At 37.0% G+C, this 72,089-nt stretch overlaps 1 protein-coding gene and 1 pseudogene across 2 annotated transcripts; both read left to right on the plus strand.

Annotated features, from left to right (window-relative positions):
• The first annotated feature begins 23,126 nt into the window (after window positions 1-23,126).
• On the plus strand, window positions 23,127-24,855 carry LOC145072790 (small ribosomal subunit protein eS25x-like; annotated as a pseudogene). Its single transcript, XR_013691149.1, has 4 exons — window positions 23,127-23,283; window positions 23,383-23,457; window positions 23,583-23,716; window positions 24,592-24,855. The product of XR_013691149.1 is annotated as a small ribosomal subunit protein eS25x-like (transcript).
• Window positions 24,856-40,240: 15,385 nt separating this feature from the next.
• On the plus strand, window positions 40,241-41,638 carry LOC145073683 (small ribosomal subunit protein eS25w). Its single transcript, XM_079020196.1, has 4 exons — window positions 40,241-40,358; window positions 40,451-40,525; window positions 40,651-40,785; window positions 41,354-41,638. The coding sequence occupies exons 1-4, from the start codon at window positions 40,356-40,358 to the stop codon at window positions 41,465-41,467; spliced, it is 327 nt and encodes a 108-aa protein (XP_078876322.1). The 5' UTR covers window positions 40,241-40,355; the 3' UTR covers window positions 41,468-41,638.
• Window positions 41,639-72,089: the final 30,451 nt, after the last annotated feature.

Here is a 72,089-nt window from a genome sequence, read left to right on the forward strand (position 1 = left end):
GAGTCGAAGCTCTGCCCGCGAGAAGTTTAATTTTCGAGGAGATCTTCAAGATCTGCTGTGGATTACTACTTCTATAAGCCGTAGTGCTGTCCGATCATCTTCTGATCAAGTGAGTGTGTAGTTATTTCTTCTAATACAATAATACGAAGTATTTTATATAAAAATACGTGCTATGTGTATATATATGGTTGTGTTATGTGTGAATGAGTATTCACTCTCTTCTATCTTATAGATCTGCTTATTTCTTTATGAGATATGTGTTATGTGTGTGTGCCTCATATGTTATGTGACATATGTGTTGATTAAAAGCATGCTATACAGGTTTTCTTTAAACTACGTATGAAAATATATATTTTATCTACTAATATGTTGGGTAGAACATGGGTAGATAGTTGGTGTGTAATAAACAGATGAGAGGCCTCGATGTTGTTGTTGTTGTTGATCTAGTTATTCAGCGGAGTATGGATAACGACCACGGACTCTTTCTAGACAGTCCAGTGGAACGCTAGCAGGTTCATAACCTGTAGGTGTTGTGAACGATGTGTTCACCGGTGTACTCTATCCCCCTCATGGTTGCCTTTAGGATATCTATTGTTGAGGAAACCCCTTCGCAGTGATGTCCGTCCCGATGAAAATCCTAGATTAGGTCCCTCGAGATAGTTGTTTTAGGGACGTAAAGTGAGGATAACGGGAATGGGTAATCGGGATAGTGTTTGGTTGGTGAAATTAAATATAACTTATTTATTGTGGGTTGAAAACCCTATATGCTCACCAGGCTCCCAAGCCTGACCCACTCAGTTTTCTTTGTATTACAGGAAGTGGCACAAGGGCGTAAGATGGATGGATCATCTTGTTGTTTTGTTTACAAGTCTGTATATGTATATATTTGTTGAAAGACTTGTAATGTTTATCGTTTATGCTTTATGGTCTGTATCGGAACATGACATCCCGAGTTTTGATTATATAATGAAATGCATCTCTTGATGAAATGCTTTGATAAATATTATTTTATCATGTTTTGTTTTGGGAACAAATTCCGCAACTCTTTCAAATAAAAAGGATTTACTCTGAAAATATTTAAAAGCATAAATGAAAATCGGTCTTTTCTGGCCGAGATTTTGGGGATGTCATACATAAGCAAATGTTTGCTGCAATGTTCATGAGTGCTTATGAATATGATTTGAGCATTGGATTAAACCCACGCTCACTTGGATCACTCCATGAAATTGTATCACGATTGATTGGTGAGACGATAACATCTTATATTCTTGAAACCGAGATGTGTAAGTTGTATCTTGCGAATCGGTTGCACATTGATAATATGTAAACACACTAGTAACTTGGTGTTATAAAACATATTGTTGTGTGTGATTTGGTGCGTGAGTGCAAGCGAGCATTGTATCAAAGTTTATCCATTCCTTTTATTCAAAGTAGGATAAAAGCGATATCTTTGGGCCCCTCGATGGTTTAGTGATGACAAACGTAAATGCTCGGCCGAGCTAGGGCTAATTTGATTTGTTCAATTAGTCAGTCGTCATAAATCGGAAATCGAGATATAGTACAAAGAGAATGATTTGAAATCATATCTCAAATGATATCTAGAATGGAGGAATATATGATCCCTTATCTAAGGACACGCGTATCTGATATGATCAGAGTTGACAGCGGCTTTGGAAAGCTACGATTGCAGATCAGGATCTGAAGTCATACGCAGAATAGTTATTAGACTTATCCAAGTGGGAGACTGTTGGATTAGTGTCTAAGTCCATAACTATTTTGGTATGTACTTGACCCGATGGTGCATGGTCCTTTTGGGTTGCCTTCACCAAAGCAACTTGAATGGAGAAATAAATAAAGAAAGAGAGGTTATTATGATTTATTAATATGTTATAAGAATAATATATTAAAGGAGAAATCATATTTGTTTAATTAATATTGGTCAATAATTAATTAAGAATTAATTTTGTGATCAAGTGTAATTAATTAAACTAGAGGGGCTGAATTGTAATTATGTGATAGTTACAAAATAAGGTAAGGATTATCTTATATATATGGTGGACGAATTTGAAGTGATAATCACTTAGAATTCGACTATGATAAGGATTCAAGGATTATCTTATGGGTTGCTTGGTGGATAAGCAACTAGATAAGGATAATGACTGAAACTCTATCTTTACACCTATATAAACCCTCTAGGGCTTAGGAATTCGTCTAACCCTTCCCAAGAGGTCCTAAGGACGAATTCCTACCTCCCTCCTCTCTCTTTATACCTTCTCCACTTGCTTATGGTGTTTGTAAGCCATTAGAGGAGTGACACTTGTGACTCTCAGCTTTCCAAAGTCAATTCAAAGGAGGAATTGGGATTGTTATTGCTACATAACAATCAAGGTAATATCTTAAACCTAATTATATGTTAATATTGATTTCCATATGCTAGAATTAGGGTTTATAGTCTTGGATTCAAAGTATGTACAATAGAGTAACCTAGATCCAAGCATTAGGGTTTGTATGAGCACATAGAATGTCTTATGACCAAAACCCATCAATCCAATATACTCATGGCTACAATGTAACGCCTGTGTTTCCGGGCTTGCCGTTTTTAGCAATGTAATAGTCTAGGTTAACCTTTGTAACCCATTTTGAAATAATAAGAATGTATTATTTGAGTATTATGTGTTTTGTGCTTAATTGCTTAATTATGTGGTCTGATTAATTAAGAATAAAAATAAGCGTCAAAATTTAAGTGTAAAATAAACTTAATATCTTTGGTTAATGTTGTAGTAGCTGAAACGAGGTTTCCGAATATATATAGAACGCCCAAATCTGACTTCGTATGAAGAAGTTATGATTTATCGAAGTTTCGACTTAGCGGTGTGCAGCCTGAAATACTCGATTCGAGATCGAGCGGTTTTTAGCCGAAGCAATCTAAATGAGAATCGAAAGTCTCATTGTTGGTATCGAAGCGATAAAAAGTTAGGCGAGAACGGACGTCAAACGAAGAAGTTATGAATTTATAACGAAATTTTTCTGTCGCGGCCTATTAAAAATAAATAATAAAAAATAAATTCAAAATTAGCTGACGGAGTCTAAACGAAAGTTGTAGAGCGTAGTCTCACCTTTCCGTGGATATAAAGAACGTCGAAAACGGATTTCGTATGAAGAAGATATGAATTTCCGAAGTTTATTAATTATTTTGTAATTAAATTAAATCATTAATTTGGAAGCCTTATCCGAAGAGTAGTCACAGATCTAATCCGAGGTACGCGCCGCGTACTCGTGTACGCCCCGCGTACTCCGAAGGTGTCGACATCGTAGCAAGTGGCTTCGGATACATAAGCAGTGACGTTTCTCGGACCAGTACGCCCCGCGTACTCCGAGGCTCCAGCCTCCTATAAATAGGATGCGAAGGCAGCCGAGTCTTTTGCCAATTTCTTCTCTTCTCTCTCCCGTTTTCCATTGTTTTGCGTGCCAGAAATACCCCGAAGCCCCGGTATCATACTCTAGCCCCGAGGCAAGTCCCGAGATCCCGAGAAGTGCGGTTCCCGAGCCGAAGCTCTGCCCGCGAGAAGTTCGATTTTTGTGGAGATCTTCCAGATCTGTTGTGGATTACTACTTCTGCAAGTCGTAGTGCTGTCCGATCATCTTCTGATCAAGTGAGTGTATACTACCTTTCATAAACACGATAATAATACAAGTGCGGTTTGAGTGTATTAAGTAAATTGTGGTTTATATGTGTGAGGGTGCAGTTACTTTCTTCTAACAAGTAACTATGAAGTATTTTATGCGATATACTTGTTATGTGTATATTTTGTGATTGTATGTGTGAATGGATATTCACTTTATTCCATCTCATAGATCTGAATTGCTTTCTATGAAATACGTGTTATGTGGTATGCCTCATCTGTATGTGGAATATATATATTGAATTAAAATGATATACAGGTTATTAACTATGTATGAAAATATATATTCTTATCTACTAATATGTTGGATAGAACATGGGTAGATAGTTGGTGTGTAATAAACAGATGAGAGGCCTCGATGTTGTTGTTGTTGTTGATCTAGTTATTCAACGGAGTATGGATAACGACCACGGACTCCTTCTAGACAGTCCAGTGGAACGCTAGCAGGTTCATAACCTGTAGGTGTTGTGAACGATGTGTTCACCGGTGTACTCTATCCCCCTCATGGTTGCCTTTAGGATATCTATTGTTGAGGAAACCCCTTCGCAGTGATGTCCGTCCCGATGAAAATCCTAGATTAGGTCCCTTGAGATAGTTGTTGTTTTAGGGACGTAAAGTGAGGATAACGGGAATGGGTAATCGGGATAGTGATTGGTTGGTGAAATTAAATATAACTTATTTATTGTGGGTTGAAAACCCTATATGCTCACTACGCTCCCAAGCCTGACCCACTCAGTTTTATTTGTATTACAGGAAGTGGCACAAGGGCGTAAGATGGATGGATCATCTTGTTGTTTTGTTTACAAGTCTGTATATGTATATATTTGTTGAATGACTTGTAATTTTATGCTTTATGGTCTGTATCGGAACATGACATCCCGAGTTTTGATTATATAATGAAATGCATCTCTTGATGAAATGCTTTGATAAATATTATTTATTCATGTTTTGTTTTGGGAACAAATTCCGCAACTCTTTCAAATCAAAAGGATTTACTCTGAAATTATTTAAAAGCATAAATGAAAATCGGTCTTTTCTGGCCGTGATTTTGGGGATGTCACAGTTGGTATCAGAGCATTAGTTTAAGCGAACTAGGAATTTGTAGGATTTCTAGACTTAAACTTAGAATGCTAAGTGGAAGTTTAAGATGTGTGTCTGTTGGATTTTAGACACGAGCACTAGCTTATTTTAGGAAAGTTGCCTAAAATGCTTTATGTGCTAAATGTTATATGTTGTCATATATGATATTATTTGTTCGGATCTACGGTCTGTTGCCGAGCGGATCTAGAAACCTTATGTGTGTAGGATTCTAAGCGTGCGTCTACGTTATTAGAACTAGCATGTAAATTTTTCGGAGTAATAAGGATGATTTGAATATCTATCGTGAATAAGGATCTAATTTCACCTTATTCGGTGTGTAGATCAAAATGGTGAGAACAAGGAGTAGCGTTGGAAACGCGGATGAAAACAGGAATCAACCGCCAGTGATTGAGCAGATACATGTTTTAGCAGTAGCACCAGAACCAACAACAATGGCTGCGGTGCAAGCCATGATTCGGGCTATGCTAGCCGAACAAAGGGAGGAGATGCGACAAATGTTGCATAATAATAGGGATGAACCTATCATACCTATTGAGGAACCTGAATTGATTCCCGAGCAATCGGAGGAAGGGAACAATAGTCGCATGATGAGTCAAGTTGGGACTCAATGGGAACGAAGGAGCGATCCAGAAAGGAGAAACAACAAGGATGGGCGAATGTACAAGAAATTCTTGGGCGCCAAACCGCCAAGTCTTTCTGGGAGCCCAAAGCCTGTTGAGATAATGGATTGGATCTCCGAGATGGAGATGGTATTTGAAAGTTACGACTGTAGCAACAAACAGAAGACCGTCTTTGCGGTTAGACAACTGAAGACTAGAGTCTTGAGTTGGTGGAAATTGTTGGCAGATACTATGCCACGAGGAGAAGCCCTGAAAATGTCATGGGAGGAGTTCTTGGAACAACTAAGGGTGCAGTATTGTTCAGAGATAGATCTGATTGATCTGAACAATGAGTTCCAAAACTTGAAGAAGGGGAAGATGAGCATAGATGACTATGCTACTGCATTTACTGAGAATATGAAGTTGTTTCCGTACCTAGTGCCAACGGAACTCTCCAAGATTGAGAGGTTTGCTAATGGACTGCCTGCCGACTTTGGTCCGACAGTCAAAATCGCAACCACTCTGAAAACGTCTATTCGTGCAGCTAAGAATGTAGAGGCCCAGCAGAAGGAAAAGGGTCTGGAAAGAATAGATGTTGGTGAAAAGAGGAAGTTCGATGGAACTTCAGGGTCCAACAAGAAAAACAAGATCTCGAAGTCTGGTTCGAGGGGAAGTGGAGGTGAAGCGAAATGGTGCGACAAATGTAAGAAGAAGCATCATGGAAAATGTGAGGTGGCGAACACATGCTACAAGTGTGGAAAGCCAGGGCACTATGCCAATGAGTGTACCCTCACAAAGAAAGTTTGTTATGGTTGTGGTGAGGAGGGTCATATGTCGAGGGACTGCCCGAAGAAGAAGGAGGCAGCTAGACCCAACATTCCGCTAAAGCTAAAGGCGAGAGCATTCCAGATGACACTGGAAGCTGCTAAAGATGAAGCTGATGTCGCTTCAGGTACCTTTCTCGTTAACGAATTTCCTACCCAAATTTTATTTGATTCTGGAGCCAACTACTCCTTTATATCGCATGAATTTGGTAGAAAGCTAGCTTTGCCTGTTGTTAGACTAGATAATGCCTTATTAGTCGAAGTTGCTAGTGGCAAGTTTGTACCTGTTAGCTATCGCATGAAAAACATCTTAATTGATCTGAATGGGAATAAGTTCCACGAGGAATTATTGCCTATCGAACTTAATGGTTTCGACATCGTATTGGGAATGGATTGGCTTAGCGCTAACGACGCCGAAATTTTATGCAAGAAGAAAATAGTCAAAGTAAACCCGCCTGGGAAAGATTCGTTTATGGTGTATGGAGATAAACGCAGAGTGAATTCTGGAATCATTTCATTGATGAAAGCCAGAAAATGTTTGACCAAGGGGTGTACATCATATTTAGCATTCGTGATTGATGCTAAGAAGGAAAAGAAGGTGATGCAGAATATTCCAGTGGTGTGTGATTATCCGGAAGTATTTCCCGAAGATCTTCCTGGATTACCGCCTGATCGACAAGTGGAATTTCGTATTGACTTGTTGCCAGGAACGACGCCAATTGCAAAAGCTCCTTATCGATTAGCACCGACGGAGATTAAGGAGCTAATGATGCAACTTCAGGAGTTATTGGACAAAGGTTTCATTAGACCTAGTTCATCACCCTGGGGAGCTCCGGTGTTATTCGTGAAGAAGAAAGATGGAAGTATGAGAATGTGCATTGATTACCGAGAGCTGAACAAGGCAACAATAAAGAATAGATATCTGTTGCCAAGGATTGATGACCTGTTTGATCAATTGCAAGGTTCGAGCTATTTCTCGAAGATCGATCTAAGGTCAGGATATCATCAGCTAAAAGTAAGAGAGCAAGATATCGAGAAGACTGCATTCAGAACTAGATATGGACACTCCGAGTTCTTGGTTATGTCGTTTGGACTAACCAATGCTCCGACAGCGTTCATGGATTTGATGAATAGGGTTTGTAATCCTTTCCTTGATAAATCAGTGATAGTGTTCATAGACGACATTCTAATTTACTCGAAAAGCCAGGAGGAGCATGGTAGACACTTACGAGAGGTGTTGGAAGTCTTGAAGAAGGAGAAGCTGTATGCTAAGTTCTCCAAATGTGATTTTTGGATTCGTGAAGTCCAATTCTTGGGTCACATGGTCAACCAAGAAGGGATAATGGTTGATCTAGCAAAGATTGAAGCTGTAACGAAGTGGGAACAACCGAAAAGTCCCACGGAGATTCGAAGCTTTTTAGGATTAGCCGGATATTACCGAAGGTTTATCCAAGGCTTTTCTTCGATTGATACTCCGTTGACAGCTTTGACCCACAAAGGAGCTACTTATGCTTGGAGTGAGAAGCATAAGGAAGCATTCGAGAAGCTAAAGGAGAACCTATGCGAGGCACCGATACTTTCTCTACCTGATGGAGTTGAAGACTTCGCTGTCTATAGCGATGCGTCTGGTGTTGGATTGGGTTGTGTTTTGACCCAAAGAGAAAAGGTGATAGCATATGCGTCTCGACAGCTGAAAGAGCATGAAAAGAACTACCCGACTCATGATTTGGAGTTGGCAGCGGTAGTTTTCGCTCTGAAAATATGGAGGCATTACCTCTACGGCACGAAGTGCAAACTTTTCACTGATCATAAGAGTCTCCAATATCTCTTTAATCAGAAAGAATTGAATATGAGGCAACGACGCTGGCTAGAATTACTTAAAGACTACGACTGCGAGATACTTTACCACCCCGGTAAAGCTAATGTTGTTGCTGATGCTCTCAGTCGGAAATTCAATCTTGAAAGGAAAAGGCCAAGAGCGTTGAGAATTGAAGTTGTCTCGACTATTTTGGAAAGTATAAAGAAAGCTCAGAGCGAAGCTTCTGAGAAGAATGACAGAAAGGAGGAACGTTTGGGCAAAACGTTGGTGTTCGGTGTAAACAGTCATGGACTGAAGGTGTTCCAAGATCGGATTTGGATACCTAAGACAGGAGGAGTCAGAGATCTTCTGATGGAAGAAGCTCACAAGACCATGTACTCGATTCATCCGGGTAGCACTAAAATGTATAGGGACCTGAAACCCTACTACTGGTGGCCGACGATGAAGTTTGATGTTGCAAAGTATGTGGCCGAGTGTGTGACTTGTGCGAGAGTCAAGACACAACATCAGAAACCGTACGGGAGTTTAGAACCTTTGCCTGTGCCTATGGGTAAGTGGGAAGACATTGCTATGGATTTTGTCACTAAACTGCCCAGAACAAAGAATGGTCACGACATGATTTGGGTGGTCATTGATCGATTCACTAAGAGTGCGCATTTCATAGCAGCCAAGGAGAAATGGTCTATGGAGAAGCTTGCGAATTCTTACGTGAAGGAAATTGTGAGGCTTCACGGTGTTCCATTAACGATTGTGTCAGATCGTGATAGCCGTTTCACCTCACGATTTTGGAAAAGTCTACAAGAGGAATTGGGTACCAAGTTGTGTTTAAGTACATCTTACCATCCACAGACTGATGGTCAGAGCGAACGAACGATACAAACACTTGAAGATATGTTGAGAGCATGTACTCTGGAATTCCTAGGTAATTGGGATGAACATTTACCGTTGGTAGAATTTTCCTATAATAATAGTTTCCACTCGAGCATTAAGATGGCACCTTACCAAGCTTTGTATGGACAGAAGTATCGTACGCCGTCTTGTTGGCTTGAGGCTGGGGAAAAACAGTTTATGGGACCGGAGATGGTTCATCAAACTACTGAAAAGTTGAAAATAATTAGGGAAAGAATGTTAGTAGCTCAAGATCGTCAAAAGAGCTATGCTGACAAGAAGCGAAGACCGATAACTTTTGAGGTTGGGGATTCGGTTTTGCTTAAAGTCTCGCCGTGGAAGGGACTTATAAGATTTGGTAAAAGGGGAAAGTTGAGTCCAAGGTTTATTGGACCGTTTAAAGTTCTTCAGAGGATTGGGAACCAAGCTTACAAGCTCGAATTACCAGAAGAACTAAATGGAATTCATAACACTTTTCATGTGTGTTATTTGAGGAAGTTCACGGGAGAAGTTCCCAACATAATTCCAATCTTTGAATTGAGAATTGATGAGAACAAAAGGTTGATTGAAAAACCAGAGGCAATTGTTGACCGAAAGACTAAGAAATTGCGACGCAAGATGGTTGGGTTAGTGCTTTTCCGATGGAAACACACGAATGGGCCGAATCTCACCTGGGAGACGGAGAGTGACATGATGGGTCGCTATCCGCATTTGTTTGTTGATGTGTGATTCCGGGGACGGAATCATTCTAAGGTGGAAAGAATTGTAACGCCTGTGTTTCCGGGCTTGCCGTTTTTAGCAATGTAATAGTCTAGGTTAACCTTTGTAACCCATTTTGAAATAATAAGAATGTATTATTTGAGTATTATGTGTTTTGTGCTTAATTGCTTAATTATGTGGTCTGATTAATTAAGAATAAAAATAAGCGTCAAAATTTAAGTGTAAAATAAACTTAATATCTTTGGTTAATGTTGTAGTAGTTGAAACGAGGTTTCCGAATATATATAGAACGCCCAAATCTGACTTCGTATGAAGAAGTTATGATTTATCGAAGTTTCAACTTAGCGGTATGCAGCCTGAAATACTCGATTTGAGATCGAGCGGTTTTTAGCCGAAGCATTCTAAATGAGAATCAAAGATCTCATTGTTGGTATCGAAGCGATAAAAAGTTAGGCGAGAACAGACGTCAAACGAAGAAGTTATGAATTTATAACGAAATTTTTCTGTCGCGGCCTATTAAAAATAAATAATAAAAAATAAATTCAAAATTAGCCGACAGAGTCTAAACGAAAGTTGTAGAGCGTAGTCTCACCTTTCCGTGGATATAAAGAACATCGAAAACGGATTTCGTATGAAGAAGATATGAATTTCCGAAGTTTATTAATTATTTTGTAATTAAATTAAATCATTAATTCAGAAGCCTTATCCGAAGAGTAGTCACCGATCTGATCCGAGGTACGCGCCGCGTACTCGTGTACGCCCCGCGTACTCCGAAGGTGTCAACATCACAGCAAGTGGCTTCGGATACGTAAGCAGTGACGTTTCTCGGACCAGTACGCCCCGCGTACTCCGAGGCTCCAGCCTCCTATAAATAGGATGCGAAGGCAGCCGAGTCTTTTGCCAATTTCTTCTCTTCTCTCTCCCATTTTCCATTGTTTTGCGTGCCAGAAATACCCCGAAGCCCCGGTATCATACTCTATCCCCGAGGCAAGTCCCGAGATCCCGAGAAGTGCGGTTCCCGAGCCGAAGCTCTGCCCGCGAGAAGTTCGATTTTTGTGGAGATCTTCCAGATCTGTTGTGGATTACTACTTCTGCAAGTCGTAGTGCTGTTCGATCATCTTCTGATCAAGTGAGTGTATACTACCTTTCATAAACACGATAATAATACAAGTGCGGTTTGAGTGTATTAAGTAAATTGTGGTTTATATGTGTGAGGGTGCAGTTACTTTCTTCTAACAAGTAACTATGAAGTATTTTATGCGATATACTTGTTATGTGTATATTTTGTGATTGTATGCGTGAATGGATATTCACTTTATTCCATCTCATAGATCTGAATTGCTTTCTATGAAATACGTGTTATGTGGTATGCCTCATCTGTATGTGGAATATATATATTGAATGAAAATGATATACAGGTTATTAACTATGTATGAAAATATATATTCTTATCTACTAATATGTTGGGTAGAACATGGGTAGATAGTTGGTGTGTAATAAACAGATGAGAGGCCTCGATGTTGTTGTTGTTGTTGATCTAGTTATTTAACGGAGTATGGATAACGACCACGGACTCCTTCTAGACAGTCCAGCGGAACGCTAGCAGGTTCATAACCTGTAGGTGTTGTGAACGATGTGTTCACTGGTGTACTCTATCCCCCTCATGGTTGCCTTTAGGATATCTATTGTTGAGGAAACCCCTTCGCAGTGATGTCCATCCCGATGAAAATCCTAGATTAGGTCCCTTGAGATAGTTGTTGTTTTAGGGACGTAAAGTGAGGATAACGGGAATGGGTAATCGGGATAGTGATTGGTTGGTGAAATTAAATATAACTTATTTATTGTGGGTTGAAAACCCTATATGCTCACTATGCTCCCAAGCCTGACCCACTCAGTTTTATTTGTATTACAGGAAGTGGCACAAGGGCGTAAGATGGATGGATCATCTTGTTGTTTTGTTTACAAGTCTGTATATGTATATATTTGTTGAATGACTTGTAATGTTATCGTTTATGCTTTATGGTCTGTATCGGAACATGACATCCCGAGTTTTGATTATATAATGAAATGCATCTCTTGATGAAATGCTTTGATAAATATTATTTATTCATGTTTTGTTTTGGGAACAAATTCCGCAACTCTTTCAAATCAAAAGGATTTACTCTGAAATTATTTAAAAGCATAAATGAAAATCGGTCTTTTTTGGCCGTGATTTTGGGGATGTCACATACAAGCATCACATATCAGGCCAACCTATTGCTGACTACTCAGCACTAGCTTGCAAGTCTACCAGATCATACAACATATACAGGCATCTCCCCTAGCCCTAACTAGCATGCGATTTACAGATTCATAATCAAATCATAGCAGATAACAAATGTGGGTATTCTGGGGAAACCTACTCGAGCTCGGCTGATTGCATGCACCACACCCTTTCTTGTCTTAAAAATTCCTTACTTAAAACATTTTTTCCTTTTGAAAACTTAACAAATCCTCAGTCTGAGTTCAGACACAACCGAAAGTATGTCTGAATCCCTTAAACCAAGGCTCTGTTACCAACTTGTAACGACCCAAAAATCAAGGGTAAAAATTTCATTTTTAATATAGCTAAAACATTGATACCATTTACTTCAAACATTTCAAATCATCAATAACTAAATCATTTATTAGAGTTCATCCCAAAATCATTCATTGCGGAAATCATAGGTGTGTGCACTGCGATCAATCAGAGCTCTTCTTTTCCAAACCGATGATACCTGAAACCAAAACAGTAAACCATAAGCACAAAGCTTAGCGAGTCCCCCAGAGCATACCCCACACACAATCCATATAACACATATTATATTAGCTATAGAAGTTATCTCTACCGTATACTACATGACATATTAGCCATAAAGCTATCTCTACCATATAACATTGGCTATAAAAGCTATCTCTACCACATATCACATAACATATCAGCCATAAAGCTATCTCTACCATATAACATTAGCTATAAAAGCTATCTCTACCAAATATCGCTAAATAAGGATGCCATGGGCTCCCCCACATGGTCTTATACCTAAGTGTCATGGGATCCCCCCATGGTCTTTCCCTACCAGACAGTCATGGGCTCCCCCACATGGTCTTACATCCAAGTGCCATGGGCTCTCCCATGGTCTTCCATGCAAGTATCACAAAGACAACTAGCAAAACACATACCACATAGTCAATAGCATAGTACATAATCACTAGTATACCACTTAGCATAAAGCTAACTATCATACCACATATCTCTACTATAACTAGTGTACCACATATCTTAAAATGGGCCAGATTTGGTGCCTTAGACCCATTGGTATGGTGAGAAGACTCACCTCGCACTGCAGAAGCTTCCCGCATGAATTCCTTAGCCGTTGCCCCGCCAGCTTCCCGAGCTGTCACTACCAAACAATATACCCAATTAGCAATTGGGTCCCATACCAAAATCCTCAATCCATGCATGGGGTAAAATGACCATTCTACCCCTGGTCCAGTATGATCCAAAACTAAGGCCCAATCCCAAAACAAAAGGCCAACACTAGGTAGGTTTTCCAAGCCCACTAGTGGCCTACTAATGGCCCAATTTTCCAAATTGGGCACAACCCCTCTAATGGACCTTACCTTAAGCCTAAACATATGCCCTCTAATGATCCACTAAGGCCCAAAGTCCACTGCCTACCCCAACCCGAGGTGCAAAACACTCCAAGCCCATAACTGATGAGTACGCTAAGCGTACTGGCTGAGGGTGGTGTACGTTGGGCGTATATGCATGTATGACCAGTGTACTCCTCTGTTAAGCCACTTTTCCATTAAGTGCTTGATACTCTACTCTATAAGCTACAAATTCATATCCAAGTCCTCTTCAACGTCTAATACCATAAAGTTGCTTACTTGATGGCTTTGCATGACCCACATAAGCTCAAACTCCAAAAATGATAATCTACTTCCATGGAAATGGTCTTAACTCATGCATAAACCCATTAAGACCTCCAAGATGGCAACTTTTTGCCTTAGGGACCCATTTAGAACTAAGAGTAGCAACTCCGAGTCCTAGAAATCGGATTGAATCACAAAGCTTCAACCTTTGGACCAAAATGGTCCAAAAACTCAATCTAAGAGAACTAAGAAGATAATCACCAAGTTTAGATCTTTATACCTTGAAATGGTTAAAAATGAAGCAACAATCCCAGATCTGCAACCACTCCTTTGAACCACCACCATGCCTTGCTCTTCACTTCCTTGGAAAAATAGATTCACAACCCCATAATGATCTCTAATGGCCTCCAAAGCTCCAAGAACACTCATTGGAGGATTAGGGTTTCATGGTGGCTGCCTAAAGATGAAATGGAGGCTGACCAAAGAGGCATATTATTCCTTTTATAGTGGCATAGCCTTAAAATTAAGGTTTAGAAACTCTGAGCGTATATTGGGCGTACGCCTCCAACACCCGCATCCACCTTACACCCCTACGTTGGGCGTACCCCAGCTTACGTTGGGAGTACTCACCTGGCTGCCACCTTGCATGAAAACTTTTCCATTTAGGGACCGATTCTGCCAACAACTTCGAATTACTATAACTTATTCGTTCTAAGTTTGTTTCCGACGAACTTTATATCTACGAAAAGGTGGCATGAAGCCCTACGCTCCAAGCTACACCCCAAGCCTTAAAACCTTTTGGATAAAACCTGAGACCCATAAAAGACCGAATTGTCAGATTACGCTTATACCCTGGGCCTCCGAAGACACAAACGAGTAGTTTCAAAACCAGGTGTTACAGCCTTGGATTTAGTGACATCAGGATTCGACGTATGAACCTGATTAGTTGGATGAGAAGGTCGTTAGATCCATAATAGCAGGATAACTAATGGCAACTATTGACAGATGAGGATTTTGTTCAAAAGTCGTGGGGGCGATTGTGTGGGATCTTTTGGCTCAACAACCGGGTTGGAACCCGGTATCTCAGATATCTGGCAAATGAAATGAGACGAGGGAGGTCTCGGTGGATTTTGAAAAGCATCCAGGAGGCAACATGCTTGTAACACCTGGTTCCTGGTACGTATTTGTAAATAAAGTATTTTGCATTTTGGCCTGGGACTCGGCGAGTTGGTGGCCCAACTCGTCGAGTAGAAGTGCATTGGACACGGGAGTTAAGTGGATGACTCGGCGAGTCAGGGACCGGACTCAACGAGTCCGTGATGTCTGGACAAAAACCCGAATATGAGGGTTTTCACCCTATATAAACACATTAACTCAGCCTCCTTTGTCCCTAACACTCTCCTAGAACTACATAACGAAACCCTAGCCGTTTGTGTGTGTGTGTGTGTGTTAAGGCCATTTTGGTGCTTTTGTTGACTTGTGAAGCTTGGAAGGAAGAAGAGGAGCTTGAGTATTCGACTTGGGGCTTGTAGATCTAGAAATCTCATTCCATATTCAGCTTAATCAAGGTAAAATGCCCCTACTTTGGTCTTTCATTTGGTTGTTCATCTTTAGAATGTGGATCTTGGGTGCATTTAGGGCTTTTCAAGCCATTTTCGTATTTAAGGAGTGTTATGTGGACTTTAGCTTCAGATTTGGGCTTTAAGAGGGGTCTCATGGCATAAAGGTGCCAACTTTAGGGCCATGAGAGCCCCATGCACATTGTAAGACACCTTATATGGATTTTTGAGTTAAAATCCCCATGCATGTGCATCAAGTTTGGAACTTTACGTATAAAATGGACATTAGGAGTCCATATCTATGGTTTTGAGGTGTTAGACCTCATTTAAATCGAATGTATGGAGATGGTCAAGACTGGACTCGGCGAGTTGTTCTTGGCACTCGACGAGTCGGTGACCATTGTGCACCAAACCCTTTTCTGTGAACGGGTAAATGTTAGGAAGGAAGTCCCTTGTGGGTTTAGATGCGAAAAGGGACCTGGAAGCCATGGGACTCGGCGAGTGGTATGAGTAGACTCGGTGAGTCCAAGGCAATCTCCCAATATTTGAAGATGGACTCGATGAGTTGTTCATACAACTCGGTGAGTCATAGACTAGACAAGTTCTTATGTTGGAGATGAACTCGACGAGTTCAAGAAGGAACTCGACGAGTCGGATGAAGATGGTCCCAATGTTACGATTGAAGGAGAACCCATCGAGTTTTTGCTAGACTCGAAGAGTGGAGCCGGGGTTTTGTGTGGGATTAGTGAAGCATGGACTCGACGAGTTGGTAGGCCAACTCGGCGAGTCAGGTCAACTGAATGTTGACTTTGACTGAACTTGGATTGACCCTGTTTAGGGTTGTATGCGATGTGTGTTGACTTGAAGGTTGTCATGTAGGGATCGAGGAGTCGTAGGGAGTCAACTTGTGCGCCGGGGATAGTTCAGACACTGCACGACATTAAGGTGAGTTACCTTCCAGTAGGGGTGGGTCTAAGGCCATAATGTCGGCCCACCAAAAAGGGGTATTTATAAGATGATGGTCTTTGTTATAGTTATCTTGGTCTGGTCATGTGATTTATCTGGATTGTATGTTATGTGTTTAGTAGGGATTAGTTTCCCCAATAGTGGTCCGTAGGACCCAAGGGTAGGTCAGTACGCGGATATGCCTGACTGTATGCTTATATCTGTTGATTGCATGTTAGTAGTAGGGGATGAAATAGTCCCCAGTTACTGGTTGAAAGATACCAATGCTGATTACCGGTTGAAAGATACCGATGATGGTTACCAGTTGAAAGATACCGATGATGGTTACTGGTTGAAAGATACCGATGATGGTTACCGGTTGAAAGATACCGATGGAGGTTAGCGGTTGAAAGATACCGATGAATGTTACCGGTTGAAAGATACCGACGATATTGTATGGTATGTGGTATGATGGGGGAACTCACTAAGCTTCATGCTTACAGTTTTGGTTTTGGTTTCAGGTACCTCTTCGTCGAAGGGGAAAGAGTCGGCGGTGTAGCAGCGCATCACACACACATGTTTCCGCAAGAAGTTTTTGGGATTGTACTCTAATTTTCCATACTTATGATGTTATGGTTTGAAATACAACATTATGATTTTGTAATGAATGTTTATTGAAAATGTTTGATACAAATGTTTGTTAAACGCGTTAATTCAAAAACGAAATTTTTGGCCTTGAAAATTGCATCGTTTCAATGTTGTTTTGGGCAGACTAGTGTTTCCGGTAGTTTCAATGCTTTAGGCAGTATTAGTGTTTATAGGATTTCATGTATGGATGGAGTAACTGATTGCTTGGGTAATGCTAAATAACTCACAACGGGATTAAATAATCTCAGAGTAATTGATTTGACTATGTTGCGCATCTCTCGTCTGATTCTAACCGTTGCAGGGATGAATCTTCTACTCGAAGGATTATTTGAGCCTTCTGTCAAGTATAAGTGTTATATAGTGGTATATGATCAGTGATTTTGCCTCGTTCGAGATAACAATGTGATTATGGATTGGAAGCAATTTGTGTGATACGAGACTCTATGAGGTTGGTTTGGTGGCAGATCCGACAGGAAGTCAGGCCATTGAGACTTAGGCTTTGAAATTCAGGTGAAGTAGGGTTACCATCAGTTGATAGATTGACAGAGAGTTGTTTCAGCATGGGCGAACTGTCGGGAAGTCAGGATTTTGTGGATTTCAAGTCTCAGAAGGTAGAAATGGCTTGCAAGGGTTGAAGGTTCTAGTGTTATTTATAGGATAGAAGTTTCGGTTTCCTTGGGAAGGTCATTGATTGCACGGGGTGATGGTTGTACCCTCAGGATAGCGGGTGTCAGTGCTCATGGGAAACATCAGTTGGTTCATGGCAAATACTGGGAGCCACGAGCGTAGCGCGTTATCCGTTTTCATGGTAGGTGATTGCAGTGGAATTCGAGGACAAAGTATCGTTTAAGTGAGGGAGAGTTGTAACACCCGGGATCTAGAAGGCCAGTTAAGGAAATATAACCTTCAGTTATGAGGTCAACTCGTCGATTTCAAGGAGGAGAACATGCAGAAATTTAAAAACCAACTCGACGAGTTGGGGAGGACCAACTTGACGAGTTGGACGGGGTTTGGGAACCTAAATCTGGGATTTTGCACCATATTTAAACAACTTAATCGTCTCATGTTGGCCTCATTTCCAACCTCCAAGTCACAAACCCTAAATCTCGAAAACCCTAAAGCCATTTGAGTGTTTGTGAGCCATTTTGAGTGTTTTTGGTGTGAACTTGAAGCCATTGGAAGAAAGAGAAGCTTAGAGACACAAGGAGGAGCTACTAAATCCAGAATACTTGCCTCATCCACGACACTTTTATGGTAAAAAGCTTAAACCTTGCCCTATGGTTATTTAGATCTCCATTTAGTGTCCTTTTTGCTTGTCTTGGTCTAAATGAGATGATTATTGAGGAGTTGGACGTCCCAAATGGAAAACACTTCAGATCTGGGGTCTTGAGGAGCTTTCATGGCATAAAGGTACCAACTTTGTGGCCTTAGAAGCCCCTTGCAACATCTAAGCTCTTGTTTTGACCTTTCAAGCTCCAAATGGTCATGCATGTGGGTAAAGTTTAACACTTTACGTGCCCTTTTAGTCCTTAGAGTCCAGATGTATGTTCTTATGCCTTATCTTGAAGTTTTGAGGACTTTTGGATTTAGATTTAAGCCATTTTGGAGTTAGGGTTTGAGCTTAATCTCTTTAGGAAGGGTATTAATGGGTAAAGTTGGAAACTTTACCCTTACAGAGGCATTTCCAGTCTAGATCTAAAGTATGGGGTTAAGATATGAAGGATAATGGCTTAATGAGTTAAGAAGAGGTTAACAAATCGAGGAACTCGACGAGTTGATTTGAAATTTCCTGATTCTGTTGTAAAGGAAGAACTCGGCGAGTAGGGGGAAAACTCGACGAGTTGAATTGCGATATCATGATTTTGTGATTTAGGGGAACTCACCGAGTTGAGGGTAACTCGACAAGTTGAGTCAACTCGGAGCATTGACTTTGACTTTGACCTTGACCTTGCTTATGACCAAGCTTGTCCCAAGGGGCGTTTAAAATAATATGAAGTGTATTCAAGGAAAATATGGGCTTAAGATAAGACCCATATGAGATTGGGCCCAATTTGGAAAATTGGACCATATGTGGGCTTTTATAGATTTTACAATTTTGGGCCTCTTTGGTCTTGGGCTTGGGCCTTAGCTATGAATCTTGTTGGGACAGGGGTAAAATGGTCATTTTACCCTAAGTATGGATTATGGATCACGGGTTGGAAGCCAATTGCTAATTGGGTGATATTTTGGTATTAATAGCTCAAGGAGTTGCCAGGGCAGCAACTAAGGATTTCTTGCAGGGAACTTGAGCAGTACGAGGTGAGTTACCTTCTCGGCATAAGTGGGTCTAACGCACCAATGCCGTACCACTAATAGTTGTTTATAATAGAGATTATTGTCTTTGTGATAAGGTATGCCACTATCTGTAGAGATTTGTGTGATTGTATGCTATGTTATTATGTGGTAGTGGTAGGAGGGGTGAAATAGACCCCGTTGTCGGTTGAGATAAATTGGAGGGTAGTTTGGGCACCCAGATATTCATGAAAATATGTTATGATATGTTGTTATGTGATAGTGGTAGGGGTGAGATAGACCTCGTAACCGGTTGAAATAAACTGGAGGGTAGGTTGGGCACCCAGATATGCCTGACAGGATAGGTTGAGCCCCCAGATATGCTTGGCATGGGTAGGTCGGGCACCAAGGTATGCCTGACATGGGTAGGTTGAGCACCCAGGTATGCTCAAGAGGGTAGGTCGGGCACGCAGGATATGCCTGACAGGGTAGGCCGGGCACCCAGGTATGCCTAGCAGCATGTGATTATGTGGTATGATGGGGGAACTCACTAAGCTTCATTCTTATGGTTTTTAGTTTTGGTTTCAGCTACTTCTTCTTCAAAAGGAAAGGAGCTGACATGATCACAGTGCATCACACTATGGTTTTCCGCATTATGAGATCTTTGGGAGTTGTACTCTGATATTGTTTTCTTATGACATGTTTTGGTTATTGACGTATTGGTTTTGATTATGATATGGGGTGCCATTATTGATGTTTTTAGACTAATGGTTTTTATAATAACATAATTAAAAATGAAATTTTTGGTCATAAATTTTGGGATGTTACATAGGATCTCCGGCATAAAATCTTGCGAGGTGATAATAATCACCTGCCTTGATGATTTTATTGATTGAAAATGTTGATTACAGAGATAAATATGTAAATGTAAGTACAAGTATCGTAGATCAGCTAATTGTGTATGTTGTGTGTGTAATACAAGTGCTATTTATAGTCTAAAGCAAAAAACAAAAAGTCCAATAATTCCGGGATCCTGCGAGATCAGCTTATAGACGTTATTTGACTTGGTATTCCGGGTCTTTTGCATAAGTCTTTTAGCTGACTATTTCTGCACATGTGAGAAAAATAAAGAGGCACATACCTGTAATATATGTTAGGAAAATAAATGATAATAATAAGGATCCTAAAGTATGCTTAAGGATCCTGAGGTTTGAGGATCCTGAATTTAATTATGGGATCCTGGCCCTAAAAACAGAGACCATTTTTGCAGTTTTGTCTTTTCCTAATTAATATTTTATCTTGACAAAGCTGCAAAAATGGTCAATATGGTATGCATTTTTTCCGAGATTTAGTCCAAACCTTGACTTTTTTGGCTTCATGGTTATTTTAAGCTAGTTTCGTTGCGAATTTGGTCCCCCTCTTTCTCATACTTAGTTCTCTCTCTCTCTCTCTCACACTCTCTCTCTCTCTCTCTCTCTCTCTCTCTCTCTCTCTCATCTTCTTCATCCTCACCTTTTCACCTACAAATAAGATGAAAATTCTAGATTGCAATGAAATAATAGTTTGACAAAATTTACTCCTCATTAATGTTTGATCAAGCTTCGTCTTTCATTGCCAGCCACATATCTTCATCTACAACCCATCTTCTTGTTTAAACACTGCATATCTTCATATGTCCATCATTTTTCTTCACAAAAAAATTCTACTCTTCATAGGTTCATCAACTCAAATCCCATAAATTCATCATCATCTTCTTCCAATCCCATTTCGATTATCTCTATGCAAAACAAAATATGTTTCCATTATCGAATCTCAGAATAACCAGATTCAACGGAGATATATCCTTCCATCTTCACTTATATTTAAAAATTAAATCATCACACTCATAAATAAGATTACTACCCATATGTATTTTCTCAAAAACAATTCCTATCATAAGGAGAAAACATGAACCTCCAGCCATTAAACACCGTTTTCGTACTCACCGTATTTTGCAGATGAATTGCTCTATCACTTTAACTCAAGCTCCATAAATTGTCAAAAGGGGCTAAACATAAATTTACATGTAATAATTTTATGTCTTACCACCTTAGATGTCAAAAGGAAGCTAAGCAATGTAAAACTAAAATAGGATTTTATTTAACTCCTTAATTTCCACATCGACTCAATAAAATAATGGATACAAACCAAATTGGTACGATAACGAGTCTCATAAAATTAGTCCATAATTTCTATTGATTTATTCCATAAACCAATTTAATACATAGTCATCACTCATCAACAATTCAACATGGGGTTTTACTATTTCATTTCATCAAAAAGCATAGATTGCATTTGTTTAATACTTCATCTTGATCATTTAAATAGATATACTTACATATATACCTTCAAAAATACCTTCACAAAATGCCCAACTTAAACATTATTAATGACCAATGGATCTAAAAACCTCTTTTTTCAACTCCATTTTACTTCGATAACATTATCTTACAAAGCATACATAGTATTTATCTTATCTATTTAATTGCGTAAACTACAATTACTATTATATTAACTAAATAATATAGTCTATAATACTCAAAGACAAAACCTTTAGGTGTAAAAGTAAACCTTAAACTCATAGTTGGTTAACATCATTTTATCTACTCTCGTATTATCATTTAATGATTAATGATGTACTAATTTTCCATATTCACAATCTTTACAATTTAGTCCCTTTATTATCTTAAATGAGTTGTTAACTAGTTATATTTGTTTCATTGCAATGTGGGCATTTATTCCAACAACTGATCTACAAAAATTAAAATTAATCACACCACTGAACAATATCGATCATGTTTTTCATTGCAACGCGGACGTTCTCACCTTCCAATGATAGTAACAATTATATACGCAAGTATCACAATATGATATGCATGTGAACAAATGGTGGAATCAAAGTGAAACAAACAGTTGAAGAATCTTAAAGACAAAGATCAAACTTTACCTATTGGTTTTGCAATGGCGGAATATACAAAGAACTTTGCAGTGTGTAGTGGTAACAAGGCCATGGACGAAATTGCTTGGAAAAAACCTAGTAACAACAATAAATGACGGGTCTAAGATACATTTATATAGCCCAAACATAAAGTAACATATCTGTGTGAGTGTTTTATCTTTATAATATATGAATATGCTTCATTTGTCTTAAGTGTTTTGGCATATGGTGTCATAGGTTTAATCAAACTTTTGCACTATAAATATACACTCGATTAGTACTTCTATATCAATCTAATCCAAAATGGCAAAAAGCATCAATCCTCTTGCCGTTATATTTGTTTTTCTCTTTGTCTTCTTCCTAGTCTTGCGTATAGTTAAGCAAAAACCGAAAAACTGATTCTCAATGAAAAAAATACATTGTTAATTAGTTGCTAAAAAATATGTTCCTATTAGATTTTTTGTGCCCAACGTTTTGTAAATTAGTGATGGTAATTTTGTTAAACTTTGGCCAGTTTGATTTTTATATAATGTTGAAAATAATTGCAGATACAGTGGTGGGTACGAAAGAGACAAACAAGATATGCGAGCGGAGAAGCAAGACATAGTCAGGGTTTTGTGGAGACTCAAAGCACTGTGATCAGCAATGTCGGGAATGGGAGGGGGCAAAACATGGAGCTTGTCACCGAGATGGAGTTGGGAGGGCATGCTTTTGCTATTTCAATTGCTAAATGTTACAAGATCAGTGAAGAACAAACGAGGTGTATCATGGGTTTCGTAGTTTCTGGCTCTTTAAATAAAAGTAATAAGTGAAGGTTTAATTATTGTTGTTGTAATGAATAAACGAGTGTTTTTAAATATTAAATAATTATTGTTTTGTGTTTTAAATGCAATATTTCATAGTTGAAATTTCACCAAAAATATTTAACTTCGAAAATGATAAACTTCATAGAAAACAAAAATCCAAGAAATTCCATGGGATTGGATTGAGGCCAATATGAATATCACCATTGAACCGGTCTCATGATTTTAATGTGTGTATTTTTTCAGTTTGATTTGGATTTTTTTTTCGATTTGATCTTGATTTTTAACTTTTTATCTACATAGAGATATTTGAGTTGAGTGTGAGGGTGAAAATTACAAGTTATTTTCTATTTCAATTGGCCAAGTAAAAGCCGTATTGGGCCTAAGAAAGGCCCCAAACTTTGACTGAACAACTAACAACGTGGTGAAAGTAGAACCTTAGGATTTTTACTGTTTAATCAATCGGAAGAGCGCCGGGTACCACCGTTACCGTCCTTCGTCGGCTCCTCTCTCCGCCGCGCATCCTCTACTATCTCACCTGATCCAATGGTACGTGTATCCCCTTCGAAAATTTTATGCTTTCTGTTCTAGAATCGCTGCTTGTATATTTACTGTTTAAACACCCTAAAATCGACGTTATTTTTGTAGGCTCCGAAGAAGGAGAAGGCACCTCCGCCGTCTTCCAAACCCGCTAAGTCCGGCGGTGGAAAGCAGAAGAAGAAGGTCACAATACATTTACTTTGTTTCGAGCTTGTTGATGATTACTGATTCGTTTCCATCTATGAGTTTGTTTCCATGCTGTAATATTAGAAGTTTGATGATCATGAAATTGATGTTGCGGAATGCAGAAATGGAGCAAGGGAAAGCAAAAGGATAAGGTAAACAACATGGTGCTGTTTGATAAAGCTACTTATGATAAGCTAATTTCCGAGGCACCAAATTCAAGCTCATCACTCCTTCAATTCTCTCTGATCGTTTGAGGGTATTTTTTTTCTCCTACGTTCTTATTCCTTTTATTGAAGACATCTCTTTGCAGCATCATTTAGGTTAAGTTCTTGTGTCAAAATAGAATGTACCTTACTTTAGGGGTACGTTTAATTTTAGGGTTTTAGGAGCACTTATGAGATTGTATCCATGCTCTGAACATATTTGCACCCAAGGATCTAAACATATTTTGCACCCAAGGATCTAAACATATTTTGATGATTTTGTTTTGACTTCCATGTATCTTATTTACTTTGTCTGATTTATTGTATCTTTGGCTTGCCTCTTTCTATAGGACAAAAAATGAATAGTATAATGAATCATGAACTAGGTTTTCTTGTTTGTAATTTGTTGAAATACATTTCTTGATATCTAGTTATGGTAAAACATTTTTGGAATTTATTTTTTTCTTTCTTGCTCTTACATTAATGGGAGATGTAGACGTTTTTTAAGCAACTTATTCTATGCTTTCATAGTCCTGTTCACTTTGCTTTTGAGTTCGGTATAAAAAAAAATATAAAAGAAAATGGTAGATTGGGGACCACAAGGATAGTGTATTCTTCATTGTAAACATTGTATAGAATAATCTAGGCCTCCAGGGTAATTTATTATGACTAGGACAAGGAGGGTATTTTTGTCTTTTGTATATATGTCCCAACTTCTTCGGTGGACAAATGTTTGAAATCTGTTTCATTGACACCGGTCTCAGTCTCAGTCTTATGCATGTCAAACACAATACGAAGCTATCATGTTTTGTTCTGTCATATCATGTGCAACAAATATATGTTTAAAGTTGGATTACATCATTTTTTTAAATCCTATACTTCTATTTATGTATTGTGATTATGAATATTTTTTTAATGATGATGACAGATTAATGGATCACTAAAAAGAAAAGAGATCAGAGAGTTGATGGTAAGAGGTGCAATTCGGATGGTTTCTGCTCATTCAAGCCAGCAGATATACACAAGAGAACAATTCATTAATACGGCAACTTTTTTCCTTATGTGTACTTGTGATTTCCTTAGATTGTTATAGTTGTTTGAGAGAGGCGAGAAAGAACGATTGAAGGACATTCTGAGTGAAAAGCTTATCGAGTGTGGTTAGAAAGATGAAATGAAATCCCTTTCTAGGTTCTCTCTCTCTCTCTCTCTCTCTCTCTCTCTCTCTCTCTCTCATAACATGTACATATACACACATACATAATAGAGATGCATATACTGGCTCGACCTCTCTGTTCTTATGCATATACAGTGGTGACCTGTGAAAGCAAACTTAGATGAAAGAATGGAATAATGTCATTAACCATGATATTGGTGAAGCAAAGACCCTGTTTTTGGAAGGAGTTGAGGAGGATAATCCAGGTTTTCCACTAGATTTTGTAGGGATTACTGTTGTAATTGATACATGGTAGTCTATTAAACATTGTAGCTTCAAAAGCAACCTACTAAAAAGAGTGTGCAGGGGCAATGTGGTACTAAAACTTTCAAAATTGAATTCTTTTAATATAATAACGGTGTGCATGGGGCAGTATGGTCCTAAAACTGTAAAATTTGAATTTGACTAATATAATAACAGTGTGCAGTGGCAATATGGTCCTAAAATTGTAAAAAAAAAAAAAAAATTATTAATATAAAAAGTGTGCAGGGGCAGTATGGTCCTAAAAATGTAAAAATTGATTTTTTTAAAATATTAAAACAGTGTTTAGGGGAAATATCATCCTACACTTAAAAAATTAATTTTTATTAATATAAAAAACAATGTTCATGGGCAATATCGTGCTAACACTGTAAAAATTGATTTTTTTTAATCTAAAAACAGTGTGCAGGGTCAATATGGCCCTAAAACTTTAAGAATTGGATTGTATTAATATAAAACAGTGGGCAGAGGCAATATAGTCCAAAAATTATAAAATCGTTTCTGAACAACTTGATTGCTACAACATTTGTTACGAGCATAGTTTTTTCCAATAAATTTTAAAATAAAGAACATTGCAAAGCTAAATTGAACTGATATCTTTATTTCGTGAATGGGGCACCATGTCATGACCTTTTCTATAATATTAATTGTGTGCTAAAGTACTACAACTTCTGGTTCTGTAGGTATACATTGCTATTATCCGGAATGTGATTGCTTCAAGGAGTAAGGGTTTAATCCCTCTATCAGAAATCAAGTTTTATTGGTCTCATCATTGATTAATTGTTGCATATTTTCTTTTGGATGAAGTTTTTCATTATCCATATGGTGCTCAAATGTTTCTTTTTTATGTCATATTTTGCTATTTTAAAGAAGAGTACTTTGTCTAAGTTCATAACAGGTATATGTTTCACTGATATTCTTATGTTTTCTTCTAGTTCATACAAAACCAATGGTTTATTTTCAGTGTCTCAAATGAAAATAAAATACAGGTATGATATCTATATGTCCATGTAATTTCATCTCTTATATCCTTACAAAAATGCTTATGATTTTGAAAGGTTTGGGATCTAGAACGACGAAAATGCTTATTATTTGAAAATGTTGACTTTTACTAAGGTTATGACAAAAAATATAATTACGAAATCTGATAAAATTATTAGTTGTTTGAACGAGACATATTGATATTTTAAAACCATGAACACATATAATGTTTTTCTAGGATTGTAGCCTTAAAGAGCATGTTGGTTAAACGTAGGGTACATGTCTGCAAGTAGCTTGGCGACATCTGATTAAGACCTAATGCCAACAAGGTGAGTTTTCTTTCGTGTTCTGTGATTGCTCACACATAAATGTTTATCATATGTTTATTATGCGGTTATTTATTTATTTATTAATAGTATGTTTTATGATAAGTATGGTTGTGTGCAAATGTTATTTTGGATTTGTTATATACCGTGTGTGTTTTTTGGATGACATGTTTAGCGGGAATGGGTAGGTGTTTAATTGTCGTGATCATGATAGATGTGTGTGATCGGCGGGGATGAGAATTGAGAATCGTAGTCATTTCCTTGGATATTTAAAATTCTTGAGTACAATTTGATAGGTTGTACCAAGGGGAGGGGAAACGAGCCACTGGTTCTTTCTCTGGATAATTAATCATTTCCTTAAATTATGCTATCGGGTGATATGTTTTGCTGAAGATATATGATAAAACTATTTGTTTTTTTAAGTGATGAACATGTATGTGCAACATGAACTCACTAGGCTCTAGGTTTACCCTTTTAGAAATTTTAAATGTGCGCAATTCAGGAAACTATTTAACAAGTGGCGGTAAGAATGCTAACGAGAATGATTGATCAACAAGACTGCAAATGAGTTCTGCAAGGACGTAACACCCGGAGCTCTTCGGTTGAAGACGTTATTTTATTTTATTATGTTTCCACTATAGTTTAGTCTATAATTAAGCTTATAATTGATCTTGGGAGATGTTGAAACGATTATTTTTTATTTAATCGATATTTGAAAAGTGGAGTGTTACAAAGCACCGTTTTCTTATTCATTGTATTTGGTAGATGAATTGCTCTGTCACTTTAACTCAAGCTTCGTAAATTGTCAAAAGGTGCTAAACATAAATTTACATGTAATAAGTTTATGTCATATCACCTTAGATGTCAAAAGTAAGCTAAGCAATGTAAAACTACAATCCGCTTCTAATCTAATAAATAAGTAGAATTTTGCCACGTGGCATTCTCTAAGCCCTCCAAGATCAAATTTTCCCTCTCAAATTATTAACTGAATTTCCAAAAATACCCATTGGTTTATTCAACTCATGGTAGAGAAAAATTAGGAATGAGATCTGCATTTAAAATGGAAACATGATTCCTCCATTTTACTTATATATCTTCTCCCGTTTTTTCTGCTTTTAAACCCGTGGAATTGTAATCTCCTAGAAGATATGAATTATCAACCCAAATCTCCCTAAATCGGATATATATCATCAATACAAATCAGTATATTACTTCCTTTATTCTTTATCTCCCCCGTTTCTCGCTATAACCCTATGACCAGAACAGTTCATGATTGACCAGAACAGTTCATGATTGATCTCTTCCAGGAGATTACAACTTCAAAAGCTTCAAATTTTGAGATTCTGACTAGGCTGAGCGCAGATCCGAGCATCGCTGATCTTTCGGTTGAAGGCTGTTGTTTTAAACCCCCATACTTATGGTAATCATCGTTGCTCATCATCTCCATTAATTTCCTTATTCTCGAGCAAATCCTTTCAGATGCAAACTTTAATTGTTGATATGTTAATTAGGGTTTTCATGCATATTTCAATTGATTTTTGAAATTAGTGATTCTGTAGGTTGCTTTGAAGTGTTTGTATATTATATCCATGTATAATAATGTGAGTATTTCGTTATTTGATTTTTTATTTTATCAGCAGAGAAGTCCACCGATTATTCCTAGATTTTTTTAGCGTAAGGAGACTGCATAATTTGAAATTTTGAGGTTAGGTTTTCTTTAAAAATGCACATGTTGAACATTTAAATTTCGTTAATCACATTATAAAACCATATAGATGAGAATGAGTTAAAATTCATTTCTCGATCTTGAGTTGTGCTTGCAGCTTTGTTCTTGTAAATTAACTTCTATATTAAAGTTTTCTTTTGTGGATATACACTTTTACTACCGCTGTTTCCCCATAAACCATCAGTCGCCACCATTACACTTCTTCTCTCTTCGGGCCATTCTCTGATTCTGCCAGATTTATTGTTCCGATACCAGAGGTGAAGCAAGTGAAGGTAAACAAAAAATCACTATTTGTCTTCTTTAAAGATTTTGTTTATAAGATCTAAAAAGTTGTTATTTTTCTAGTTTATAAAGCTTTTGAATCATGGTGAAAGCTTTATAATTACTTCAGATGGCATTTGGGATGATTTGTTGACGGAAACCGCAATCGAATATTGTCGCCGTTTGCTGTCTGTAGTTATGGCACTTGAAAACTTTAATAAATTTTGAAGTTTGTTAATTTTTGTCAGAAATTAGTTTTTTTATCAAGTGTATAACCAATGCATCGATGATATTGAGGTTGAATGTGCAATGTTATGTATAAGGATGTATTTGAGGTCGATTTAGTGTATCCCACCAAACAAGCTTCTATGAACGGGGAGGAAGAATTTAATAGACATTGGCTTCCAAGTATGGTGACTTGGTATGAATGGATTTGACAAAATCTGATTAAAGGTAGTTTCAAAGCTTAATCATCTTAAAGTCATTTGTCAATAAAAAGTTTATAAATACCTCGATACTATACTTTTTAGTGATCTTTGCTTAAAAGGGTTCTTTTATATGCTCTTTGCAAGTATGTGTTTTGACCTTTTCCCCCCTCTAATGTTTTATGTTTATCTTTACCGTTTCATATTTTCCTGGCAACACTAACAATTGCAGCTTTGAGGACACTTTAGTTTGATATCACAAAAAACTATATACAGTATACAAATTATGATTAGGTGGTGTTTTCTTTTTGACTTAACGGTTTAATTTTAGCATACAAGCGATTCCTGATCAATGGGCAATCAAACAAGGTTATATTTATGTTTAATTTTTTTGATAGATATTCATTGTTTATGGGGTCTTAGTAGTTGGTTGCTATTAATGACACTTTTTTGTACAACTCACAAATTATATAAATGGTGGCAATTATGTATATTATATCATTGAAAATGTCAAATCAAGTGCACTGGTGTTGTATCTTCTACAATTATAATTGCACTTACGAGCAAAGGTTACAACATTTGGTAATGTAATCTCATAACCTATATATTTCAACCTTTTTTATATAACACCAAAGTAGCATTTATCATTTTATTGTTACATGGTCAAATTAGAAAAGATAAAACTTTATTAGATTGATAAAAAGATATCTTTCAGCCAAATGTTGAGAGGGTTTAAGTCCCGCTTTGGAGAAAAAGTTGTAGAATAGAATTAGAATAGCGGGTGCCTTTTTTTATAGCACAATATTTAAACTTTGTGAAAAGGCTAAAATGGTAACTTGATTGAAAAATCAAGAATCCCTTTGCTTTAACATAAAAACGATGGCATTGTACTATTGTATTAGTTTGTATTTTTGGTTTTGGACCTTTGTTTCTAGCTACATCACGATGAACATAGTTATATCACATTCAAATAGAATTAAAATAGTTTAAAAAAGTTGCAATATACAAAAGGGTTGGAAAATGACACTAGGTTCTTTTTTAAAATTATAAAGTACTTTGCTATTTTTGCAAAGGGCAAAAATAGATGATGCAAGTCCCAAAAATGAGACAAGTGAAGAAATACAAGAAAATTGTTTTTCAAATTGAAGTGATATGGTTTCAATAATTTTTTGTTTGTTGCCGGGCAGTTTGGTCATTTTTGGAAATTACAAGGGAAAGTAAAAACAAAGTGTAATTTGGTCATTTGTTGATTTTTTTTAGAGTTCAAATAAATTATAAAGATTTTTAGAACAAGTTGGGTAGAAATGACATTTTGGTAAGGAACAAAAAAATACATGAAAAAAAGATTAAAATAAGCCAGATCCATGCTAATTGTGAGATTGTGTATTTTTCATTTATTGATTGCATGTGGTATTACATCTTTTTAACCAAAATTTACTCTTTGGTATTAGCAATTTCATAAAATATAAGTTGAAAATGGTTGAAAGTGATTCCATGGTTTTGAATTAATGTTTACTCGTTTGCATTTAAAAATAATTATAATGAATTTTTGGGTTGGATTTTATTTTTGTATATGGAACAAAGAATGTGGGTTTCATTTTACAAGGTTAAAATGGAAATTTTGTATCATGTTTATTATTTTGTTATCGATGGAATTAATGAATCATTTTATTTTGTTCATTTTTTTTTTACTTAGATACAAAAAACAAAGAAAGTAACTTATAAAAGTTTTAAGTGTATTGTGCTTTTTTTGGTAGAATGTTATAAATACATTTCTATTATAACTATAAAGGAATGATATATTATTTTATTACATACTTAATTTTTTAATTCTATTTAAAATTAAAACTCTGGGTTTCACGGGTTTTAACCTAATAGGATTATATTTAACTCCTTAATTTCCACATCGACTCAATAAAATAATGGATACAAACCAAATTGGTACAATAACGAGTGTTATAAAATTAGCCCATAATTTCTATTGATTTATTCAATAAACCAATTTAATACATAATCATCAATAATTCAACAAATAATTCAACATGGGGTTTTACTATTTCACATCATCAAAAAGCATAGATTGTATTTGTTTAATCCTTCATCTTGATCATATATATATATATATATATATATATATATATATATATATATATATATATATATATATATATATATACACACTTGCATACATACCTTCATAAATACCTTCACAAAATTGCCCAAATTAAACATTATTAATGACCAATGGATCTAAAAAGCTCTTTTTTCAACTCCATTTTACTTCGATAATGTTATCTTACAAAGTATACAATTATACATAGTGTTTTCTATTTAATTGCGTAAACTACAATTACTATTATATTTGAGAACTAAATTCTATAATATTTAAAGACAAAATCTTTAGGAGTATAGTTGGTTAAAATCATTTTATCTACCCTCATATTATCATTATAATGTTATCTTACAAAGCATACATAGTGTTTTCTATTTAATTGCGTAAACTACAATTACTATTATATTTGAGAACTAAATTCTATAATACTTAAAGACAAAATCTTTAGGAGTATAGTTGGTTAAAATCATTTTACCTACCCTCATATTATCATTTAATGATGTACTAATTTTCCATATGCACAATCTTTACAATTTAGTCCCTTTATTATCTTAAAATTAGTTGTTAAATAGTTATATTTGTTTCATTGCAACGCGGACATTTATTCCAACAACAGGTCTACAAAAAGTAAAATTAATCATACCACCGAACAATATCGATCATGTCTTTCAATGCAACACAGACGTTCTCACCTTCCAATGATAGTAACAATTATTTACGCAAGTATCACAATATGATATGCATGTGAACAAATGGTGGAATCAAAGTGAAACAAACGGTTAAACAATTTTAAAGACAAAGATCAACATTTACCTATTGGTTTTGCAATGACGGAGTATACAAAGAACTTTGCAGTGTATACTGGTAACATGGCCATGGACGAAATTGCTTGGAAAAATATAGTAACAACAATAAAATAAATGATGGGTCTAGACTAAGATACATTTATATAGCCCAAACATAAAGTAACAAAGGTATATGCGTGAGTGTTTTATCTTTATAATATATGAAGATGCTTCATTTGTCTTAAGTGTTTTGGCATATGGTGTCATAGGTATAATCAAACTTTTGCACTATAAATATACACTAGATTAGTACTTCTATATCAATCTAATCCAAAATGGCAAAAAGCACCAATCCTCTTGCCGTTATATTTGTTTTTCTCTTCGTCTTCTTCCTAGTCTTGCGTATAGGTAAGCAAAAACCGAAAAACTGGTTCTCAATGAAAAAAAAAATACATCATTAATTAGTTGCTAAAAAGTATGTTGCTATTAGATTTTTTGTACCCAACGTTTTGTAAATTAGTGATGGAAATTTTATTAAACTTTGTCTGGTTTTATTTTTTATATAATGTTAAACGTAACTGCAGATACAGTGGTGGGTACGAAAGAGACAAACAAGGTATGCGAGCGGAGAAGCAAGACATGGTCAGGGTTTTGTGGAGACTCAAAGCACTGTGATCAACAATGTCGGGAATGGGAGGGGGCAAAACATGGAGCTTGTCACCGAGATGGAGTTGGGAGGGCATGCTTTTGCTATTTTAATTGCTAAATGTTACAAGATCGGTGAAGAACGGGCGAGGTGTATCATGGGTTTCGTAATTTCTAGCTCTTTGAATAAAAGTAATAAGTGAAGGTTTAATTATTGTTGTTGTAATGAATAAACGAGTGTTTTTAAATATTAAATAATTATTTTTTTTTGTTTTAAATGCAATATTTCGTAGTTGAAATTTCACCAAAAGTATTTGATTCCAAAAATGATAAACCTCGTAGAAAACAAAAATCCAAGAAATTCCATGGGATTGGATCGAGCCGGATATGAATATCACCATTGAATCGAATTTGATAGTTGATATAAAAAATTTATATTTAGCTGAATCCGAATAAATACAGGTTGTCCAGTTTCATTGGTTAAACATTCTCTAGTCCATGGGATTGGATCGAGCCCAATATGAATATCACCATTGAATGGAATTTGATAGTAGATATAAAAAAATTATATTTAGTTGAATCCAAATAAATACAGGTTGTCCAGTTCCATCGATTATACATTTTCTCATCCAAAACTATTAACAAAACCAATTATGTAAACTTATACTCTAGGGTTTTGTTGAAATAGAACTACATATTGATGGTCTCAAACCGGTCTCAGGGTCGCTCAACGGTCCGACCTTGGAATGATCTGAATTTTTCTGGACCTATTTTTTCGGTCTGGTCTTTTAGAACCGGTCTCATGATTTTAATTTGTGTAATTTTTTTCACTTTGATTTTGATTTTTTTTCGATTTGATCTTTGATTTTGATTTATATATATATATATATATATATATATATATATATATATATATATATATATATATATATATATATATATATATATATCTGAGCTGAGTGTGAGGGTGAAAATTACTAAGTTATTCTGTATTTCAATTGGCCCAACTAATAGCGGTATTGGGCCTAAGAAAGGCCCCAAACTTTGACCGAACAACTAACAACGTGGTGAAAGTAGAAACTTAGGGTTATTACTTTTTAATCAATCGCAAGAGCGTCGGGCACCACTTAGATTAAAGAATGGAATAATGTCATTAACCATGATATTGGTGAAGCAAAGACCCTGTTTTTGAAAGGAGTTGAGGAGAATAATCTAGGTTTTCCACTAGATTTTGCAGGGATTATTGTTGTAATTGATACACGGTAGTCTATTAAACATTGTAGCTTCAAAATCAACCCACTAAAAAGAGCGTGCAGGGTAACCTGGTCCTAAAACTTTAAAAATTGAATTCTTTCAATATAATAACCGTGTGCATGGGGCAGTATGGTCCTAAAACTGTAAATTTTGAATTTTACTAATATAATAACAGTGTACAGTGGCAATATGGTCCTAAAACTGTAAAAAATTAATTTTATTAATATAAAAAATGTGCAGGGGCAGTATTGTCCTAAAAATGTAAAAATTGATTTTTATTTTTGTAATATTAAAACAGTGTTTAGGGGCAATATCATCCTACAACTTAAAAATTGATTTTTATTGATATAAAAAACAGTGTTCATGGGCAATATCGTCCTAACACTGTAAAAATTGATTTTTTTTAATGTAAAAACAGTGTGCAGGGTCAATATGGCCCAAAAACTTTAAGAATTGAATTTTATTAATATAAAAACAGTGGGCAGGGGCAATATAGTCTTAAAACTATAAAATCGTTTCTGAACAACTTGATTGCTACAACATTTGTTACCAGCATAGTTTTTCCAATAAATTTTAAAATAAAGAACACTACAAAGCTAAATTGACCTAATATCTTTTTTCCGTCAATGGGGCACCATGTCATGACCTTTTCTATAATATTAATCTTGTGCTAAAGTACTACAACTTCTGGTTCTGTAGGTATACATTGCTATTATCCGGAATGTGATTGCTTCAAGGAGTAAGGGTTTAATCCTTCTATCAGAAATCATGCTTTATTGGTCTCATCACTGATTAATTACTGCATATTTTCTTTTGTATGAACTTTTTCATTATCCATATGGTGCTCAAATGTTTCTTTTTTTATGTCATATTTTGCTATTTTAAAGAAGAGTTCTCTGTCTAAGTTCATAACAGGTGTATGTTAATGTTTCACTGATATTCTTATGTTTTCTTCTAGTTCATACAAAACCAAGGGTTTATTTTCAGTGTCTCGAATGAAAATGAAATACAGGTATGATATCTATATGTCCATGTAATTTCATCTCTTATATCCTTACAAAAATGCTTATGATTTTGAAAGGTTTGGGATCTAGAACGGCGACAGTTGGATGCTAATTTATAATGGGGATCCGATATAAGTGTATTATCTGTAATTTGTAGCACTAATTACATGTGAGTTTCCCAAAAAGTTGACTTCTTACATTTCATATTTTCAATCTGATGTAAAAGGATCATAGGAATGTTCATCGTTAATTGTATATTGTTACAAACAGATATGTTAGAGATGAGTATGGATATTTGTCTGTGTTGAAGTATGAAATTGAAAAAGGGAATATCCAACCTATGTCCTATCAGCTTCTTCCAGATATCATAGCTGGTAATGCAATTGCTCACTACTGACTTCTACTAATTGATAGTTGGCGCATTTTTACATAATTAAGATAATTAATTATCAATACTTTTCATTTTTGCAAATGGAGGTGGGATTCAAATACCTGATCACCAATCTGTTGAGGGACTTGTTGCCCAACCGTGTTCCACTAGGAAGACGTATAAAAAAAATTAATCTTTTCTTTTTGGTTTATCATTGAAATTCATTACCTGTTTTCTTTCTTTATGATCAGTAGGTCAATCTTTCGTAATGTCCATAAATGGATTGGGCTAAGTTATGTTGCTTGTATCTTTTAATCTGCAGAGTGCTGATTGCATATCAAGACGGGTTGACAATTTTATGGGCTGTGGGTATGATCAATTTTCGATATATGAGTTTTATTTTTCAACTTAATCCAAAAAAATGCTATGTAATCATTTTTACACAAGGTATTGTTTACCATAAAATTTGTTTGTTATTTGGGTGAAATAAGAATCATTACTATTTTTCTTAACTCATTATGTAATAATGCGTCCGTTGCTTAGAGACTAATTTTATAATCTTCCTGTTTTTTTGATTTCTTTGGCGTGTCTAACCCCGCAAAACGAGATTTTTTCCTAGTTAATATACATATGAAAGGCATAACCGCCTTATGAACAGTAAAGTATGTGAGGGGCGCCTGCTTTTTGACATAAATGGTCCCTAAACTTTAATAAGATTGTCAATTTAGGCTCACTTTTTAAATTTTATTTAGTTTTGGGCAATTTTTTTAACTGAAAAACCAGTTGGACCACTTTTAATTTTTTTTAGTTAATTTTTTTTTAACAAAGCCAACATCACTTACTAGTTATATTTAATACTCCCTGTTTTGTGATAAGTTGCTAGTTTTTATTTTAATTTCTTTTAGACTTAAAATCACAACTTACAAAACAACCTTTGTAGTTTGATAATTTAAACTTCTATCTATCTTTAAATTTTATTAGTTTGGAGTATTAAATTTGAAGGGGACGGGGGGAGGGGGAATTTTATTATTTGAAAATGTTGAATTTTATTAAGGTTATGACGAAAAATATAATTACGAAATCTTATAAAATTATTAGTTGTTTGAACGAGACATATTGATAGTTTAAAACCATGAACATATATAATGTTTTTTCTAGGATTGTAGCCTTAAAGAGCATGTTGGTTAAACGTAGGGTACATGTCTGCAAGTAGGTTTGCGACATCTGATAAAGACCTAATGCCAACAAGGTGAGTTTTCTTTCGTGTTCTGTGATTGCTCATACATAAATGTTTATCATATGTTTATTATGCGGTTATTTATTTATTTATTAATAGTATGTTTTATGATAAGTATGGTTGCGTGTAAATGTTATTTTGTATTTGTTATATACCGTGTGTGTTTTTTTGGATGACATGTTTAGCGGGAACGGGTAGGTGTTTAATCGTCGTGATCATGACAGATGTGTGTGATCGGCGGGGATGAGAATTGAGAATCATAGTTATATACTTGGATATTTAAATTCTAGAGTACAATTTGATAGGTTGTACAAAAGGGAGGGGAAACGAGCCACTGGTTCTTTCTCTGGATAATTAATCATTTCCTTAAATTATGCTATCGGGTGATATGTTTTGCTGAAGATATATGATAAAACTATTTGTTTTTTTAAGTGATGAACATGTATGTGCAACACAAACTCACTAGGCCCTAGACTTACCTTTTTATAAATTTTGAATGTTCGCAATTTAAAAAACGATTTAACAAGTGGCAGCAAGAAGGCTAATGTGAATGATTGATCAACAAGACGGCAAATGAGTTCCACAAAGACGTAACACCCGGAGCTCTTCGATTGAAGACTTTACTTTATTTTCTTATGTTTCCGTTGTAATTTAATTTATAACTAAGTTTATAATTGATCTTGGGAGATGTTGAAACGATTATTTGTCGTTTAATCGATATTTGAAAAGTGGGGTGTTACAAAGCACCGTTTTCTTACTCTAGTATTTGGTAGATGAATTGCTCTATCAATTTTAACTCAAGCTCAAAAGGGGCTAAACATAATTTTACGTGTAATAAGTTTATGTCATACCACCTTAGATGTCATAAGGAAGCTAAGCAATGTAAAACACTAAAACTACAATAGGATTATATTTAACTCCTTATTTCCACATCAACTCAATAAAATAATGGATACAAACCAAATTGGTACGATAAGTGTTATAAAATTAGCCAATAATTTCTATTGATTTATTCAATAAACCAATTTAATACATAATCATCAATAATTCAACATGGGGTTTTACTATTTCACATCATCAAAAAGCATAGATTGTATTTGTTTAATCCTTCATCTTGATCATATATATATATATATATATATATATATATATATATATATATATATATATACCTTCACAAAATGCCCAAATTAAACATTATTAATGACCAATGGATCTAAAAAGCTCTTTTTTCAACTCCATTTTACTTCGATAACCTTATCTTACAAAGCATTCATAGTGTTTATCTATTTAATTGTGTAAACTACAATTAATATTATATTTGAGAACTAAATCCTATAATACTCAAAGACAAAATCTTTAGGAGTAAGAGTAAACCTTAAGACTCATAGTTGGTTAAAATCATTTTATCTACACTCATATTATCATTTAATGATGTACTAATTTTCCATATTCACAATCTTTACAATTTAGTCCGTTTATTATCTTAAAATTAGTTGTTAAATAGTTATATTTGTTTCATTGCTACGTGGACATTTATTTCAACAACCGATCTACAAAAAGTAAAATTAATCATACCACCGAACAATATCGATCATGTCTTTGAATGCAACGCGGACGTTCTCACCTTCCAATGATAGTAACAATTATATACACAAGTATCACAATATGATATGCATGTGAACAAATGGTGGAATCAGTGTGAAACAAACGGTTAAAGAATTTTAAAGACAAAGATCAACATTTACCTATTGGTTTTGCAAGGACGGAGTATACAAAGAACTTTGCAATGTATACTGGTAACATGGCCATGGACGAAATTGCTTGGAAAAACATAGTAACAACAATAAATGATGGATCTAGACTAAGATACATTTATATAGCCCAAACATAAGGTAACAAAGGTATATGCGTGAGTGTTTTATCTTTATAATATATGAAGATGCTTCATTTGTCTTAAGTGTTTTGGCATATGGTGTCATAGGTTTAATCAAACTTTTGCATTATAAATATACACTCGATTAGTACTTCTATATCAATCAAATCCAAAATGGCAAAAAGCACAAATCCTCTTGCCATTATAATTGTTTTTCTCTTCGTCTTCTTCCTAGTCTTGCGTATAGGTAAGCAAAAACCGAAAAAGTGGTTCTCAATGAAAAAAATACATCATTAATTAGTTGCTAAAAAATATGTTCCAATTAGATTTTTTTGTGCCCAACGTTTTGTAAATTAGTGATGGTAATTTTATTAAACTTTGTCTGATTTTATTTTTATATAATGTTGAACGTAACTGCAGATACAGTGGTAGGTACGAAAGAGACAAACAAGGTATGCGAGCGGAGAAGCAAGACATGGTCAGGGTTTTGTGGAGACTCAAAGCACTGTGATCAACAATGTCGGGAATGGGAGGGGGCAAAACATGGATCTTGTCACCGAGATACATTTATATAGCCCAAACATAAGGTAACAAAGGTATATGCGTGAGTGTTTTATCTTTATAATATATGAAGATGCTTCATTTGTCTTAAGTGTTTTGGCATATGGTGTCATAGGTTTAATCAAACTTTTGCATTATAAATATACACTCGATTAGTACTTCTATATCAATCAAATCCAAAATGGCAAAAAGCACAAATCCTCTTGCCATTATAATTGTTTTTCTCTTCGTCTTCTTCCTAGTCTTGCGTATAGGTAAGCAAAAACCGAAAAAGTGGTTCTCAATGAAAAAAATACATCATTAATTAGTTGCTAAAAAATATGTTCCAATTAGATTTTTTTGTGCCCAACGTTTTGTAAATTAGTGATGGTAATTTTATTAAACTTTGTCTGATTTTATTTTTATATAATGTTGAACGTAACTGCAGATACAGTGGTAGGTACGAAAGAGACAAACAAGGTATGCGAGCGGAGAAGCAAGACATGGTCAGGGTTTTGTGGAGACTCAAAGCACTGTGATCAACAATGTCGGGAATGGGAGGGGGCAAAACATGGATCTTGTCACCGAGATGGAGTTGGGAGGGCATGCTTTTGCTATTTTAATTGCTAAATGTTACAAGATCGGTGAAGAACGGGCGAGGTGTATCACGAGTTTCGTAATTTCTAGCTCTTTGAATAAAAGTAATAAGTGAAGGTTTAATTATTGTTGTTGTAATGAATAAACGAGTGTTTTTAAATATTAAATAATTATTGTTTTTGTTTTAAATGCAATATTTCATAGTTGAAATTTCACCAAAAGTATTTATTCCAAAAATGATAAACCTCATAGAAATAAAAAAATCCAAGAAATTCCATGGGATTGGATCGAGCCCAATATTAATATCATCATTGAATCGAATTTGATAGTAGATATAAAAAAATTATATTTAGCTGAATCCGAATAAATACAGATTGTTCAGTTTCATCGATTAAACATTCTCCCGTCCATGGGATTGGATCGAGTCCAATATGAATATCACCATTGAATGGAATTTGATAGTAGATATAAAAAAAAATATTTAGTTGAATCCGAATAAATACAGGTTGTCCAGTTTCATCGATTATACATTCTCTCATCCAAAACTATTAACAAAGCCAATTATGTAAACTTATACTCTAGGGTTTGGTTGAAATAGAACTACATATTGATGGTCTCAAACCAGTCTCAGGGTTGCTCAACGATCCGGCCTTGGAATGATGTGAATTTTTCTGGACCTATTTTTTCGGTCTGGTCTTTTAGAACCGGTCTCATGATTTTAATGTGTGTAATTTTTTTCACTTTGATTTCGATTTTTTTTTTATTTGATCTTTTATTTTGATTTTTATCTATATATATATATATATATATATATATATATATATATATATATATATATATATATATGAGTTGAGTGTGAGGGTGAAAATTACTATGTTATTTTGTATTTCAATTGGCCCAAGTAATAGCGGTATTGGGCCTAAGAAAGGCCCCAAACTTTGACCGAACAACTAATGGTGAAAGTAGAAACTTAGGGTTATTACTTTTTAATCAATCGGAAGAGCGCCGGGCACCACCGTTACCGTCCTTCGTCGGCTCCTCTCTCCGCCGCGCATCCTCTACTATCTCACCTGATCCAATGGTACGTGTATCCCCTTCGAAAATTTTCTTCTTTCTGTTCTAGAATCGTTGCCTGTATATTTACTGTTTAAACACTCGACGTTATTTTTGTAGGCTCCGAAGAAGGAGAAGGCACCTCCGCCGTCTTCCAAACCCGCTAAGTCCGGAGGTGGAAAGCAGAAGAAGAAGGTAACAATACATTTACTTTGTTTCAAGCTTGTTGATGATTACCGATTCGTTTGCATCTCTTAGTTTGTTTCCAAGCTGTAATACTATAATTTTGATGATCATGAAATTGCTGTTGCGGAGTGCAGAAATGGAGCAAGGGAAAGCAAAAGGAGAAGGTAAACAACATGGTGCTGTTTGATAAAGCTACTTATGATAAGCTAATTTCCGAGGCACCCAAGTTCAAGCTCATCACTCCTTCAATTCTCTCTGATCGTTTAAGGGTATTTCTTTTTTCTCCTACGTTCTTATTCTTTCTATTGCAGACATCTCTTTGCAGCATCATTTAGGTTAAATTCTTGTGTCAAAATAGCATGTGCCTTACTCTATGGATACGTTTAATTTTAGGGTTTTAGGATCACTTATGAGATTCTATCCATGATCTGAAAATGTACCTAGGAAGAACATTACATGTGGCCCCAAAACTCACTTTTTGCAACCAAAGGATCTTAACATATTTTGATGATTTTGCTTTGACCTCCATATATCTGAAAATGGTAGATTGGGGACCACAAGGATAGTGTATTATTCATTGTAACATTGTATAAAATAATCTACACCTCTAGGGTAATTTATTATGACTAGGATGGGGAGGTCATTTTTGTCATTTACACAAGTGAAAGATCAAAAGCAAGTTCATGTCGGTGGTAGTCTAATACATGTCAAACACAATATAAAGCTATCATGTTTTGCAACAAATATATGTTAAAAGTTGGATTATATTATATTTTTAAATCCTATATTCCTATTTGTGTATTGTGATTATGAATATTTTTTTAATGATGATGACAGATTAACGGATCATTAGCAAGAAAAGCGATTCGAGAGTTGATGGCAAGAGGTGCAATTCGGATGGTTTCTGCTCATTCAAGCCAGCAGATATACACAAGAGCTACCAATACATAAAAACCTCCTTCACAAATAAGTAGAGCTATGTCCACTTTTGACTTTGGCATCTTTATTTAAGTTGATTTAAGTTCATTGAATTGACTAAATTTTGATAAGTCATTTGCAATTCGCCAAAAAAAGTTAGATTTATTTCACATTTTTATTAAATCGATTATTTTTGTTCTCAAATGGTTGGCATGTCATCACTTTTAGTGGTTTTGTTTTTTTCCCATCAAATCATATGTATGATATAGACCGATGTTTGTTCGGATAAAATGTTATAAGCATAAATGTATTTCTCTTAAGAATGAATTAATGATTAAATCGTCTGAATGAGACTAATTTACCCTTACATTTAAAAATAAATTAGAATAAAAAACTACTTTTACATTATTATTCAAAATATTTTACGGGTTTTAACGTTAAAAAAAAGGTCAAATAGTATACTTTAAACCAATGTATATTTGTCTAGATTAATTGTTTAATTATCAACACAAGAAACTAGGTCTTAGTTGAGGCCCACTATAATGAATGTATGAATCCAAATGCATTTTCAAGAGTAAAGATGAGTATGTGATTGGATGATATGTGCCATTGGCAAAATGGCAAATGGTTTAGGTTTTTTAGACATCTCATGATGGAAACAGCTATGTGTAAAAGCTTTTTGTTTGAAATGCTTGTTTGCTCGTGCTTGATGCTATGTCAATTGTTCCGGTCATTAAAAGATAATGACTTGAAAGGATAATGGACTTTTAATTTTATTCATATTTAGTCGCTAAATTTTTTTTCATTATGCCGGTCATAAGAATAAAATATGAACAGTTTCAATAGTTTAGTGGCAAATAGATAATGAAAAAAAAAAATAGTCACTAAATGTGAACAAAGTTGAAAGTTCGTTTCCTTCTCAAATTATCCTAATATTATACCCCAAAAAAGGTATAACGAAACCAATATTATATGTATAAGTTTTAAGTTATAGAACTATGCAATATAAATTTAGAAAATTTCATATTACACACAAAATACATTTAGAAGTATTTTCAATATTATTATTCTTTTTAATTTTTCTTATGAAACTATGTTAAAATATACATACATATAGTTGAAAACATACATACGGTCAAACACATAGATACATAAATGGTCTATATTATATTAAAGTTTCAAAAGTAGCCCCGTATGTAAAAAGTTATTATAGGAATTCTTCCTCGTTAGTTATAAATTTTTTATTTTTAATTTTTTTTATTTTTAACGATTATATTTTAAAAATAAAATGGTATAGCATTAATTTTTTTGTGAGTTTAAAGCATCTTATTTTCATTAAAGAAGAAAAAAATGATAAAGAACATTATGATATTTTTATTTTAAACATACACAAAATAATTTTTCTTAACGGTTTTGTACATGAAACATACATAGTCAAATATAAACTGAAACTACCAACGAACTAACCAACAACATCTGAAAGAGAAAAAGAAGATGATTCTTTAATGAAACTAAGCAACATCATTAGTTTTAAATCTATTATCAATAACTATTGGATTTACATTAAGAATATAATCTTCATAAAGATTTCAAACTAATTTGCATTAGCTCAAACATGAAGTTGAGTATCGATATTTAGATAGAATCAAAACACCCTATTGGTAGCCAATAATTAGATTAGGTGTCTAAAATCAAAACTAAATTGATATAACTTTATAAACTAAAAACAAAATACTTTTTGGGTAGCCTTTAATATCTAAAAATAGTTAGGAACAACTTAAGGAACGTGATGAAATAATTTGTTTTTTATACCTTTTTCGGGGTAGAATATTAGGATAATTTGAGAGGGAAACGAACTTTCAACTTTGTTTACATTTAGTCACTGACCATAGAACTATTGAAATTGTTCACATTTCACCCTATTACTGGTCATAAAGGTAAAATGTGAACGGTTTCAATAGTTTAGTAACAAATAAATAATGAAAAAAAAATTTACTGACTAAATGTGAACAAAATCAAAAGTCCATTACCCTTTCAAGTTATTATCACTTTCAAAAATTATTGACTTGTTCAAGGACCTATAAATGATAAGTTATTATCCCTATACTTTCATTTTATACATATTAGACCAAAAAATATAAAAATTTAGCGGTGGCCCCCCTGCTCACCGATTTTCATACATATTATATTCCCCCACCCCCTCCCCCTAAATCATATGTTGAAGCTCCGCCCCTGTCTGCAAGTTCTTGAGTTCATGAGTTTACACGGTGAAGGCAATGAAGATATGAAAAATCAAACACATAAAGCAACCCAAAAATATTATGGGTTTGTGTTTCAAAAAAATTAATTTACAGAAAATGACCGGAGGTGCAATGTATACCCAAAAAACCGGTTAAACCTATAATATCATGTTATAATGATATATTTTGAGCAATATAAGAACTCTCAATGGTAAATCATGTACGTAACAAAATATTTTACTCTTACAAATATTAACCCTAGTTATACCGTCGAGTTATATGTTAAGATTTTTTAGTTTAATAAAACATTTTTGACATTTTATAAAATAACAAGTACTTCCTACTTTGAATCCAAGTTTCTTACATAAAAATAGGCTATATGGATTAAATAGGATTTGGTGCTAGCTTCAAAGGAAAAAGGTGGGTTAGACATGGTAAGTATCCTTGCTTTTAATGCGGCTCTAATGGAGGTGGAGGTTTGTCACCGATGAACAATAGGCTAGGTGGGTTAAAGACTTAAAGTTATTGAAGTTATACATGGTTTGCATCTAAAAAATTAAATATTTTTAAAAGTCCAAGACCAACAAGAAGAAAAATATCTTTATCTTTATTATAATTTTTTATTTTTAAATAAAAATATATAATGAAAAAAATTAGGCTCTATGCAGCTGTCCACTTTGTCACCCCTCAACGCCCCCATGGTGTGCATGACACTTTTATATGCAACGAGATAAGTCTAAAAGTTCAAGGAGTTTGGTCTACTATCAATTATCACTGGTTCTATAAATATCTTGCACGGAAAATATATCATCTTGGTAAATACTCTTGAAATTTGAGTGGATGATGGTTATTGTACGAGATTTTGGTTGGAAACTTGGTGTAGGAATGTAATTTGGAAAACTAAGTATCCTATATATATTATATCAAATTGAATTGCATGAGGAGTAGGGCTCATTGGGATGGAGACAACCTTTAACACTGGTTTCTTATAACTTATATATTAATAAGCGTCTAATTCTTTTATTGGTTAAATAAAGGGTTAAGTTATGTATTTTCCCAAAGTATAAGAAAGACGGAAGTTGTAGAGGATGGACAACATATACCCGTTGGTATATGAGATTGTAAATAAAAATATAATCATTTTTGGAAAATTTAATCCAAAAGAAAGTTATAATTGACTCGTATATGACTGCATGGATATAAAGATCATCAAAATCCGAGTTTGTATGAACAAATTATGGTTGTTCAAAGTTGAGGAAAAATCTATGCAAGACCGAGACACAATTTTAAGATATACGTGACGAGAACTCATAGGGTTGTAAACGAACCGAACGAACATGAAAGATGGTTTATTCATGTTCATTCGTTTAAGTTAGCCAAACAAATGAACGAACACAAACAAGTTTTCTTGTTCATGTTCGTTCGTTTAAGTTAGCTGAAAAAATGAATGAACACGAACAAGTTTTCTTGTTCATGTTCGTGTGTTTATGTTCGTGCACATGCTAAACAAACATAAACGAACAAACATAAATGAACAAAGATAAATAAACATAATTGAACATATATGAAAATTAATGTACATATAAATATAGTAATGTAATCAGACACAACTAATCATATATGAACATAAAATGAACTTATATGACGAACATAAACAAACGTAAATGAATGTTCATGAACATAATTAAACGAACGAGACAATTGTTCATGTTCGTTCGTTCGTTTAACTAAACAAACGAGAATTTGTATACTTGTTCCTTCATTTATTAAATAAACGAACATAAACAAACATCCCGCCAAAAGGTTCACGAACACTACGATGAAACTCGCATCTAAATTTTTTAAAAAAAATGGGTTTTAAGGGAAAATATTGATCGTTTTGCCCCATAGTTCATACTTGCATTCTAGAGAAGGAAAAGAGAATAGTTTCTTGATGAATTTTGAAGGTCTGGAGCTCAAACTTGAAGATTTTAAAGAGAAACCAACAGAAGCATCAAAGAGATTCATAATTAAGTTTCTATACCTTGGATTAGAGTTAGCTGAGTTGCGGAAATGGAGACAAGAATATGGCTTCAAGAGTCGAAGCCTAATACATGTAAATTATTACAAGTCGAGTAACCATACCCGCTTCTAGAGATAGCTAGTATCTAGATATGTGTTGTTGACGTATATTTATATAAATACAGTATGTTGATTGTTTTGGAGTTTTATGTAACAAAAAAGCTAATAAAGTCATATATTGTTGAAGGTTGTATTAAACATATATAGCCGGATTTATAGAAACTTATTTCTTTGTGGAGTTATAAGCTAATGTAACTAAGTGTACAATTAAGTTATGTTACAATATAAGTAACTAGCTTAACTGGTGTTCATGCAATTATTTATGGTTGTGAGCTAAGCTTGTCTTACCCTTGGAATATAAACCGAGTAAAATTGTTTGGTTATGAATTGTATTATATGTGATCAATGATACGATTAAGGTGGAAAGTAGAATCTAGCAGACTTGGTGTCCGAAATGTTATGGTTCAAGATGATTTTGTATTTTGGGATGGTCTTGGTGACAATAATATCCCCAAATATGGATAATTAACTTTAATGTAGCCTTGGTGGCTGGAATACCATTTTATTGGAAACTGTTGGTTATGGTAGTATTGGTGATCGTAATACTAATTGACTAATGTATGATTGGAAACTGTTGGTTATGGTAGTATTGGTGATCGTAATACTAATTGACTAACGTATGATGGTAGCAGTGGTGGCTGTAATATCATCATTAGCGGAACTGCAAGTCAGTGACAGCTTTGGTGGACGTAATAGTTTATTTGTTTATTATTATTGGATTATGATGGTAGCCTTGGTTGTCGTAATATCATCATTGGTGAAACTGCAAGTCAATGACAACCTTAGTAGCCATAATGCCATACTTGTATTTTATTATTGAGTTATGATGGTAGCCTCCGTGGTCGTAATATCATCATTGACAGAACTACAAGTCAACAACCTTGGTAGCCATAGCCTTGGTGGTCGTAATATTATGGGTCGGGATCTTATTGGTCAATAGTAGCCTTGGTGGTTGTAATGATGTACTTGCTTATTGTTAATGGAGAATTACAAGTCAATAATAGCCTCGGTGGCTAAAATAATATATTTGCATATAGTTATATTATAGTGGTGGATTATGTAGTTGTAATACCACAGAAGGGAAAGGATTATCACAATACAATAGTAGCGTAAGTAGCTATACATCTACTATGGCGAGTTATTGGTAGAAATAACCACTTCAAATACATTATTCATTGGGAAAATTGTCTTCTATATTTAAGACATTTTTTTTTACTTTTCCTTATTTTTAAGCTTATTCTTTTGTAAAATCTCTATTAACTTAAGACTTTTTTTTGCAATATCAAACTCTATCTTGATGCGAAAATTGTTTTTGAAAATTCATATCATAAAAAAAATTCAAAAAGAAAGTAATCTTGATAATAAAGTTCATTGTTTTCATACATATAAAAATAATTTTGCAGTATGGATTGCAAACCTACCTTTAATTTTTTTTTTTTGTAGGGACAATTCAAATAGTACATTTCGCAACGAACCATTAGTTTGTGATTGTTAAAAAGTTGAGTGTTACGCAACCGGGGTTGGGATTAGCGTAGAAATGTGAAAGGTGGTTAAGAAGGAGACCAATTGCAAAAACCGTGTAACGTCCCAAATTTTAAACCAAAATTTTCATTTTAAGTTAAAATAAATCGTTCCAATTTCATTCTCAAATAGAGATAAATGACAATTTGGTTTTAGTTGAAAAACCATAACCAAATCAGAGTAACAAAAGATAGTTAATCAAAAGTGCGTAAATCTCCAAAAATGCATATCCATCAATGTAATGTCATCAGGTTGTGCCCTTCCCCTTGCTACAAGAATAACCTGAAGCAATTAAACTTAAACTAGTAAGCACAAAGTTTATTGAGATCCCAAAATACCACACATCCCAGTGAAAGTTATGATCCCGCCATAGTATTACATTCACTTCAATTGCAACAGTCTCACTAGAGTCTTTCCTGCTATGCCCCCATAGTCTTTCATGCAATTTGCTATGCCCCCATGCCCCCATAGCCTTTCGTATAATGTTTATGTCCAATGGTCTTTCATGTAAAAGGCATAAAGACAATCTAGCATACAATGATATCTACTGTCCTACATAGTACAGAGAGAAAACTCACCTGAATCAAAGAGCTGAATCCCAACTACTCGAAGTCTCATAAAATCAGCTACACAAACTGCCTAAACCAATCAGAGGTTAAATCTCAGTCTACAACTCAAAACATTTGACCAAAAGTCAAACTGGTCAAAAATTCAATGGTCAACCGGTCAAAGTCATTGGTTAACAGTTAACTGGTCTTCGCGTCGCGACCACTAAATGCCAAAATTGTCGCAATTGCTCATTACGACTCAAGACGCGACACACACAAGCATTATGTCACGACATACGGCCAAACATCTTAATCCATTAAGCTATTAATCCTTAATGTCTAGAGCTTAAAAACCCAAGTCTCATTATTCCAATGATTTTATGGATAAAGTTTTCATCTCTATCCATTTCCCAAGTCCAATCAATCTAGATCTAAAGCCTTAACTTTCTACATGACCAACCTAATAAAAAAGACATGCATGCTTGAAATGAGTGCAAGCACTCAACTTTCTCACACTCAAGGGTCCAAAACACAACCATAACTTGTTTTAGGATTCTAGAGTCACTCCAACTCCAAAAATCATGAGGTTAAAGTACCACAACCTCAAGAACAACCTAGATTTACACAAAGTAAACATAAAAGTGGAAGCTTTATACTCATAAAAGGTCCAAAAGAAGATTAGTTTGTTGGATCTCCAAGGAATCACCCACTAAACACCACTTCTAGTTTTCTTCTCCTTTGATATTCATAAAATGAACACCAAAACACACCAACTATCAGTGGGAGATAGGGTTTGGAGGATGATATGTTTCAGAGAAGGAGGATGCTTAAAATAGTTAACCGGACTTCGCATCACGGCCAACTCCTTGGCTACGCCGCCACCACTGAATGTCAAAATAGTCGCAATTGCTCATTGCAGCTCGCGTCACGACACATACAAGCATCGCGTCGCGACATACGACCAAACATATTAATCCATTAAGCTCTTAATCCTTAAAGTCTAGAGCTTAAAATCCCAAACTGATTATTCCAATGATTTTATTGATAAAGTTTCCAACTTTATCCATTTTCCAAGTCCAATGAATCTAGATCTAAAGCCCTAACTTTTTAAAGGACCAAATTGATAAAAAAACACATGCATGGCTTGAAATGAGTGCAAGCACTCAACTTTCTCACACTCAAGGGTCCAAAACACAACCATAACTTGTTTTAGGATTATGGAGTCACTCCAACTCCAAAAATCATGAGGTTAACGTACCAAAACCTCAAGAACAACCTAGATCTACACAAAGTAAACATAAAGGAGGAAGCTTTACACTCAAAAAAGGTCCAAAAGAAGATTAGTTTATTGGATCTCCAAGGAATCACCCACTAAACATCACTTCTAACTTTCTTCTCCTTTGATATTCATAAAATGGACACCAAACCAGACCAACTATCAGTGGAGATAGGGTTTGGAGGATGGTATGTTTCAAAGAAGGATGATGCTTAAAATAGTTAACCGGACTTCGCATCATGACCAAATCATTGGCTGTGCCGCCACCACTGAATGTCAAAATAGTCGCAATTGCTCATTGCAGCTCGCATCGCGACACACACAAGCATCACGTCGCGACATACGACCAAGCATATTAATCCATTGAGCTCTTAATACTTAAAGTTAAGAGCTTAAAAACCCAGATCTGACTCTTTCAATGATTTTATGGATAAATTTTCCAACTTTATCCATTTCCCAAGTCCAGTCGATCTTGATTTAAAGCCCTAACTTTCTAAAGGACCAAACTGATAAAAAAGACATGCATGGCTTGAAATGAGTGCAAGCACTCAACTTTCTCACACTCAAGGGTCCAAAACACAACCTGTTGGGCCAAAAATATGGTTTATACTTTACTTTTCTAGGCATTAATAGTTTTTTGTCGTGTAATATATTTTTGCAGTTGTATTTACGGCCCAATGGGTGTTTATGGCCCATATTCCCCAAATATATATATATATATATATATATATATATATAGGTGTTAGGTGGTTGAGGAGGGATTGATGAACATAAGAGAGTGTACGGTTTAGAGAAGCTTAAGTGTGAGTATTCTAAGGTGTTTTCTAGAGAGAGAAATTGAATCTTGTGTAAGGGACTTCAATCATATCATCAATATATTAAAGATTCAAGCTATTCTTCTCCTCTTTCTCTTCTATTCTGATCTAGCATCATCCAATTCATTGGTATTCCGCACCATCAATTGGATCTGATTGATACACAAGCATTTTGGGGACTTACAATTGGTATCAGAGCTTGGATTGTATCAATCAATTTTGTCAGATATGGAGCTTATTTGATCTTATTTTGAAGGATTCTTGCGTTTTTGGATAGATCTCTGAAAATTAGGGGGGGGGGGGTTGTTCTTCGCGTTTTTGATAAAAACGAGTTTTGATCGAGTTTTGGAGCAAAAAGAGGTGAAAAACGTTGTTTTTCACATAATCTGCGAAGCGTTTACGACCTTTGAAGGGTTTACGGTCGGCGGCGGTGGCGCCGTTTACGGCTAGGGTTTATCGGAGTTTACGGTCAGAACTTACGACCGGAGTTTACGGCCGGAAAAAGTTTACGGTCGCCGGAGTTTACGGCCGACGTTTGAACCTATTTCACATCTTTGTCACTTTTAGCCAAAAAATTCAATTTCTTTTATTTTAAAATCTCATTCTAATTTTTATTTTTATTTTTGACTTTTTGCTTAAAATTTTGACTTTGACTTTTAAAATTTGACCTTTGACTTTCTCATTTAACTTTTAAATTTTCAAATTTAGCTTTTCGGTTTGACTTTTAAGTTTGCCTTTTAAGTTTGACTTTTGAGTTTGACTTTTAAGGTTGAATTTTGAGGTTTATAGTCAAAGGGCATTTTTAAATTTAAGCTTGACTTTTAAGTTTGATTTTTGCTTCTAGTTGGGCTTTTAATAGTTTTTGAGGTCTACGAGGGAATTGAAGACATGAAAGAGAGTCGTCAGGATATGTTAAGACAAAGTTTCAACATGTTCAATTATATCCCTGGAGAAACCCTGGAAGCTCAGTTGCAGTGATTTACTACACTTACTACTGAGATGAATATAGCTGGGATCTTCTTGACTAAATCTGAGATAAACAAAAAGCTGCTAAATTCACTTCCGAAATCGTGGGATATGAACGTGGCTGTCATCAAGAAGACAAAAGATCTCAATCATCTTAGTCTTGCTGCTGTAACTGAAGAACTTGACGCTTTGAAGTGTGGAAAAACAATGAGTTTTGCAAACATCCCGGTCAATGAAGTTTCATGTACTCCATATTGTGATGATACGATTAAACTTCTTCGTGAACATAATGATTTGCTAAAAAGAGAAGTCGAGGACCTAAAATACGAAAAATATCAACTCAGGAAAAGACAGAAACCCCTGACGGCTGAATTAGAAGCAAAAATCAAAGACTTTAGGAAGCTTCAGGAAGAATTCAGCAACAAGTGTGAAAATTATGACTATATTAAGAGACAACTTGATGTTGTAACTGAAGAACTTGACGCTTTGAAAATTAAGTGTGGAAAAACAGATGTTAGTTTCAAAAATTATACTACGTTAAGTAAGACAGTCGAGTCCTTATTTGAAACCCAATTAAAATTCAAAGAAAATCAAAACAAGGGTCTAGGGTATGATAGTGTTCCTCCACCTTTCAATCATAACTACACCTCCATCCCTATGACATAGGAAGAAATTAACAGGGATATGGCAAACCAGCTGGATTTGTGTCAGGAGGTATTCAGGTTGAAAATACTAATGTTTCTACCTCATGTGCAGGTAAAGTAGCAGAAGATGAGAACAAGGAGAACACCATTGAACAAACCAACATCTCCTTGAACTCTGAATCTATTGCTTCGAACTCAGTTGCTTCTGATCAATCTGCTGTTGAGAAATACAGGCCACCAAATCAAGTGAAACAACTGACGACTTGTTGCAAGTGTGCATGTGGGAACAATCAGAGACAAGGAAAGGATACGCCACTAGGGGCAGGAAGAAACAACTTCACAGTGAAGAAAAAGACATGTTTTCACTATGGAACACCTGGACACATTGCCAGAAATTGTCCTAATCGCGCATACGTTCCCTTCTATGCACAAGGCTAGCAGAACACGCAAAGAGGGAGATTTTCCAAAAGAAACCCTTCAAGGTCACGTCAGATAATGGTGACTAGAACGCACAGAAGGCCAAGAATCAAACCCACAAGGCCAAGAATCCGAATCCCAAGGGCAAGAAGGGAATGCTGGCCAAGAAGCCAAATACAAGAGATGATCCCGTGAATCCAAAATCAAAGTCATCTCAACGGCCGACATCAAGATCAAAGGCAAGTATTGAGCCACCCATCAGATCTAAAAAGGAATGGGTTAAACCCAACTACAAATGGGTTCCGAAGGCTCAATCTCCCAAATCAACTAATGACTATAATATTTCTTCATCTTATGTTTGTGATAAACAAGATATGTCATGGGAGAGAGTACCCTGCAAAGATAACAAAGGTTGACCCAGTTTCAAAATGGACTAAGTTCCAAAGACCAACTAATCCCGCTCTATGCTGGAGCAGCTATGGAGGCCTATCATCAGACTTCGGTTTGTTGGTAGTGGCTGTTCCAGGCACATGATAGGGGACATCTCTCAACTGTACGACACTCAGAACTTTGTTTGAGAGTATGTGTCCTTTGCGGGAGAAAGGAGGGAAGGAGAGGATCACATGGGGTTAGTGCTTAATGACATGAAGAATTTTCGGATATGTTCTGAGATTATGCGTGATGTTCTCAGACCTTCTAGATGCAAATTCAATCGGTGACTTACGGTTTGTGTTTTCTTCTCTATACTCCTGAGTTTATCTTAATCTGATTTGTTTTAAAGACAAATTTTCATTTTCTTATAGTTTTTCGTTAGTAGGTATTGTTTGGGAAGTGATATGAAGTCTAGTGCTAAAGGGCAATATAAAATTCGTGTAATGCACTAAAGCCAAATTGTCTAGACTTTGTGTTCAATGTGTTGGTAGGCACAAAGGATTCAAAAGGACTAGACTTGGATTGAAAAATGAAAGGACTAGACAATATGGACTTAGATAGTTTCATTTGGACTGACAATAGAACGCTCGGGTAGATTGAGTAGTCAGATAAACATGGGAACCTGCGAGATACACTAAAAGTTAATTATCTAGAACTGTGGCTCAACATTTCCTTGGTGTATGGACTCATGTCCTTAATTCAGGTATTGATAGGGAAACTGGGGGTTCTGATAAAATAGGTCTGTAGGAAATTATTTTCTTGCTTTCTATCTGTCAGACATATGTTGTTTCCTTTGTGTGATTGGAATATATCCGACCTGGAATGCAACATATGCAACTCTATCTCTATGCATATCCATATCTATGAAATTCCTCCTATCTTTTAGCCATATGCTGTCCCCTCTGTGTGATCGGAAGATCTAACCTGAGACACATCATATGCACTCTACTACCTCATTAACCCCTATCTATGTTAGTCATATGTTGTTCCCTCTGTATGATTGGAAGACATCCGACCTGGGATACAACATATGCACTTCTATATATGACTTCTTTCTTAATGATTGCTTACTCACCTAAAGTAAGGAGTTCTTTGGAAGTTCTTGATTATCGGGGTATATCGGGAAGTGGGAAACACGTTCTAGTACATCTAAAATTGAACTATTTAATAGGTTGTTTGTAGATCTTGCTGCTTAATTTAAGTGGACAACAATATCCTTGGTCGTCGTCAACTAAATGTCTATTTAAGAATATAGATCTCACTGTCTTGTCACTTATAACCTGTCCAATTTGTCAACATCCTTTGTGTTTAAGTGGATCACAATGCCGATGATTGACCAGATCTAAACATGCAGGTGTGTGCAAATAAACGATATTGGATTGCCTGACAACATTGATCCCAAAATAGTCATAAAGTTAGCTTCTGTTTTTGTTTTTGTTAAATTTGTTCATAGTTTTCTTTTATGCACAAATTTAGGGGGAGAATTAAAAAAATTATTATAAAAAATATATACAAAAAAAATCAAAAAAATCAAAAAAATAAATAAATAAATGTTATTTCTGTTTTATTTCTTGTTCGGAAAAATCTAAACTCCAAAAATATTTTTGTTTCTATTTTATTTTTTTCAGAAAATATAAAAAATCCAAAAAATATTGTGTGCTAAGTTTTCTTTTAGTTTTGTTTTGTCTTGAAAAGTGAATTCAGATGTAAATGAGACTCATGGAGACTGAATCGAAAGTTTCTGAGCCAAGGTTTCATCCATGAGCATCGAAGAATTCTCATTCGAAGGAGCAAGAAATGAAGATTATTCTTTCAGCATTCAATCTTTCAACCCCAGAAGCAAGGTGAAGTTGTAACGCCCCGTTCCTAAGAGTACCTAATTGTGAGTCCCCGGGATTTAAGAGAAATGATATTTTGGTCATCTTGTGGGAAAAGTGGAAAATGAGGGACAAGTATGAAATTTGGGGACTCGCCGAGTACGCCCAACGTAAGCTGGGATTACGCCCAGTGTAAGGCGTATATGGACGCGGGTGCAAGGTTAAGTACGCCCAGCATACTAGAGGTACGCCCAGCGTACTCTCAGAGTTCTAAAACCCTAAAATTAGGGTCAGCCACTATATAAGGAACATGTTTGTTCATACCCTCGCCTCCTTAAGCTCACCCTTAACCTCAAAAACCCTAGAAACCCGTATTCCCTCCATTGTTGGGTGTGTTTGGCCTTGGAAAGCTCATTTTGGCAAAAGAAAAGCTAAAAGAAGAAAGGAGAAGTTGTCAAAGAAGGAAAGGATCGATTGGAGCTTGTAGATCTGAAGAGATATCATCCTTTGGAGCTTATTTGAGGTATAAAGCTTCTTGCTTGCCATTTATTTTGCATAGATCTAAGTGTTGAGAAGTTTAGGATCTTTCTTGTCCCAAAGTTCTCATCTTGATTCATGCTTTGTGTTGGCCGAGATTATCTATCCTTTCAGACCTTTGGAGAGGTCTTGAGTGAGAAAAATGAGGTCCCAAGGGCTGTAGTTGTTCCATGTGTGAGATATATAGGTCTTAATGGATTAAGACCTTAGATTAAGAGCTTTTGGACGTCCCAAGTGATAAAGTTTGAGACTTTATGAATCTTAGGCGTATTTAGCCTAGGGATCTGAAGTTTGGGCTTAAGAGCTTAAGCCATTAAGAGGTTATAAGGACTTTATGAGTAGCGAAGTTACGCCCCGCGTAACATGGTTGTACGCCCCGCGTAGCGGGTCAGGGCCCCGATCCTCAGCTGCGTTTTAGTGTGTACGCCCCACGTACCAAGGAGGGTACGCCCAGCATACCCCCCCTGATTGGACCTTAATATTGGGCCTTAGAGTTTGGGCCGTTTGTGGGTAGTTGGTTTATGGGCCAAGTCTGGAAATTATGGATAGAGTGTTTTGGGCCCAATTATTGTTATGGACCTTAGATCTAGGCCCATTTGGTGAGGTGGGCCCAATTTGGTAAATTGGGCCAATATTCGACTTTGTATAAGATTTGGACTTTGGCCTTGGCCCGATAAGTGGATGTATGCTTGGCCTAATGTTTATTTTGTTGATGGCTAGTTCGGGATTTGCGGTGAGTTGGTGATTCGATAACCTGATCTTCAGTTCAGAGTTTCGGCAGTGCGAGGTGAGTTATCCTCACTATATCGACAGGGTCTAAGGCACCAAGGCCGGCCCTTTATCGGATTGAGATCCGGGTATTTATTGTTATGTTATTGCTTTGATATGTTTGCATCCTGGTAGCTAGGATGGTATATGTTAGAGACTTGGTTAAGGTCGGTTCCCTGATATGTAGGGTGATGCTATGCTAGTGACCGGTTAGGTCGGTATCCTGGTTAGGATGATGATATGTTATGTGATCTGTTTGATTGGCTTGTTGACTGTGAATTCTTATATGATTGTATGTTTATGTGCACATGGTTGTTTGGACTGGAGTTGGGTTGAGGCGGGTCCTGCTTTGTGCTGTAGTCCAAGATACCTAGGGCGGACCGGTTGTACCGAAGGCCCAGCGAGCGGTCCGGATAGGCTGTAGGTCCCAAGAGGGCGGACCAGACGTGCCGAGGCTCGGAGAGTGGACCAGGCCGACTGAAGGCCCGGTGCGGGCGGACCAGTCATACTGTAGACTCAGAGAGTGGACCAGGTGGATTGAAGGCCCGGTGCGGGCGTACCAATCACACTGCAGACTCGATGTATATGGCTAGACTCGGAGGGTGGACCAGGTGGACTGTTGACCGGTGCGGCGGACCAGTCACATAGTAGACCCGAAGTGCACGGCTGTTCTGTGATCGGATATGATATGGCATGATATGCGTTTATGGTATATGTGGTTGGTATTTTGGGGATATCTCACTAAGCTTTCGGGCTTACAGTTGTGGTTTAATGTTTTTCAGGTTCTTCAGGAGACTGTGGCAAGGCGAAGGCGTGATCGTACCGCTCCTCATGTTCATGTTGTGATGTGATTCTGGGAATACTCTAAATGAGTTGTATTGAAAACCTTTTTGTAATAATATAACGAAATCGGGTTGTTTTTGAAAAGTTTAAATTGGTTGAAATTTTTCGGTCATTACGAGTTGGTATCAGAGCCTTGGTTTGAGTGAATTGGAGGAACACTCGTGTGACTCCAGTCTCAAATCGAGGAGAGTTTTCAAAAGAAAATTTAAAATGGTTTTCAAAATGAGTAAAGGAGGACGCAGAGGTACGATCAGCCGGAGCCAGTAAGTAACCCCAAAATACCATACATGATATATGTTTTTGAGCTTTGATAGAACAGCATGCTAGTGCTAGGCTAGGGATCTTCATGATTTCATGATAATGTTGCCTGATCTATGATGCCTGTTAGCCTAGGGTTTCCTTGTGTGAGATTTCCAGTGTTCCTCTAGTAGTGAGGGTTGAGCGATTGTTTTGTATGTTTTCACTAGGGTGTTGTGGTAGTACTTCATACAAATATGGGTAGGTGTGGAAGGTAGTATGGGCCCGTACTACTGAAAGCACAGGACCCATACACGTATCTGGGAACCCATGACCTCTAGGGTTGGATTGAGAGTTAGTTCCCGGGATAGTGGGAAGAATATGAGATTTTATGGTGTTTTTCAGTATGGAGATTCCAAGGCATGCTGGGAGTGGATCCGGGTTAGGATCGGGAGCAGGAGAGGGAGTTTCGGGCGGGTCAGTACCGCCCGAGGTTATTGGTCAGATGAGCACATGTGAGTTGGATGCGAGGATTCGTGAGATCCTGCGTGATGAGATTGTTGCGTTGTTCCGGGCTGAGTTGCCGGAACTGTTTGGGTCGATTAAGACCGCCATGGTTGAGTATTTTGATGAGCGCTATGCAGCTCTCACAGAGACGGCTGCCACGGCGGCTACAACGGCTGTAGCAGCGACAGGGGGAGGAGCTGGTCGGGGTTTTCAATATCGGGACTTCGATAATACGAAGCCTCCCACCTTTGATGGAGTTCAGGACCCGATTGTTGCTATGAGATGGTTATCGGACATGGAGGGGTGTTTCTTCACGTGTTCATGCCCTGCTGATCAGAGGGTGAGGTGTGCTCTGAACCTGTTGAGGCTCGGGGCGAAGGATTGGTGGAGATTGACCACGGGGTCATATTCGGATGCGCAGAGGGCTGCGGTTTCATGGGATCAGTTTAGAGAGATGTTCAGCACTCGTTATGTTCCGTGAGTTGAGAGAGAGAGATTGGCTCAGGAGTTCCTTGAGCTAAAGCAGGGTTCGGAGTCGGTGACTGAGATCACCAGGATGTTCACAGAGAGGGCGATGTTCTGCCCTGAGTTCGCTTCGGAATAGGCTCAGATGTCTCGATATCTGAGCATACTCAAGAGGGATATCAGACAGTTTGTGTCTACGCAGAGGTGTGAGACTTTGTTGGAGTTGCAGGAGGCCGCCAGGCGGCGTGAGTTAGAGATTGAGTTGCAGTTGCGTGAGCTGAGGCAGGCTCCGATGCAGTCGCAGCCGGTGCCAAAACGGTCCAAGATCGTTGATTCTAGAGTGGGAGATATGAGTAGCCACACTTGTGGGAAGTGTGGGAGGAGTCACACCGGAGTTTGTAGGTCCGGTGGTGCATGCCGCAAGTGCGGAAAGGAGGGGGACTATGCGAGGGATTGTCGACAGTCAACGCCGGTTCGGGATTTGAGGATTTTTTATCATTGTCATCAGGTTGGACATTTGAGGGTCAACTGTCCACAGATCGTTGCAGGACCGGTGCAGGCTCCAACAACCGGCCACTTTGAGGATCACGGGTGGAGGTCAGGGTGGAGCGGAGCCCCCAAGGGCTCAGGGTCATGCTTTTCAGCTTGCAGCTTAGGAGGTCAGAGCAGTGCTGGATGCAGCCGCGAGTATGTTCCTTTCTTGATGTCTTGTTTATATTATGATTCTGTGGAGTATTGTTTATATGCTAGTCTTATTGTGTGGTTTTCGGTGTGGTATTCGTTGTTCTTTGAGGGTTATGGTATGGTTATGGGTTAGCGTTGGGAATTTCGTTGGTTATCATTCATGGGGGTCATTAGTGGAAATCCGGCGTCTGATTTGGGGGATGGTTAGCATCCGCATTCTGAGGAGTGGTTAACTGCAGATTGAGTTTCTTTAGAGCTCGGGTTAATCTGTGTTGATATGTGATTTTGTGAAGGTTGTTAGTACTAGTGGGAATCAGTCCGCGTGTAAGTGTTGGTTTTGTGCAGGGTTGTTTTGGGAGGTCGGTGATAGCGACCGGTGGTTAATAGTCAATGCCCTAAGTGGGGGAGAATTGGAAAATTCTCCGGAAGATCGATGAGCATGTGAGGTTGTTTAGCTGTTGGGATTCAGCAGTGTTCTGTCAGCCAAGAGCGTGAGCTGGTATGAGTGAGTGACAGGCATGCGGGGCGGGATACAGACCAAGGGTATTTGATTGTGGAGGGCCTGGGTTCAGGTCAGGATCGAGTTTGTATGATGGAGATAGAGTTCGGAACCCCTAGAGGGCTAGAACAGTATGCATGGGAGGATTTCTCGGAGAGATAACTCGGAGTGATGAATGCTAGTTGAGCGGTCTGGATAGACTAAAGGCCGGTAGGCGTACCAGTCAGGCCGAAGGCTCGGAGAACGGTCCAGCCAGGCTGAAGGCCCTGGAGGGCAGCCCAGATTGGCTGAAGGTTCTGAGAGTGGTCCAGATTGGCTGAAGGCCTGGTAAGGCAGTCCAGTCATGCTGAAGACTCTGCAGGTATTGTTAGATCGGTTCGAGGAAGTGGATGGAGTATGTCGCGATATGTTAGCATTGGAAGGTCTGGCCCCAGGTATTGATCTCGATTAGTGGAGATGGTGCATGGACTCGAGAGTCCTTGCGAGCAGATTCAGAGGATGTGTGTTGCATGGATAGCGGTTATGCTATAAGGGAGTGGTGTAGCATCGGGCGAGCACCGTGGCACTTGTCGTAGTGACGAGGCGGCCAAGTGGATTTCCTTGGTAAGGAAAGAGAGAGGAATGTAGTGCCGAGAGGGAGTGTAAGTTCACGGAAGTGAAAGCAGCAGCGCAGAGTTATGATTGGAGTGGTCCAATTATGGTCATTGAGCAGCATGGTTGCGGCAGTGGTATGGGATCACATCCGGAATGGATGTCTGCTGAGGTCGCGGAAGGGATTCCGCGGGAGTAGAGTCGAGAGGCTCGGAAGGGGTGCAGGGTAGGGGTCTTAGATTCCCAGTTTGATTCTGATCAAGGAATTGTGTATGTAGTGGTGATTCATCCTGGGGGATGTTTGGAGGTGTCTTCAGAGTGACGAGTTTTCCTAACCCGAGGGTGTTTGAGCTAGTGCAGCATGTGCGTGTGATTGCAAGAGGAGAACTCATGGGAGTTGCTCTAAGGCTGAAGAATGTGTTGTTCTGTCAGCATGGGATGGTTAGAGTTGGACCCGGACCGGGAACCCGGTGGTTTAGGGTTATATCTAGCTCGTAAGATCCAAGTGATTGTTGTGATCAGGATCGAGGAAGTGCCATGGAGTGGTACTAGGTTGATAAGTGTGGAGCCTGATAGGTGTGGTTATCAGAGGGTGAAACCGGTGGCCGACTTGAGGCGGTAATCAGGACACCGCTAGAAGGAGAAAGTGAGTTTCAGATTTCGATGGTTGCGTCTTGAAGAACCTGGTTGGGTTAATGCCAGGTGGTGCGTGGCGGGAGAAGTTCTGGAGTAGAGGTGCCGAAGGCTTCGAGGACGAAGCCTAATTTAAGTGGGGGAGAATTGTAACGCCCCGTTCCTAAGAGTACCTAATTGTGAGTCCCCGGGATTTAAGAGAAATGATATTTTGGTCATCTTGTGGGAAAAGTGGAAAATGAGGGATAAGTATGAAATTTGGGGACTCGCCGAGTACGCCCAGCGTAAGCTGGGATTACGCCCGGCGTAAGGCGTATATGGACGCGGGTGCAAGGTTGAGTACGCCCAACGTACTCTCAGAGTTCTAAAACCCTAAAATTAGGGTCAGCCACTATATAAGGAACATGTTGGTTCATACCCTAGCCTCCTGAAGCTCACCCTTAACCTCAAAAACCTTAGAAACCCGTATTCCCTCCACTGTTGGGTGTGTTTGGCCTTGGAAAGCTCATTTTGGCAAAAGAAAATCTAGAAGAAGAAAGGAGAAGTTGTCAAAGAAGGAAAGGATCGATTGGATCTTGTAGATCTGAAGAGATATCATCCTTTGGAGCTTATTTGAGGTATAAAGATTCTTGCTTGCCATTTATTTTTCATAGATCTAAGTGTTGAGAAGTTAGCATCTTTCTTGTCCCAAAGTTCTCATCTTGATTCATGCTTTGTGTTGGCCGAGATTATCTGTCCTTTCAGACCTTTGGAGAGGTCTTGAGTGAGAAAAATGAGGTCCCAAGGGCTGTAGTTGTTCCATGTGTGAGATATATAGGTCTTAATGGATTAAGACCTTAGATTAAGAGCTTTTGGACGTCCCAAGTGATAAAGTTTGAGACTTTATGAATCTTAGGCGTATTTAGCCTAGGGATCTGAAGTTTGGGCTTAAGAGCTTAAGCCATTAAGAGGTTATAAGGACTTTATGAGTAGCGAAGTTACGCCCCGCATAACATGGTTGTACGCCCCGCATAGCGGGTCAGGGCCCCGATCCTCAGCTGCGTTTTAGTGTGTACGCCCCGCGTACCAAGGAGGGTACGCCCAACGTACCCCCCTTGATTGGACCTTAATATTGGGCCTTAGAGTTTGGGCTGTTTGTGGGTAGTTGGTTTATGGGCCAAGTCTGGAAATTATGGATAGAGTGTTTTGGGCCCAATTATTGTTATGGACCTTAGATCTAGGCCCATTTGGTGAGGTGGGCCCAATTTGGTAAATTGGGCCAATATTCGACTTTGTATAAGATTTGGACTTTGGCCTTGGCCCGATAAGTGGATGTATGCTTGGCCTAATGTTTATTTTGTTGATGGCTAGTTCGGGATTTGCGGTGAGTTGGTGATTCGATAACCTGATCTTCAGTTCAGAGTTTCGGCAGTGCGAGGTGAGTTATCCTCACTATATCGACAGGGTCTAAGGCACCAAGGCCGGCCCTTTATCGGATTGAGATTCGGGTATTTATTGTTATGTTATTGCTTTGATATGTTTGCATCCTGGTAGCTAGGATGGTATATGTTAGAGACTTGGTTAAGGTCGGTTCCCTGATATGTAGGGTGATGCTATGCTAGTGACCGGTTAGGTCGGTATCCTGGTTAGGATGATGATATGTTATGTGATCTGTTTGATTGGCTTGTTGACTGTGAATTCTTATATGATTGTATGTTTATGTGCACATGGTTGTTTGGACTGGAGTTGGGTTGAGGCGGGTCCTGCTTTGTGCTGTAGTCCAAGATACCTAGGGCGGACCGGTTGTACCGAAGGCCCAGCGAGCGGTCCGGATAGGCTGTAGGTCCCAAGAGGGCGGACCAGACGTGCCGAGGCTCGGAGAGTGGACCAGGCCGACTGAAGGCCCGGTGCGGGCGGACCAGTCATACTGTAGACTCAGAGAGTGGACCAGGTGGATTGAAGGCCCGGTGCGGGCGTACCAATCACACTGCAGACTCGATGTATATGGCTAGACTCGGAGGGTGGACCAGGTGGACTGTTGACCGGTGCGGCGGACCAGTCACATAGTAGACCCGAAGTGCACGGCTGTTCTGTGATCGGATATGATATGGCATGATATGCGTTTATGGTATATGTGGTTGGTATTTTGGGGATATCTCACTAAGCTTTCGGGCTTACAGTTGTGGTTTAATGTTTTTCAGGTTCTTCAGGAGACTGTGGCAAGGCGAAGGCGTGATCGTACCGCTCCTCATGTTCATGTTGTGATGTGATTCTGGGAATACTCTAAATGAGTTGTATTGAAAACCTTTTTGTAATAATATAACGAAATCGGGTTGTTTTTGAAAAGTTTAAATTGGTTGAAATTTTTCGGTCATTACGAGTTGGTATCAGAGCCTTGGTTTGAGTGAATTGGAGGAACACTCGTGTGACTCCAGTCTCAAATCGAGGAGAGTTTTCAAAAGAAAATTTAAAATGGTTTTCAAAATGAGTAAAGGAGGACGCAGAGGTACGATCAGCCGGAGCCAGTAAGTAACCCCAAAATACCATACATGATATATGTTTTTGAGCTTTGATAGAACAGCATGCTAGTGCTAGGCTAGGGATCTTCATGATTTCATGATAATGTTGCCTGATCTATGATGCCTGTTAGCCTAGGGTTTCCTTGTGTGAGATTTCCAGTGTTCCTCTAGTAGTGAGGGTTGAGCGATTGTTTTGTATGTTTTCACTAGGGTGTTGTGGTAGTACTTCATACAAATATGGGTAGGTGTGGAAGGTAGTATGGGCCCGTACTACTGAAAGCACAGGACCCATACACGTATCTGGGAACCCATGACCTCTAGGACCCGAACTGCACGGTTGTTCTGTGATCGGATATGATATGGCATGATATGCATGTATGGTATATGTGGTTGGTATTTTGGGGATATCTCACTAAGCTTTCGGGCTTACAGTTGTGGTTTAATGTTTTTCAGGTTCTTCAGGAGACCGTGGCAAGGCGAATGCGTGATCGTACCGCTCCTCATGTTCATGTTGTGATGTGATTCTGGGAATAATCTAAATGAGTTGTATTGAAAACCTTTTTGTAATAATATAACGAAATCGTGTTGTTTTTGAAAAGTTTAAATTGGTTGAAATTTTTCTGTCGTTACAGAAGTTGTACTTGAAGATTATGTGACAGATTGCATTGAAGCCTCCTCAATCAATTTGTTGCTATTCTTGTACCTGCTGAAGTGATCCAGAAGATTAGTTCTCTCTATTATTCTTTCTGAAGATTCTCAAGCTGAAAGCGCTATCTTTCAAGAATCAGTACGTCAAGCCTCCTTACCCAATGTGCATTCAATGCCAAATTCTGAAGAAAAGCTCAAGAGTCATTCATTGAAGATTCATCAAGTTCATCTTGAAGTTGTGAAGAATTTGAAGATAAATGCTGAAGTCAAGCTTACAATGAAGATGAACAAGAAAGCCAACTACTTTTTACGGGGAGCTTGTTGGGTCATTTAATAAAAGAAAGCTATAAACCAAGGGGGAGATTGTTGGGTCAAAAATATGGTTTATACTTTACTTTTCTAGGCATTAATAGTTTTTGGTCGTGTAATATATTTTTGCAGTTGTATTTACGGCCCAATGGGTGTTTACGGTCGTAAACCCATTTATGGCCCATATTCCCCAAGTATATATATATATATATATATATATATATATATATATATATATATATATATATATATATATATATATAGGTGTTAGGTGGTTGAGGAGGGATTGATGAACAGAAGAGAGTGTACGGTCTAGAGGAGCTTAAGTGTGTGTATTCTTAGGTGTTTTCTAGAGAGAGAAAGTGAATCTTGTGTAAGGAACTTCAATCATATCATCAATACATTCAAGATTCAAGTTATTCTTCTCCTCCTTCTCTTTTATTCTGATCTGGCATCATCCAATTGATTGGGATTCCGCACCATCAATTGGATTTGATTGATATACAAGCATTTTGGGGACTTACACAACCATAACTTGTTGTAGGATTCTGGAGTCACTCCAACTCCAGATATCATGAGGTTAAAGTACCACAACCTTAAGAACAACCTAGATCTACACAAAGTAAACATAAAGGAGGAAGCTTTTTACTCATAAAAGGTCCAAAATAAGATTAGTTTGTTGGTTCTCCAAGGAATCACCCACTAAACACCACTTCTAGCTTTCTTCTCCTTTGATATTCATAAAATGGACACCAAACCACACCAACTATCAGTGGGAGATAGGGTGGAGGATGGTATGTTTCAGAGAAGGAGGATGCTTAAAATAGTTAACCGGTCTTCACATCATGACCAACTCCTTGGGCGTGTTGTTACCACTAAATGTCAAAATAGTCGCAATTTCTCATTGCAACTCGCGCACGGCACACACAAGCATCGTCCCGCGACATATGACCAAACATATTAATCCATTAAGATCTTAATACTTAGAGTTATGAGTTTAAAAACCCAGAACTGATTCTTCCAATGATTTTATTGATAAATTTTCCAAATTTATCCATTTCCCATGTCCAATCAATCTAGATCTAAAACCCTAACTTTCTAAAGGACCAAAATGATCAAAAAGACATGCATGTCTTGAAATGAGTAGAAGCACTCAACTTTCTCACACTCAAGGGTCCAGAAAACAACCATAACTTGTTTTAGAATTCTAGAGTCACTCCAACTCCAAAAATCATGAGATTAAAGTGACACAACCTCAAGAAAAACCTAGATCTACACGAAGTAAACATAAAGGAGGAAGCTTTATAATCATAAAATGTCCAAAAGATGATTAGTTTGTTGGATCTCCAAGGAATCACACACTAAACACCACTTATAGCTTTCTTCTCCTCTGATCTTCACAAAATGGACACCAAAACCACACCAAATATCAGTGCAGACTAGGGTTTGGAGGATGGCATGTTTCAGAGAACGAGGATGCTTAAAATGGCAAGCCTAGGGATTAGATCCTTTAAATATGTCCTAAAACCCAAGGATTAGGGTTTACATTTCCACCGGCACTGCTTCGTGACCAAGATTTCTTGTCATGATGCTACTTAAATGAAGTGGTTACATCGCAAAAAAAAATTATCACATTGCGATCCGAAGAAATCCCCAAATCCCAAACTTAAAGTAAATTAACTCAATCAATCGATCATACCTAGAAAACTAGTGTAACAAATCTCGCCCACTTTAACTAGATTTCATCCTTGAAATACGTCTCTACAAAAAACTCTGGATAATGTTGGCATATCTCCTCTTCAGGCTCCCACATCTACTAAGAACCTTTACGGTGTTGCCACCGCACCTTTACCAACATAATAAACTTATTGTAGATGGTCTTCATCTTTCCTTACAATGCATATAATGGTCTCTAAACATAGTTCAGGCGCTTATCGATTTGAATATCATCCAATGGAACTACGGAAGTCTCATATGCAATGTACTTCCTCAACTGAGAGGCATGGAAAGTGTTATGGATCTAACGGAGCTCCTTGGGCGGATCCAAACAACAAACACACTTGCCCACATGAGCAAGAATCATGAATGGTCCAATAAACCTAGGTCCCAACTGTTGGATTAGTGTCTAAGTCCATAACTATAATTGGTATGTACTTGACCCGACTCGGCATGGTCCATTTGGGTTGCATGGCATCAGAACATTTGGATAGACCGTTTGTGAGGAGAGGACATTTATGACATATTAATATATTATAAGTTCTAATATATTAATATGAAATCATGTTATTTAATTAGTATTGATCTCGAATTAATTTGGACTTAATTTAGTGATCAAAAGAGACTAATTAAATATATGGGGATTGATTGTGTAAATCATTCATTCTTATATATGTGGGCTTATGATCGATGATTTCTTATGTTGGACTTAACCCATGTGGTGATCCATGGATACTCCATTGAGGTTAAAACCCATGGAGCATAAGGAATGGGTAAAGTCATGGGTTACATGGTGTAACCCTAATGTGCACACTATATAAGGACCCCTTTAGCTCATGAAATGGGGACTAGTGAGACATATATGAGGGCTAGCCGATTTGAGCATGAATGTCTTCTTATCATGGTTATTCCATGTGTTGGTGATGTTGTGTGAACCATTTGAGGTGTCACACTTGGAGAACTAGGCTCTCGAGCTTCATGGAGTCAAGCTACATCAACAAGGTATGTATTTCTATTTAGATTATTACCCAAGTATCAATGTTTTTTATGCTAGTTAGGGTAATACCTTGGAATATTTATATTTTCATGTATAATAGAGAAAACGTAGATCCAAGGTATTTAGGGTTGCAGGTACACTTAGGAGTGTTAGAATGCTCAAAACCCAACACCAACTTTCCCCTCTTCTAAAAATAGACGACGACTTTCCACGAGACTTTCAAGAAGACTATATCTCCTACCTGAAACTCTAACTTATAATGAATCCTATCTGCATAACTCTTCTATCAACTTTTTGTTGTCTGAAGTGTCGCACAAACTCGTTGAATAAGCTCTGTAGTCTTAAGCACCCCATAATGCTTTCCATAACCCTCTGTCCAAACTCTCCCCAAGAAATCAGGGTCTGACACTTCCTACCATAAAGTAACTCAAAGGAAGACATACAAATGCTCAAGTGGGAACTGTTGTTGTAGGAAAACACTACCATAGGAAGATAAGAATCCCGACTTCCACTGAAATCAATAATGCATGCTCTCAGCATATCCTTAAGAGTCTAAATCATTGGTCTAAAGATTATATGATGTATTGAAGTGAAGTCGCACCCAGATCTTCATGAAACTGCTTCTAAAACTTGGAAGTAAACCTGACATCTTTGTCAAAAAAACACAGAAACTGGCACACCATAAGAAGATACTACCTCTCGAATGTAAATATCATCCAACTACTTAGTTGAGGAACTCTCTTGGATGGTAATTATTGGATTAGGTGTCTAAGCATATAACTAAATTGGTATATACTTGAATTGTTAACAAAGTCCTTTTGGGTTGCCCTCAAACCTAGTAATTGAATAGGATGACTTTGTGTGTGTGTGTGTGAGAGAGAGAGAGAGAGAGAGAGAGAGAAAGAGACTGATTTATTGATTTGTTATATGATTAATAAATAGCAATAAATGATTTATTAATATATTGTGAGAATAATATATTAATTAGAAATAGTATTATTTAATTAATAATTAATAAAAAAATAAGTGGAACTAATTTTGGGATTAAATGGATTAATTAAAAGTAGAAGAACTAAAAGTGAGAATGTTCAAAATTTAAGCATTAACCAATTATTGAACCTCCCTAAGAGGGGGAATGAAATTCTAGATGGTTACTAGGGTTTTCCTTGGGCATTAAGGAGCTTTGGATGCCTTAGGAAGGAAGTAAAGGGATAAGCGTTTATCTATGGAAACTGCCTTATCCTAGCATCCCTTAGTCACCTATATAAATCCTCCAAGGGTTATGGTTTTCAATAACCTCATTCTAAGAAGAGAAATCTAGACATTATTCTTCTACTATTCTTCTCCTCTCTCTCTCTCTCTCTCTTCAATTATTCCTTGGTTGCTAGCTTTTGGGTGTGAACCATCAGAGAGGCACGAGATTTTTGGTCTTTGCTTCCAAGAGTATCTCAAGAAGGATAGGTTTGATTGTTTACTCCAACAATAACAAAAGGTATGTAAACCTTAACTTGTTTATGATTTCGAAATTACCTAGGGTATAAGGTTCTTGTTGTTCAATATAATGTTACTTCAATAGTGTTATGACATAGATATAATAGGTTGCATGCACCCTTAAGTGTATAAGGATTTATCCATGTTATTGCATGTAAAACCCATCAGTGGTATCAGAGCATATGGTTGTATAAAAATTGAATCACATTGTTTGAACTTGAACAAAACCCAACTTGGAGGGAAGACAAAATCGTCATTATGTCGTAGCACCACGTCGTGGTGTTCTTCCACCACGACGTGTAGATCTTCGGATCCACGTTTTTCTTCATTCTGCCACGACATGGCATCTGTTTGCCACAATGTGGTGAACCCACTGTTCAACGAATTTGTTTGCTTAGTTCACAACTGATTAAGATAATTACTCTAGTTAATATGATTTTATTTGTTTAAAACCTGAATATTCAACTTGGTAATTTGATATCCTATATCTTGTATATGTGAATTATCCTTATGGTTTCATTAATTTAATTCATTGTTAATTATAAGATAATTAAATAAAACCCTAAATGTTAGGAGATATTCTTAGACTAGATAATGATTGATTATAAGATTAATTAATATTATCCTTATGGATTTTATTATTAATTTAACTAAATGATTAATTAAAAGATAACTAATAAATCCATCAATTAGTTTGAATTTAATTTATATTATTAAAAGATTGAACCTTGTATTTTCAAATGTTTTAAAAGATGGAAAATCCTATATTTTATGTATATAAAACAGTTGTGGTCTTAAAACCCTAAGTCCGGAGTGGTGAAATTAGTTTACAAACTAGACGAAACATAGTTGTGTATTTTATAAAAACTAGTAGAGTGCATATCCTTCGTAAATTCAAATATTGTTGTTATTCTCTATGTGAGTCGTTACAACCATACTAATATGACTAACGCGCCTGTCTTGACGTTCTTCAGGCGTCGGTTTCTAAAAGATACTTGTCACCTTAGACTGGCCCGTCTAGCTGTAGCAAACAACTCAGGTGTGGGGGTGTCAACCCGTATAGATCTATACACAATTACCTCGCTCTCCCTCCAGGAGACTCTGGTTATAACTAAAGGGCTTACGGTGTACGCTTGGTAAGTACAGTGAAGGAGTTTCTCACAATAGCCTCAACAAAATTTACGCGAATTTATAGAATAATGTATATGATGTTTTTATGGTAAATTTATGACTGCAGTTTTATGACACGCATTTTAAAGCTTTATGACATACAATTTTATGCTTGTTTTATTAAAAGCTTTATGATAGTAATATTATGACACACAAATATTCCTGTCGTAAAACTCTGTTTTTCTTACCGGTTATATTAAATTATTTATAATGATATTTATAAATAATTACTAATAGCTTGTTAACCTACAATATGTGTTATAAAAGTAACAAAATATTCTAGATTTTAACCATTGAAATAGTACAACCTTTTACGATTATTTTAGTAATAAAAAAAACATGTGTTAGTAAAATATTCAAGTGTTATGGTGAGTTTTTAACACACCAAAAGTTTGTTTGAGTGTTTTGTAGCACCAAAGAACTCTAATTTTTATTGTAACTAGAACTTGTAAATTTACACAAAATTACACAAAACCTTGAAAGTTACTATGTTTCCACAATTTTACAAGTGTTGGTGGCAAAAGTTTACATAACCAAAATTAACCATTTTTTAGTGTAAACTCCCATTTTTACCATTTTTCAAACTTTGATAATCATAATTGTTATGACATTACTTTGACATTATTTGTGATTTTTAACACTCATCTCAAAGAACCATTTTCAATTACCAACTTGTCTCATTTTCAACATGATACCAAAATATGTGAAACTTACACTAAGATAACTTTGTCCCAACAACTTGAGACTTTGAGAAATCTCGAGTTTAAGGAGTATTAGCATGAACTATTAACATTTCAACACACATAGACATATATACACACAAGTACATGCAAATATCTAAAGATTTCAAACAAGACTTGACTTGTATTCCCCCCCCCCCCCCTAAAGAATGGAAAACTTGAAAAAAGTGGGGTATGAATCTCACCTTGGGGATTTTTGAAATGTAGAAGAAGATGGAGAAGGGTTTTCGGTCCTAGCTTGTTATCTTGAGGGGATTATCAAAGTGGTGGGTGTTCTAAGGACCACAGACATGAAAATGAGGTTGTAAGAAGGATGATATTAGCATAAACTTGAGATAAAACATCTTGAGGTTAACATGGACTTACCAAGGAGCTTAAAACCAATCTTTGATGATGATGAACTTGAAAAATGCTTGAGAGAACAATGGGGACTTGAGAGACAAATGAGATGAGAGTAAAAGTTGGAAGTAAAAGTTGGAAGTAAAAGTGGAGAGGGGAAGGGGAGGGGGTCGGCCGATTCAAGAGGAGTGGGAGGGGATAGGAGTTGACCCTAGCTAAGGTTGATGTGAGGTGCATGGGAGTTTGTTGGGTAAAAATTTGTTGCATGTTGTGTTATATTGAGGTGGCATGCCATTTGAATCACTTAATCTCTCTCTTTTTTTTAATACCCAACCGGCCCAAGGGACTCTCGGCCCAAGGTTGGCCAAAAAAATATTTGTGGGCTTTAATTTGGCTTGGCCCAATGAAGATCCTTGGCCCATTAATGCTTAAAAGGGGTTTTCGGTTCAAAAAGCCCAAACAAATTAGTCCTCGGCCCAAGTGTGGGTTTTCGGTCCATATAAAGGCTAATTAGAAGCTTTCAGCCCAAAAAGGCCCATTAGAGGAGTTTTCGGCCTAATATAATCTCTAATGGAAGTTTTCGGCCCATTAGGGCCCAAGGAGGGGTTTTCGGCCCAAAAAGACCAAAAGGAGAAGTTTTCGGCCCAATAAGGCCCAATAGGGATGTCTTGGTCCAATAAGGGATTTGGATCGAGAATTCATGGGCTAAGGCCCATAAATGATTGGATTTGGCTTATTAGATTGAGTTTTGGGCTTATACGGGGTTGTTTCGACTTGAATGACAATGTATGAAAGTATGAACTTAATATCATTGAAGTTTGAATTTCACTAAATGAAGTGTTGCAAGATTACACAAGGAGGTCATCTTGTACAAGGATCGACATTCTTAACCCTAATTTGCTAGTTATGACATCACCCCACCCCACCCCCTAGAGGGAATTTTGTCCGAAATTTGTTCTGGAATAGTCTTCAAGAACTAGGGAAAAGATGGGGGTACTTCTACATCATCTGATCTTCTCGTTCCTAGGTGAATTATGTTCCTCGCTTGGCATTCCATCGGACCCTCACAATGGGAATACGACTTTGTTTGGGTCGCTTCACCTCTCTATCCATGATTTCAACTGGCTCCTCTACGAAATGGAGGTTTTCATTCACTTAAATTTCATCGAGCGGGACAACGAGGGTCTCGTCAAATAAACATTTCTTTAGGTTTGACACGTGAAAGACGTGATGTATATTGATGAGCTCTGGTGGTAACTGCAGCTTGTATGCCACCGGACCAATCTTGGCAACGATCTCGAAGGGTATGATGTATCTTGGATTCAACTTTACCCGCCTTACGAAGCGTATCACTCCCTTCCATGGAGAGACCTTCAGCAGTACGCGATCGCCGACTTGGAATTCTAAGGGCTTTCGTCGTTTGTCGGCGTAACTCTTTTTTCGGTCTCGAGATGCTTGGAGTCGCTTCCTGATCTGAACAATCTTCTCAGTCGTTTCCCAGATAATCTCGAGCCCAGTGAGAGCGTTGTTTGGTACTTTACCTTTCGCTAATTGTGTGTCTCCTACCTCTGCCCAACAGAGAGGTGATCGACATTTTCGTCCAAAAAGGGACTAGAAAGGAGCTACCTTAATGCTTGTGTGATAGCTGTTGTTGTACGAGAATTCGATTAGGGTCAAATAGGTATCTCATGATTTGCCAAAGTCTATCACACAGGCTCGTAGCATATCCTCCAAGGTTTCGATGGTCCTCTCATGTTGCCCATCTGTCTGGGGATGGTTGGCAGTGCTCATATCGAGTTGAGTTCCCAAAGACTTCTGTAGCGACTACCAAAACCAAGAGGTAAACCTACTATCTCTATCCGAGATAATAGATATTGGCACGCCATGTAATCTCACCACCTCCTTTATGTAGATCCGTCTTAGTCTCTCCATTTTATACGTTTCCTTTATTGGTAGGAAATGGGCGGATTTAGTCAACCAATCGACAATCACCCAAATGGCATCCAGCCCGTCTGCCGACTTATGCAATTTGGTTATATAATCCATTGTTATCCGTTCCTATTTCTACTTGAGTATCACTGGTTGTTGTAATAAACCCGAGGGATTCTGATATTATACCTTAACCTTTACGCAAATCAGGCACTTGCTCACGTAGGTAGCAATCTCTACTTTCATATTTAGCCACC

The sequence above is a fragment of the Lactuca serriola genome, chromosome 9, assembly GCF_051521515.1.
Source record: "Lactuca serriola cultivar US96UC23 chromosome 9, Lser_US96UC23_V15, whole genome shotgun sequence".
Lineage (NCBI taxonomy): Eukaryota > Viridiplantae > Streptophyta > Magnoliopsida > Asterales > Asteraceae > Lactuca > Lactuca serriola.

Coding starts and splice junctions, on each gene's coding strand:
- LOC145073683 (XM_079020196.1), top strand. Junction 40,526..40,650: donor GTGGAAAGCAGAAGAAGAAG/GTAACAATACAT, acceptor TGCGGAGTGCAG/AAATGGAGCAAGGGAAAGCA. Junction 40,786..41,353: donor TTCTCTCTGATCGTTTAAGG/GTATTTCTTTTT, acceptor TGATGATGACAG/ATTAACGGATCATTAGCAAG.